The 68,374-nt window shown below is 42.4% G+C and overlaps 19 protein-coding genes and 1 non-coding gene across 20 annotated transcripts; 6 read left to right on the forward strand and 14 right to left on the reverse strand.

The window, feature by feature from the left end:
* Positions 1–15,056: 15,056 nt before the first annotated feature.
* On the forward strand, positions 15,057–16,440 carry QC763_705040 (uncharacterized protein; the record flags this gene model as incomplete). The annotated part of the gene is made up of 2 exons (XM_062915510.1): positions 15,057–15,276; positions 15,353–16,440. The coding sequence occupies exons 1-2, from the start codon at positions 15,264–15,266 to the stop codon at positions 16,438–16,440; spliced, it is 1,101 nt and encodes a 366-aa protein (XP_062761066.1). The 5' UTR covers positions 15,057–15,263.
* A 1,667-nt stretch (positions 16,441–18,107) lies between these two features.
* QC763_705050 (uncharacterized protein) lies at positions 18,108–18,593 on the forward strand (the record flags this gene model as incomplete). Its single annotated transcript, XM_062915511.1, has 1 exon — positions 18,108–18,593. The coding sequence occupies one exon, from the start codon at positions 18,108–18,110 to the stop codon at positions 18,591–18,593; it is 486 nt and encodes a 161-aa protein (XP_062761067.1).
* Positions 18,594–19,072: 479 nt separating this feature from the next.
* Positions 19,073–19,153, forward strand: QC763_0113020. Its single transcript has one exon. It is a non-coding gene; the product is annotated as a tRNA-Ser (tRNA).
* Positions 19,154–19,646: 493 nt separating this feature from the next.
* On the reverse strand, positions 19,647–20,763 carry QC763_001335 (uncharacterized protein; the record flags this gene model as incomplete). Its single annotated transcript, XM_062905256.1, has 2 exons — positions 19,647–19,985; positions 20,051–20,763. The coding sequence occupies 2 exons, from the start codon at positions 20,761–20,763 to the stop codon at positions 19,841–19,843; spliced, it is 858 nt and encodes a 285-aa protein (XP_062761068.1). The 3' UTR covers positions 19,647–19,840.
* A 275-nt stretch (positions 20,764–21,038) lies between these two features.
* Positions 21,039–22,582, reverse strand: QC763_001330 (uncharacterized protein; the record flags this gene model as incomplete). The annotated part of the gene is made up of 2 exons (XM_062905254.1): positions 21,039–21,138; positions 21,189–22,582. 2 exons carry the CDS (start codon positions 22,580–22,582, stop codon positions 21,039–21,041), a joined length of 1,494 nt encoding a protein of 497 aa, XP_062761069.1.
* Positions 22,583–23,662: 1,080 nt separating this feature from the next.
* QC763_001340 (uncharacterized protein) lies at positions 23,663–24,733 on the reverse strand (the record flags this gene model as incomplete). The annotated part of the gene is made up of 1 exon (XM_062905257.1): positions 23,663–24,733. One exon carries the CDS (start codon positions 24,731–24,733, stop codon positions 23,663–23,665), a length of 1,071 nt encoding a protein of 356 aa, XP_062761070.1.
* Positions 24,734–26,014: 1,281 nt separating this feature from the next.
* QC763_001350 (uncharacterized protein) lies at positions 26,015–28,545 on the reverse strand (the record flags this gene model as incomplete). Its single annotated transcript, XM_062905258.1, has 3 exons — positions 27,761–28,545; positions 26,352–27,696; positions 26,015–26,274 (listed from the first exon to the last, which is right to left on the reverse strand). Exons 1-3 carry the CDS (start codon positions 28,178–28,180, stop codon positions 26,015–26,017), a joined length of 2,025 nt encoding a protein of 674 aa, XP_062761071.1. The 5' UTR covers positions 28,181–28,545.
* A 93-nt stretch (positions 28,546–28,638) lies between these two features.
* On the reverse strand, positions 28,639–30,879 carry QC763_001360 (uncharacterized protein). The gene is made up of 3 exons (XM_062905259.1): positions 30,485–30,879; positions 30,285–30,426; positions 28,639–30,226 (listed from the first exon to the last, which is right to left on the reverse strand). Exons 1-3 carry the CDS (start codon positions 30,822–30,824, stop codon positions 29,236–29,238), a joined length of 1,473 nt encoding a protein of 490 aa, XP_062761072.1. The 5' UTR covers positions 30,825–30,879; the 3' UTR covers positions 28,639–29,235.
* Positions 30,880–31,699: 820 nt separating this feature from the next.
* QC763_001370 (uncharacterized protein) lies at positions 31,700–32,767 on the forward strand (the record flags this gene model as incomplete). The annotated part of the gene is made up of 1 exon (XM_062905260.1): positions 31,700–32,767. The coding sequence occupies one exon, from the start codon at positions 31,700–31,702 to the stop codon at positions 32,765–32,767; it is 1,068 nt and encodes a 355-aa protein (XP_062761073.1).
* Positions 32,768–32,872: 105 nt separating this feature from the next.
* On the reverse strand, positions 32,873–34,554 carry QC763_001380 (uncharacterized protein; the record flags this gene model as incomplete). The annotated part of the gene is made up of 4 exons (XM_062905261.1): positions 32,873–33,152; positions 33,217–33,505; positions 33,582–33,774; positions 33,831–34,554. 4 exons carry the CDS (start codon positions 34,552–34,554, stop codon positions 33,054–33,056), a joined length of 1,305 nt encoding a protein of 434 aa, XP_062761074.1. The 3' UTR covers positions 32,873–33,053.
* A 756-nt stretch (positions 34,555–35,310) lies between these two features.
* Positions 35,311–37,886, reverse strand: QC763_001390 (uncharacterized protein; the record flags this gene model as incomplete). Its single annotated transcript, XM_062905266.1, has 5 exons — positions 36,936–37,886; positions 36,529–36,871; positions 36,052–36,468; positions 35,553–35,971; positions 35,311–35,487 (listed from the first exon to the last, which is right to left on the reverse strand). Exons 3-5 carry the CDS (start codon positions 36,134–36,136, stop codon positions 35,311–35,313), a joined length of 681 nt encoding a protein of 226 aa, XP_062761075.1. The 5' UTR covers positions 36,137–36,468; positions 36,529–36,871; positions 36,936–37,886.
* A 343-nt stretch (positions 37,887–38,229) lies between these two features.
* On the reverse strand, positions 38,230–39,985 carry APE3 (Aminopeptidase Y; the record flags this gene model as incomplete). Its single annotated transcript, XM_062905267.1, has 2 exons — positions 38,230–38,518; positions 38,576–39,985. The coding sequence occupies 2 exons, from the start codon at positions 39,983–39,985 to the stop codon at positions 38,378–38,380; spliced, it is 1,551 nt and encodes a 516-aa protein (XP_062761076.1). The 3' UTR covers positions 38,230–38,377.
* A 532-nt stretch (positions 39,986–40,517) lies between these two features.
* Positions 40,518–41,627, reverse strand: QC763_001410 (uncharacterized protein; the record flags this gene model as incomplete). The annotated part of the gene is made up of 1 exon (XM_062905270.1): positions 40,518–41,627. The coding sequence occupies one exon, from the start codon at positions 41,625–41,627 to the stop codon at positions 40,518–40,520; it is 1,110 nt and encodes a 369-aa protein (XP_062761077.1).
* A 1,365-nt stretch (positions 41,628–42,992) lies between these two features.
* On the reverse strand, positions 42,993–44,273 carry SET5_1 (SET domain-containing protein 5; the record flags this gene model as incomplete). Its single annotated transcript, XM_062905271.1, has 1 exon — positions 42,993–44,273. One exon carries the CDS (start codon positions 44,271–44,273, stop codon positions 42,993–42,995), a length of 1,281 nt encoding a protein of 426 aa, XP_062761078.1.
* Positions 44,274–47,523: 3,250 nt separating this feature from the next.
* On the reverse strand, positions 47,524–48,318 carry QC763_001425 (uncharacterized protein; the record flags this gene model as incomplete). Its single annotated transcript, XM_062905272.1, has 1 exon — positions 47,524–48,318. One exon carries the CDS (start codon positions 48,316–48,318, stop codon positions 47,524–47,526), a length of 795 nt encoding a protein of 264 aa, XP_062761079.1.
* Positions 48,319–48,704: 386 nt separating this feature from the next.
* On the reverse strand, positions 48,705–50,118 carry QC763_001430 (uncharacterized protein; the record flags this gene model as incomplete). Its single annotated transcript, XM_062905275.1, has 3 exons — positions 48,705–48,724; positions 48,912–49,910; positions 49,971–50,118. 3 exons carry the CDS (start codon positions 50,116–50,118, stop codon positions 48,705–48,707), a joined length of 1,167 nt encoding a protein of 388 aa, XP_062761080.1.
* Positions 50,119–50,357: 239 nt separating this feature from the next.
* On the reverse strand, positions 50,358–52,967 carry QC763_001440 (uncharacterized protein; the record flags this gene model as incomplete). Its single annotated transcript, XM_062905279.1, has 2 exons — positions 52,063–52,967; positions 50,358–52,008 (listed from the first exon to the last, which is right to left on the reverse strand). Exons 1-2 carry the CDS (start codon positions 52,566–52,568, stop codon positions 50,358–50,360), a joined length of 2,157 nt encoding a protein of 718 aa, XP_062761081.1. The 5' UTR covers positions 52,569–52,967.
* A 181-nt stretch (positions 52,968–53,148) lies between these two features.
* QC763_001445 (uncharacterized protein) lies at positions 53,149–54,787 on the forward strand (the record flags this gene model as incomplete). Its single annotated transcript, XM_062905280.1, has 2 exons — positions 53,149–54,399; positions 54,459–54,787. The coding sequence occupies exons 1-2, from the start codon at positions 53,874–53,876 to the stop codon at positions 54,785–54,787; spliced, it is 855 nt and encodes a 284-aa protein (XP_062761082.1). The 5' UTR covers positions 53,149–53,873.
* Positions 54,788–55,218: 431 nt separating this feature from the next.
* QC763_001450 (uncharacterized protein) lies at positions 55,219–56,013 on the forward strand (the record flags this gene model as incomplete). Its single annotated transcript, XM_062905281.1, has 2 exons — positions 55,219–55,267; positions 55,326–56,013. The coding sequence occupies 2 exons, from the start codon at positions 55,219–55,221 to the stop codon at positions 55,877–55,879; spliced, it is 603 nt and encodes a 200-aa protein (XP_062761083.1). The 3' UTR covers positions 55,880–56,013.
* Positions 55,946–57,725, reverse strand: QC763_001460 (uncharacterized protein). The gene is made up of 2 exons (XM_062905282.1): positions 56,903–57,725; positions 55,946–56,849 (listed from the first exon to the last, which is right to left on the reverse strand). The coding sequence occupies exons 1-2, from the start codon at positions 57,416–57,418 to the stop codon at positions 56,007–56,009; spliced, it is 1,359 nt and encodes a 452-aa protein (XP_062761084.1). The 5' UTR covers positions 57,419–57,725; the 3' UTR covers positions 55,946–56,006.
* Between the last annotated feature and the right edge of the window lie 10,649 nt (positions 57,726–68,374).

Here is a 68,374-nt window from a genome sequence, read left to right on the forward strand (position 1 = left end):
TTCCTCATTTAAACTTTTAAGCCTATAGCCGTACCCCAAACTAATACCTAACTAATAAAAAAAAATATATTTACATTATTAACTTTAGATATTTCGTACGAATCTTTTTCTATACTCTAACCTAAACTAATACTATTATAAAACACTTAATATCCGATACTTTTACTTTTATAAATAACTAACGTATTATCGCTACCTTATTATCTAATATAACTTTATACTTTTAATAAAGTACTTCGATATCCTCCTTAAACTAATCTAACCTCCTTTTTTTAATTATAATTAACCTTAATAGTAATTTTATCCTATATAAATAATTCCTCCCTAACTTATAAAATAAATTTTTATTTTCCTTTAGCGGTTTTTACCGCTTATAAAACTTTCGAGGAACCCTATACTTATTATACCCCTAAAAACCTCTATTTAACTTTCGTACGATACTTAAACTTAAACCCCTAACCCTTAAAAACCAATCGCCTAACTCTATACTTTTCTTTTAAGCCCGTTTATCCTTAAGTAAACCCTTTAATATATATAGCTTTTCTAACTTATTAAGAAGTTTAGTTAGTTATAAAGTATTTCGTATAATACTATAAAATCTATAGGCCGGCGATTACTGGAATTCGTACCATACGTATTTCTTTCCGGACTCGGTATACTTTAAAAAGTAAATTATATAATATACTTATAATTATAAAAACGTTTTAGTTATAACCTCTATATTTCGTACGATATTCTTCCTCTTTTCCCGCTCCTTTATAATAACCTACCGTTACTCTTCTTTATTAATAGCTATATTAAAAGCTTTTTTATTTATAACCTTTAAGGTTACCGTATAATCTAACCTATTACCTTCCTCCTTTTCCCGTATACTCTTTATATAAGCTATATTAAAAAACCGCTTTTTATATAACCTATATAATTCCTTACCTTCCTTATATCCGGCCCTATCTATCCGCCCGTTTATTACTTAAAAAAAATAATTTTATAATATAAATTACTATTCTATACGAAATATTTTATTTTTAATAATATTAAATTTATAATTCCGGTAATTAACTTTCCGGCCGTATAATTCTTTATAAAAAAAATAATCGATTTAGCCTTTACTCCGTCTCTCCCGGCTTATCTGCTTTCCTAAATAAAATCCTTTAATATCCTTAAAAGCCCGGTATAAAAAATATATTATACGTTTAAAATATTAATATTAATATTTAAGGCGGACGTAGCTATAATAATATTACCGCTTTTAATTTACCCTCGTACAATTTTACTTTTTTAAATACTATCTTTTACACTATTATAATATACCGGATACTTAAATAAATACGAGAGAGCTTTAGTAAAATTAATCGAGGGAGAATAGATAATAACCCTCGTACGAGGATTACGTTTACCGATAAATTTAATTTACTAACCGAGGGCTTAAAAAATAACCTTTTGATCTCTATACTTAATTATAAAGTATTTAATATTCGACCGGGATATAATAAACCGTACGATAGCTACCTTTTACAAATTAAAATATAAACTTTTATAAAACCTTAATAAATCCCGAAGTAAGAGGGTAACTATTAGGAAGATTAATTACGTCCCGATTAAAGCTATATATTAACTAATTTACCGGAGAAATAATCGAAATTCGTACGACGAATCTAAAATAATATAATACTCGTTAAAAATAATCCGGTTAAGTTACTATCGTATATTAAGCTTATTAATAAAGGTTTTAAACGTTTTAATAATAAAGGCCTTTAAGGTTATAAAAATAATTTAATTAATCGAAACCTTTTTAAAGCTCTAAATTATATAACTAATCTTTATTTCCTTATAATACCGGGCTATATCCTTTTATAGTACTATAAAAAGAAAAATAATAATAGTAACCCCGTCCTTTATATAATAAGTTAAAAGTAGGAAAATAATATTTTTTCTATTTCCTATCCCGGTAATATAAAGGATTAGGCTAAACCCTTATATAATAAATATTAGTATTTTACATTAATTACCTTTAAAATTAATATTAAAGTTATTAAATATTTAACGGAAATAGCCTTTAATATTAAGGCTAACTAGGTACCGGAGTCGTTCTTATTATACGGTATAACGTTAATTCTAAAAAAAGTTAGTTTTAGTTTATTAAAGAGTTAAAGTATTATTTAAATTAAAAGTAAATAACTAATACTATAACTAATTAAGCTTTATAAACTACTATTATCATACGGTATACTTTAACTTTCTTTAATTAATATATTTAATATATACTATCCCGGTAATCCTTTTTAAATAACCGGTTTAGGCCGTAATAATAAAATTAAAGCCCTTATTTTCGTTATCCTTATCGTAACTAAAATTAGACCCGTTATAGTTATTAAACGATAATACTATTTTATTTTCTAATAAACTCTTTAGGATAAAATAAGTTAGAAATTAGCGGATAATACCTACGGTAATATAACGCTAAGGCCGAATACTAATTTTAGATCCGAGGTAGCGTTCTATATATAATAAGAGGGCCCGGTTAACTTTATTAAATAACTATTAATTTCTTAAATTACCGAAAAATATATTTAAGCTAGCTACCCTAGACTTAATATCCTTAAACGGTTATATAAATTTAGAATCTTAAAAGAATAGGGTAAAGGTAAAGGCTCCGTCGAGTTAATATTATAAACTAAGGTAAAAGGAGTAAATAAGTTAAAGGTATTATACGACGCTTATACCTAGCTCCCTTAAAAAATAACGATAAATAACTTTAAGCTATTCCGTATAGCTTAACCCTTTATAATACTATAGTACGATTACGATTATACTATATTAAATAAATATATTTTTAAGCCCTTTAACCGGTATATTATAGATTTTTATACTTAAAAGTTTTATCGTATAAGGCGATAACCTTAATAATAAATAGATAGCGATAAAAAAAAAGGATCGGAGCGTATTTACCCGGTCTAAATATAATTAAACTTCGGTCGTATAATAAATATAACTATCGCCCTTTTCTTTTAACTAAAGTTAAATAAGGAATAGATTTTCGGTAATTCGTTATACGATTTAATTTTAAGGCCGCCGGAAATATATATTATTAAAATCGAAAAAAAAGGAATACTTAATTTTATTTTAGTTTATATTATCCTTTAAATTATCTTAAGGAATCTCCGGAATAAAAACGTTTAATATTAATAAAAAGGTTAGGTCCTAAACCATACGATTAATTTTATTAACTAAAATATATATTATTTCGGCTAGGGCGTTAATAATAATAAAGATATTTTAATATATAATAGTAATACCGTTAAACGTAAGCCTACTTTCGAATACCGTAAAGCTATTAATAGTTATACTATACGTACGAGCTTTTAAAGCCTAGTTTATTAATATAAAGTAATTACTTTCATAAACTTTAATTATAAACTTCGAGACTTTAAAGCGAACGATATTAAAGAAACTTAGCTTTTTACCTACCTCTTTTAGCTAGGTAAATAAATAAAGTAAGTATCGTACGATAAAAGCTTTACCGAAGGTAACGATAGTAAAAAAGGGTAATATAAAATCGGACGGGGTATACTACCTTCTATTATCCTTTAAAGTTATAATAGCTAGGGTAAAGAGGAAAGTACTTTCGTATAACGACCGTAAAAAAAGATAATCTAAAAGTCTAATAAAAAAATTAATAAATACTTAATTTAATAACTTTTATCCAGCCTTATTACTACCGTAATAAAACTCTTATACTATTTATATAATAATCTTTAAACTTTTAATTTAATTAGCGTTTAAATCGTACGGTAGCCGATCCTATTAATCCCTACTTTATATACGGCAAATATACCTAAAAATTATTTTTTAAATAAAAAAATATTTTTATATCGTATAAAATGCTAGGCTACTACTATTAAAAGGCTTAAAAAGTTTTTAATCGATCGTCTTTTTATTAACTTCGAATAGAACCGGGTAATCGACTTTATCGGACGACGACTTTATTATTATATCGGTAATAATCTAATTAATTTTCTTTTAGATTTTTTAAAGTACCGTAAAAGTAATTAGGTTTTTACCGTCTAACTATCTTTCGTTTAAATTAAAAAAGGTCGTACGATATAAGGCCTACCGGTCTAAAGATCTAAAATAATATACCTAATCTATCTTATCTAACTAAGGATTTAAAGTTAATTATCCTTTATTTACGATAATAGTTATTAATATTTATTAAAGGGTTAAGCTAATTTTATAATAGGATATTATAAACTACTTTTTTCGTCTTTAAGTTTATTATACGAGGTCGGGACTTCTAGTTACCGGCTCTATTAATCGTACTTTAAAATATCCGGTAACTAACCGGCTTTTAAAAAAACGCTAATAATATATTTTAATTAATTAAAGTCGCTAATATTATTAAGTAACTTTAATATTTCTTTCTTTTATATTAGGGTTAACCTAATCGTATCTCGTACGGTAATACTCTTATATTACCTTTTTAGTCCGTATAATATAGGCGTAAATATCGTACTTTTATTTATTAAAAAACGGCTTTCCTAATTCTAAAATTAAATTAATTACCGTAAAAGGAAATATAAAGTTTATAAAGTTTTATTATTTTCGAAAAATAATTAATAAATTATTATACTCTCGTATAATACCTAGTCTATCTATAGCTATAATACTTTTATAAAACGTATAAAAATAAATAAATACTTTATTTATAAAAATAGTTACCTTATATTTTTTATAAATAAAAATTTAAAAGTAAGGAATATAAATAAAAAGTTTTATTCTAATATAATATTAATAATAATATAATAATTATATATAATATAAAATATTATTAAAATAAAGTTTATTATTAAATTTTTTTTCGTAAAAAATATTTTATTAAAAATAAAATAGGTTACGTATAAGTAAATAAAGGGAGTAACGTATAATTACTAAGGTTTAAATCTTTAACCTTTTCTTCTATATCCCTTGATAGGCTAGCTATATAATAGAGCCTTATTATTTCGATTTAGAAGTCTAGCTCCCATATAGTATCTAGGAACGCCTAGGTACGAAAGTAGTAGCGTACGGTTATGAGGGTCTAGCTCCCGTACGGTATTTAAAAACGCTTAAATATAAAGGTAATCGCGAGGGTCTAGGTATATAAAAGTAAACTTTTTCTTTTAACTTCCTCGACCGGCTAGCTATATAATAGAGCTTTATTATTCCGATCTAGAAGTCTAGCTCCCGTACGGTAGTCGGGGTACGCTTAAGTACAAAGGTAGTAGCGTACGATTGCGAGAGTTTAGCTCCCGTATAGTATTTAAGGACGCCTAGGTACGAAGGTAATAGCATGCGGTCGCGAAAGTCTAGCTTCTATACGGTATTTAGGGACGCCTGGGCACGAAGGTAATAATATACTATTACAAGGGTTTTATTCCTGTACGGTATTTATAAACGCCTAAGCACGAAGGTAATAGCGTGCGGTTAAAAGAGTTTAAATATTAAAAGCAAATTATTTCTTTTAACTTCCTCGACCGGCTAGCTATATAATAGAGCTTTATAATTTCGATTAAAGCGTTTAGGTTCCGTACGATAAAGTTTAATTAAAAGATATAGATATTTAATTTCCGGACGGTTTTATAATAGGCTTATCGTACGATAATATAATATAAATATTATATAATAGTATTAAAATATTATATAATAAATATCCGGGGTTTATAGAGCTATTAGTTATAGGCATTATCGCTTAAAAGGTAATAAAATCTTTAAATATAATAACTAAACGGTATATACTATTTTAAAGTTTTTAAAGGTATAGGTTTAATTTTTCTTAATATTTTATTTTAATAAACTTTTAATCGTATAAACTAATTAACTTTTAAAAAATATTTAAAATAATATTTATTTTTATTACCCGTAGCTCGTATAAGGTTATCGATATTAATTAATGTGACGGACCTCTATCTAGAACCTTTAAAAGGGATATCGGTTAAAGGCACTTCTAAATAATCCTGGTTCGGTGTAGCTAAATAGTGTATAATAAGATGTCTCGACGTAAATATTAAATGCCGTAAATATAATTTAAATTATATACTGCGGAACTATTTATTTACGTTAGCCAGTTCCTCTATATATATAGTCCTCGCGCTAAGCCTAGCACCGTTTTAGATCGATTAACTCGACCCTCGATCCTATCGATACTATTACCTTTAAAGTTAGCTCTTTTAAATCGATCCTCGATCTTATTAATCCTATTTTAATTAGTCTTTATTTATATATTAACGATTAGTCTATAGTGTGCCTTACGCCCTATTAGGTATTAAGCCGTAATACGACGCTCCCCCTCCTAAGCCGAAGTCCCGTCGGCTTAGCTTACTTTTTTACGTTTATTAATACTTATAAGTTCTTTCCTTTTTCGCTTATTTCCTTATACTTTATAATATTTAACCGTATAAGTAAGGCGTAACCCGGTACTAAACTTTTATACCCAAAAATAGCGGATCGTAACGAATTACTTACTTTAGTATTACGATTTATTACTATTATAAAGCATACCTATTCTTTTTATAAAAAATATAGTTTCTTTTATAAAATCTTTCCCTCCGTTTTTAAGCGTTACGCTACTTATATATAATATAACTAGTCCCTTTATAACGCTCGTGGGTTATCCGTTTAATAGCTCCGTAAAGTTATTATTTAATATAATTAAATAGAGACGGAGATAATAGAAGTTAAGTCCTAACGCGTTACTCTAAATTAAAAAATTAACCGTTTACATTTATAGAAACGAATATAGTTTAAGCGAATAGTTACGGCCGTCTCCCGTAGTTTTAATAATATAAAAAAGCTAAAGCGTATTAAGTAGGAGGAAGCCGCGTTAGCTGTACCGTCTGCTTTACCGCTTAGCGACGTTCCTTTATTTCCTCCGGCCTCTACCTCCCCGGATTCCCGGAGCCGTTTCCCGGCGGAGTTTTCCGCCTTTATTTCGCCTAACTTCTCTTTTTTAGATCCTACCTTAGGCTTCGACTAGCCGCCTAATTTTTTTTTAAATCCGGGCGTAGCCGGTCCTTCTTTTTTAGCCGCGTTAGATGCTATTAGTGATACGCCTTTTACTTTCCGAGGTACCTAAGGCGCGTAATATTACTTATATTTAATCCCCTTTATACCTTCTAACCTTGTAGTATAGTATATAGTACGTCGACTATTACGTCGAAGGCGTAGGTTCGATTTCTATCGAGGTTCTTTTAGCTCCGTCTTATAGTTATTTAGCTGTGGGTCGGGGCCGAGTTTTTTTTACTTATTTAGGTTTTAGTCGGTCCGGATATCGTTAATGGAATTCTTTTTATTTATTTAGGTAGTTAAAGTATATTTATAATTCCTATAAGTTATTTATAACCGGATATCCTAGTTAATTAATTAAATATTTTAATTAATTTTTATTAAACCATAAATTTAATATTTTTTTTATATTATATTTTTTTTCTTTATCCTCCGCTACTACTTATATATTAGCCTTTTTTATATATAGTACGGGTTTTAAAAGTAAGATATAAAAGGTATATAACTGTAAACGTATTGTATTAGGTAGCTTTAATTCGAATGCCGTTTTCGATATTTTTTTCTTAACTTTAAATAGTCTTACTCTCTTATAGTTTAGCTTTTTATTAGGTTTTTTAGTATATAAATTACGTATAGAAAGGAATATTATATTTCTCCTTTTAAGGCAAGGTCTCTCGAGCTTTTTAATATTATAGTATTTTTATATTTTTTCCTTTATAAACTTTAGTTTTTACTTAAGTTTACCGTAAAGTATATATATTTTATTTACTTTAACCTTAGCCCTAGGTACTTTAACCGTAAGTTTTTGCCGTAGGTCTGCTTTATAGCCGAAATTCGTAAAGAACGGTATAGCTTTAGTCGTTTCGGTTAACGATATATTATATATTAATTATACCGTAAGTAATAATTTAACTTAATCGTTTTACTCGAAATTAATATAATTCTATAAGTATTATTTTACGATTTAGTTAAGCCATTTTATTTAACCGTCCGTTTAAAGGTAGTAGGCCGAAAACGCTTTATTTATTACCTTTAGCTTCGTTATTAATACTTTTTAAAATTTCGATATAAATTTAATATCGTAGTCCGTAATAAATTTTTTTAATTATATATATATTATTATAATATACTATAATACTATATCCGCTAATTATTTTACCGACTAGGTCTCTTTATAAAGTAAAAAGTATATTTATTTAATAAGCCTATCGACTACCGTTAATATATTATTATACTTAACGCCGGTTACCATATCTTTAAACTTTAATAATTTAGTAATAAAGTTTATTATAACTAAACTCTATAGCCGTTTTATTATTAATAGTAGCTCTAGAAATTTATAAAGTTTATACCTCGTAACTTTCGTTCTTTCGTACGTATAGTATAATTAAATAGCTTCCTTAACGTCGTTTTTAATCTTTAGTTAGTTAAAGTGCTATTTAATTTTTTCTATAGTTTTAATAATACCTATATATTTTCCGAGCTTCGATATATAAATTTCTATTATTAATACTATTTTATTAGTTAGCCTTACGTACGTTTAATTCTTATACTATAGTTTTCCTTAATTATCTTTTTAGATACTCTATAGCTCTAGCTTTTCCTACTAATATTATTCTATAATATTATTACTTAACTTCCTTTAGTATTTACTAGAAATAGCTTTCTTACGATATATTATATAATACTTTATTTACGGCTATAGTAGATATTTAAAAGTATTATCCGGCGCTTCTTTAAGTAATAGTAGTAACTTCTTAAATATATTTTTATAGTAGTCGGTTCGCCGGCTAAGTACGTTTATTTTAACGTTCTTCGAGCCTTTTTTATAGTTAATTTAGAAATTAAATTCCGAAAGAAACTTTAATTATCGTATTTACCGTACGTTAAGGACCTTTATAGTAGTAAAGTACCGTAGGTTTTTATAATCCGTATAGACCTATACTTTATACTTAGTACCGCTAAAATATAGCCTCTATTCCTCGAACGCTTTAATAATAGCGAGTAGCTCCTTATCGTAGATTAGGTAGTTTTAACGTACTCCTTTAAGTTTCTTCGAAAAGAAAGCTACCGGATATAGCTTACCGTTATCGTTTCGCTGCCCTAGTTATTTATTAATCGTATAGTTTAATATATTCGCTTTAACCTTAAATAGTTAATTAGGATTTAGTAATTTAAATATTAAGTTCTTTAAAATAGTCTTTTTTAGCTTTTAAAAAGTTTACTCCTTTTCCTGCCTTTACCGGAATTCTACGTCCTTTTTAATTAAATAATTAAATAGCCTCGTAATACCTATATAGCTCCGGATAAATATCTGATAGAAATTTATAAACTTTAAAAATTCCTTAACGTATATCTATAATTACGGCGTAGGCTAGTCTTTAACTACTATAATTTTCCTCGGTTCTATACGTACTTTATTTAACGATATTAGATATCCTAGGTATACTATTTTTTATACGTAAAACTTACTCTTCTCTTTATTAATTAAAAGTCTAGCTCCGTATAGCGCGTCGAGTATCTCTTGTACGTACTACTTATACTCCTTTAGAGTATATAAATAAATAAAAATATCGTCGAGATAGTATATTACTATTTTATTAAGGTACTTCCGTATTATATAGTTAACGAGAAATTAGAATGTTATAGGCGTATTAATTAGCCTAAATAGTATTACGAGATACTCGAAATAACTATAGGATATACGAAATACTATTTTTTATTTATTTCTTTCTTTAATCCGTATATAGGCGTACCCGATAGGTATATTTAAACGTATAAAGTATCGCGCCCTTACTAATTAACTCCGTAATTTAGATATTAATAGTAGCGGATAATTATTTTTTACCGTTTCGTTATTTAGTTAGCGGTAATTTATATATAATCGTAAGTTACTATCCTTCTTCGGTATAAAAAATACGGGATATTCTATTAGTAATATAAACTTTTTAATATACCTTCTCTTTAGATTTTCGTTTAAATACTTCCGTAACTCCTTACTCTATTTATCGTTAATATAATAAACTTTAAATAACTGTAATTTAGTTTTTTCTTTTAACTTAATTTTATAGTTCTACGGTCCTTACTTTAGAAACTCCTTTAAGTATTTAGCTATAAAAGTTAAGTATCCTTAATATTCTATTAGTATTACTTTTTTCTTACCTTTTTTTACATTATTATAATAAATATATTTATTAACCTCCGATATTTTTATTAATATCGTTAACTTTATTTCTTCGATCTTACTACCTATATCGATAAAATATATTATTATTTCCTATATTCCTTATAGTAGTACCGTAGAGGGTACTTATCCTATACTTTACTCCGTACGTATTTCTAATTTTCTATTATTAATTAGATACTTTTAAAGCTTTCTTAGTCGTAAGTAACTACCGTCCCTCCAATCGATATTTAGGTTATAGTCTTTATACTATAGTTACTTTAGGATTATATCTTTCGAAGGTCCTATATTTATAATATCGAATATAATTAATATTATTTTTTTTTAACTATAATATTTAAGAGTAATATCTCTCTATAGACCTTTTACGTAGGAAATAATTTTTATATAACGATCTATTCCTTTTTTTTTTTTATAGTATACGGGCCTAGTATACGAACTATAGCGAAATTAAGTTTATCTTTATATTACTATCTATTAATATTATTACCTAAAAATCTTTTTAGTACGTAGTAACCTAAAGGTATTTATTTTTCTTACTTCCTTTTTATACGGTAGCGACCTTATTAATAAATGCCGGGTTATTATTTTATATCTTTACTTTACGCTAATACTTTTAAAAATACTATTTATAATCCGTTAAAGGTTAACGGCCTCCGCGAAGGGCCGCAAGTCGTTTTCTAAACGGTTATATCGTTTAAAAGCGTCCTTTTACTTTAAGTTAATTAATAATATAAAGTTTTTTAACTATACCCGCTTAACTTCTTTTTATTTTCCGTCTTTAGTATTTTCTTATATTTACGCCTAATAACGGTTTTTTTACTTAATTTTAAGCGTCTTAGTTTAATAATATTACTTAACCTTTTCCTATAAATATATAGTGTAATTTAGGCTTAAATACTATTTTAGTATTACTTCCTCCTACAAATATATATTATTATTTATATTCTAACCGTTTATATATTCGATATAGTACCTTATATATTTTAATACGATTTATATAATTTAAAGGTTACTCTTTAGTTTAACCGGATTTTAAACCTTTTATAAAATATAGTTATTTAGGTTCTTCTATTAGACTTTTTTTTACCGGGCTATAGTCCTTTTAACTAACTATAATTTACTTTCTTTACTTATTTTATATATTAACTAGTAGCCGTATAGCGATTTACTTTAATAGTACTTTATATATCTATATATAATATATTAAAACTAAAATACTTTTTAATATTTCGGATATTTAAAATAAAACTATATTATATTTCCTTTATAAAGTATATATTATATAAGTATTAGTATATCTTTTAATAACTTCGCGATCCTAATATTAATAACCTTTTTACTTTTTTAATATTTTTTTTAGCTTTTATATAAAAGCTTTATAGGCTATAATATATCTTATAAAATAGTAATTCTATATTTATTATATTACTTCTTTAATATCGTTTACCTAATAGGTTTTTACGTAAGACCCTTACCTTTAGCGACTTCCGTAATAACTTCTGTAATAATCTATATTATTTAATTCCGTAAGGCCTATATTTAAAAATCCTTTTCCTTATACTTCGCCTTTAGCTTTTTTAGTATTTCCTTTATTTCCTAAAACTTTATATTTTCTTATTTAATATATTAATTAAAATTTTTTTTAAAGCTTACCGCTCTACTTTATTAATACCCGATAGTTATTACTTTTATAACTTTTAATCTTTTTAATATAGTAATAAATATAATTTCTTTTTTTTATCCAAGCCGTTTAAATACCTTATAGTCTTTTTTAAAGTATCCTACCTTACCGTAATTAAAATACTTAAAGTTATTTTTACCTTAACTTCGGCTTTACGGCCTTTACTATTATATAGTATCGACGTTTATCGGTCCCGAGTATATAGTACTAAAGTAGTTAGTACTAAGGTATCTCCGCTTACGTTTATCGTTAAAGCGATTACCGTTAAAGTATTTTCTATAGTTATTACCGTAGTTACCCTTACCGTTACCTCCTTTCTTTTCTATATAATATTCGAATTACCGATTATCGATCTATATAACTATAATAATATACTTATTAATAGTATCGGGCCTTATTTCTTTATATAATTTATTTTTTACCTTATCCTTAAAGCTATAATAAAAAAGCTATATTAACTTTTTATCGTTAATAATATTACGTAGGTTATTAATTTTAAATTAAATTACGTAATTAGTTACCGAGCGCGTTTAATATAGACTTAAGAGTTTACTTTACGCGCGCTTTACTTTATCGTACTCCCTAAATACTTCTTTAAGCTTAGCTTTAAAAGTACGATAATTCTCGAAGTATTTTATAATAATTTTTTTCTAATTCTCCGGCTCTTACTTATAATAATCGTTAAGGATAAGCTCGAACTACGTAAAAGCCTTATCTTTAAGCCTAGTAACCGTAAAGATTACTTTCGATTCTTTATTAATAAACTAATTTAAATATTAATAAAAATAGATTTTAAATTAAATTAAAAACTTTTTAAGCTTTACTTTTTCTCCTTTATAGCGTTCCGGTACCGGAAGCTTGATAGTCGATTTAAACGTAACCGAGATAACGAAAATCTACTTCTAGGTCTATTAAACCTCGTCTTCGAGCTTTTTAAAACGCTTAATAACCTACTTTACAGTAAAAGGTATAGGTTTAGCGGAAGGTCCTTCGGCGCCTAGGCTAGGCGGGACGCTTCTTATTTAAACGTTTTTAGGTCCGGCTATAATAGTAAAAAAACGCTTTTAACTTATTTATAATAGAGTTAAAGTAAGTATATAACGTATAACGGACCCCTATTTAGAACCTCTAAAAGGGATATTAGTTAAAGGCACTTCTAAATAATTTTAGTTCGGTATAGCTAAATAGTATATAATAAGATATTTCGACGTAAATACTAAATACCGTAAATATAATTTAAATTATATATTACGGAACTATCTATTTACGCTAGCCAATTCTTCCGTATATATAGTCCTTACGCTAAGCCTAGCACTATTCTAGATCGATTAACTCGACCCTCGATCCTATCGATACTATTACCTTTAAAGTTAGCTCTTCTGGATCGATCCTCGATTCTACTAATCCTGTCCTAATTGGTCCTTACTTATGTACTAACGATTGGTCCGTAATGCGCTCTGCGCCCTACTAGGTATTAAGCCGTAATAACTAGCTTTATATTAAAAGGCTAATAAATAGCTTCTATATTAATATTAATATATATCTTTCCCGTATAATAATATTTAAACTAATAAATATATAGGAGATATAATAAGTAATTTCGGCTTTACTATTAGCCGATATTAAATATATTTCCGGTAAAGTAAAGGGGCTAAAGTACTAGTTTGTCCGAGCTATATAAATATAGTTTTAATTAAAAACCGTAGGTTAATAGCTACTTCTCCCTATATTATTTATACTAGTAAGCCTAATAGGGAGCCGTTTAAGGATTATCGTACGATAAATAAGTATTAAAGTAATACCTATAATAACTGTAAATAGAAATATTATAGGAATAAATATAGCTTCTATACCGCTAATTAAAGCGGTATTAGAACTATAAAGGAGAGTAAGGGAAGTAAGGGAGCTGCGGAGGGGAGCTAAAAGCTAGTAATTATTAATAACTCTAACGATTAAATAAATCGTATAATAATATATATATTTTTTTTATTAACCGTAAAAAATATATTTATTATCTATATAGTAATATACCCGATACTATTTAATATAGGTTATTTAAATAACTATAATAATACCTCCGTTATTTATTTTAATAAGAAAAATCTTATCGGATCGTATAATTTATTTTTATATTCCCTAACCTTACTTTACTATCTACGCGTATTAATAATATATTTATACCTAACTTTATATTTATTATACATAATTCTACATTACTTGTACAATAATATACTTAATACTATTTTATATAAGTCGTTTAGACTATTTTAATAATACCTCTTTCGTTTATTTTAATAAGAAAAATATTATCGGATCGTATAGCTTAGTATTATATTATTTAACTTTACTTTATAATATACGCGTATTACTAATACACTTATATTAATCTTTATATCTATTATATATAATTCTATATTATTTATATAATAATATACTCGATATTATTTTATATAGGTCGTTTAGAATATTATAATAATACCTTTCTCGTTTATTTCAATAAGAAAAATATTATCGGATTATATAACTTATTATTATATTATTTAACTTTACTTTATAATATACGCGCATTACTAATATACCTATACTAACCTTTACACCTAACTTAATATTATAATATACTATTCCACACCGTTCATACAACAATGGACTATATACCATTCTGTGCAGCTCATTCAGGCGATTCCAATAATAGTTTTATTTTCTATTTTAATAGGAAAAATCTCATCGGATTGTACAACTGAATTCTTTAACGGATCCTACCCCTATTTCTAAAGTAGGGTATTTTTTTTGGTGCCCTTTTCAACGGATTGTACTACAATCCATCGGAGAATAACTGATTGGGTGGGGCTGGAAGCGCAGGACCGTGATCACGAAGTTACGGTTGCCACAAACAGCCTTCCTATCATCCTCACCAATCAACATCATTTGAAAAACGCACAGTATTTTCCAGTCTGCACTAACTGGACTGGTAACAACTATATCATCGCTGCGTCCGCGGAAAACCCTAACCCGCAAGATCCACCGCGTGCGCTGATTCACCAATCACAGCTAAGCTAATTGTCAGCCTCTCTCTCTCAGCAACAACCTGCGTTGACAGGACAAAGAATTGGCTGGCTCCTGATTGGTTCATGGGCCATTATCCATGATTGCTCTCTATCTTGCAAAGATAATATATTGAACACATATTTGTCGTCACACCATTTCGAGGGTGGTGGCACTGTGGAGTGGAAAGACAACCTTCCGACTTTCTCGGGGAAAACGATCATTCCTTGGCACTGCGACTTATACACAGGACCCATCATCCCGGTCCAACGTCTCAACACGACTCGCCACTTGATCTGCTGCGATATCCTGATGTCTCAAATTGGTAAGATATGCATTTATTATTTTATCTTTCTCACACCAAACCGACCCATGAGCAGTGCTGACGACTTGCAGGCCAGTCAGATTGAACCTCTCACCAACCGCTGACAGTCGACCACAATTCACAACAATTGCAAAGATGTCGCACAGTTACTCGACATTCGATTGTAGCTCTCCTTCTCTGTCACAGCAAAACACAGCAACCATGCCGCATGACCTTGAGGCCGCGCCCCTCCTTCCTCCGCCAACAGCTCCCAAGCCGCCACCAAGCATGAAATCAGCCTTCGTTCTCCCTTCAGCAACACGTTTCTTAGCAGATTTCACCCTCGGGTTTGCGGATGGGCTCACCGTCCCTTTTGCTCTGACTGCTGGTCTTTCCAGTCTGGGAAGCTCTGATACTGTCATCTATGCTGGCGCCGCCGAGATTTGCGCCGGCAGTCTTAGCATGGGCATCGGTGGCTTCCTCGCAGCAAAGGGTGAATGGTCTCAATCACAAGTACAGATACCAGCCCAATCAGCCTTAGTAGATCAATTCGATGCCGACGTAGAGATCGACACCGAAACCGAAACCATCGTCTCAGGCTATCACGACACCGAGAACGATGATTTATTAGAGGGATACTTAGCGCCTCTGGAGCTCTCGCCGAAACTACAAGATGAGATCAGGTCGCATGTGGCCAAATGCCCCGGCATTTTGAGGGAGTTGGAACAGCAGCAAAGGCGATATCGGAGTCGCCATGGTTGCTTAGAAACAGGCAGCTTGAGTGAGAAGGAAGTCGAAGCAAAGAGAGCTGCACCATCGCCCATCCTCGTGGGACTTTCAGTGTCACTGGGGTATCTTTTAGGCGGGCTGCTACCATTGTTCCCCTATTTCTTTGTGGAACATGTGCAGGAGGGCCTCAGGTGGAGTTTTGCGGTTTGCCTGCTAGCGCTGTTCCTATTTGGCCTTTTGAAAGATTATTTCCTCAATAGTCAGCAATCAAAGGACCAGACTGGGGCCGGGTGGATCGGGACAAGCGGACAGAAAAAGCACAGGATAGTTTTGGGAATGAAGTGGTTGGATCTGAAAAGAAGCTTGTGGGAGGGAATCCAAATGGCCCTCATGGGTGGCATTGCCGCAATCGCGGCTGTGTTATGCGTCAAGTTTTTTGAAGGTATGGGCGTTTAGGAAAATTCGCATAGAAAGAAAAGGCATGGTAGTGGCGTTCGGGGGGAACAGGACGAACTTGTGATATTACTGCTTGGCCAATCTTAGATGTGATGAGATATGTACTTTTATGAGAAGACCCAAGAATAAGATGGCATGAGAATACACATTCCAGGGATGTCTACTTAAAAATTGTTTAGGAGCCTTTTACGGATACCCAAGGTCGACTTAGACTTGCTGGCAAACACCCAGGCCTACCTCTCCACTGCACGTCATCTACCTTGATCAAGAGACTCAAAATCGGACCAAAATTAGGCCGATGCTAAAACCAAGACACGCAACTGGCTGTAGTGGTGTAACTATGGTACAAGGCCAATAGCAATCCTTAGGATACCTGAACTAGCCAACGACCTGTCAAAGCTTTTCAGATAGTTGACCCGAAAATATAGCTTTGCCGATGCATGATGAGCTGGCCTTACGATGATTGGTGTTAAGGGTTTTGGATATATTTGTGGGCGAAGACAGAATTAACCACGATAACCCTCCCTCCCTCAGGTGAGTATCACCAGCTCTCACTCATCACCAGTTCTGTGTGCAAAGTGTGCTACTAGGACTACCAGGTGGAAGTTGTCGTTTTTAAATTCAGAGAACCGGTTCGAGGTATCGGTGTTTCCTTGAAAGCTCCCCTGAGTAAAGTATTCCCGCGCATTAAACTTAAGGAAATGATTTACTGCCGAGGCACCCATCCCTCATAGTTAGGTTGGTCACACAACTTCAAGCTTGGCGTGATGATGCAGGTAATTTGGCCACCTTCAGACCTTAGATGCAAGCCATTAAGCCCTGAGATTGGCTGATAACATTCTGCAGGCTTCTCAGGCAGGAAGTCTGCTGTTGCCCGAGAAAGGTTGGATAGCAAATAGAAAGCCAGCCCATTCAGTTCTTGTGTTCTTTCAGTTCCACTGAGACAGTTGTGTTACCCAAGCCACCTGCCTGGATGCCCGCAATCATCAGGAAAAGAACATGCGCGTAAATGTCCGCAACGCAACTGAGCGCCCTTTCCGTGTTTGACCGGCGGATACGATCGGATGGTGACAGATGGCGTCCAGATTGACTTGAATCCGCGCAGTTACATCTGCAGAAGGCGCACTTGGCGGAGAAAATAGAGCTGTCAAGAATGCCACTCCGAAGGGCAGCTGCAGCCTAATCCCGGGCTCGATGGGTAAGGTGTCCAGCAGTCAGCCCGCCAATGTCCCACCCCACCACGATACTCAATAAGTATGCGGTAAGATGGGTGGCCTAGATCTGGTGACCCTGCTCTGGGACACGGGTCAGTCCTTGGCACCTCTTGACTGAGTTCATGCCCCGCCCCCATCATCCCCACGTCCTCTCGATTTTCTCATGCTGCGCTACGTAACCGTAGTGTGAGCGAAGAGGGAGGCTCTGCAAGAGGGGAATGGCGCTTTACCTTAAATACCCAAGGTGCCCCCGGCTGGCCAGGTGTACTAAAGTGGAATCCTTTTGTGCTCCATTCTCGTGGCATACACCAACGTCCAATGGCTGACAAGTCTTCCTCCTTACCTCCCGCCCTTGAGCTTCGAGAGGCAAGAGTCATCACCCAAATAATTACACGTGCTTTTACAACAGTCACTACATTGGTCACCCTAGGAGACCCGACGGCTGTTGCTGATATGGTTCTGCCAACCGAGGAGCCCCTCCCACCCCCCGCTCCTGCTGCTGCCCCTGCTGCCACTCTCCCACCGGCGCCATCTTCGGGCACTCTTTCCCCTGGACAACTGGGCGCTTTGCTTGGGTCAGTCTTGGGTTTTGCTTTTCTGGTTCTGGGCCTATGCTGTTGTCTTTCCTGTCATCGTCGACGCCAACGGCAGGGGCGTGTCATTGTTTATGACAGAGGCAGCGACAACAGTGAGAGTGAACGCGAAGTCACAAGGGAATATTATACCTCGACACGGGACTGGAACCGACTGAGGGGCCCAGGAGGCCTCGGATTTGCGAACGCTGAAGGCATGATGGGCGATGCAGGAGGCATGGCAACCCGAACCAATGTTGGCTTTACCACGGTCCCACCGCCTGTCAGATTTCCGCCCACACCGAGGTATACTCCTTATCGGCAATCCAGATGGCCACAAATCAGCGGAGTGAGGAGGTTTCCATGATGGCTGGTAAATAATTCACTGAATGTTGCCATGAAGCAGGCAACCATGTAGCCTGAGTGAGAGGCGGACACTGGGTATTGGGGTTAATCTGGCAGGTATGCTTTCATAGTCAAATAGCTGGCCCTGGATTTTGCAGACGAGTAACACCGGAAAGGCATCCACACTCGTCTCAGGAGCATGGAATTCCAGTTTACCTTGGCTATATAGTGTTTGCATTCCTCCATAAAATACTCTAATACCAGATAAAGCACACCATACTATACCTGAACTTTCTGAATCATTACACAGAATTATAATGTTGGTCTAGACAGATGAATAAATGGTCGCTGAACTCTCTAGAACTAACTTTAAACAGTTCCATTTCCATGATGGTAGCTGGGAATCAAACAAATCCAATAAACAGAAGCAAAAAAAACAATGTAGTACCTGGCATATAGCTAGATGTAGATAGAAAAAGTGCATCTATCATCCAAAAAGAACGTCGCCTGCAGGATTCGAACCTACGCTTCCGAAGAAACGGCCTTAGCAGGGCCGCGCGTTAACCACTCCGCCAAAGCGACATTGCAAATGTTTGTTATTTACTAACTGAAAAAGTTCGCCTACTATTACCATATGATTCCAAGGTAGGAGGTAATCGCCTATAGAGGTACTTAGCACATGTCTAGGAGCACAGATGGAACCGATATTAGATTTGGAAGTTTAAGTGATAGAGTCCTGAAAGACAAAGAATTATCTACGAGAACCTAGAGCACTAGCAAACAAACCACTGCAGCTGAATCATCTGTGAGTATTGCCGTAAACCAGCCTCTGTACAAAGCATATACCTTAACTAAGACGAAAACGTAAGTCCAGCTCTTATATAATGACCCCGGTTAGAACAAAGCGAGCGGTTATCTTGGGTGTAAGCTGAGACCGAGAGATCTAGCCTCAAGTTCTCTGAAACGGGAAAGCGCTATAATCTTGCAAATGGCAAGGCCTCTTCACTGAGTTTCTTCTGTCTGATTTTGCACTGTTATACCTGCAAGGTTTAACTGCACGAGAACAACATAGGTTCTTCCATACATGATAAATTATATTCGTTAGGACCTTTCTATAAGGTACATCCGATCGTCACTACTCTTTTCTGGTTGCTTTCCCTCCCAATCATAGGCAGGGGTGACTCCTTGTGGTCACTCATTCCCTACCACCTATTCGACCTACCGGGCAGCTGACAGCAAAACTACTGTCATACTTGACTGCTGGATGATCTATTTGTGTTGACACCAGACATCAATCTGACCCCCACTAGCTTTCTTCATTGCTTGATGAATTCTCCGATCATCACACCCCCGCGGAGTATGAAACTCAACGGTCACACCGCCTAATCCCTGCTCTCCACTGCGCACGCATGTCCTGCATTTTCCCATTTTTGTTAGCTTTGTGTTTCTAAGTAAGGTAGGCATGGGGATATGCGATACCAATCTGTCGTGGGCCTGCACTTTTTGAAGGACTTGAGCGCTACATGGACCGATTGCCCACAATGCATCCCGTTGTATTTGTTGTCATGATCGTAGCCGATTGACCACTTTCGCTGTGTATGAAGCTTCCCAGCCTTTCGGGTACATGTTGCAACCCTGCCCCCGAGGCTGTTAGGTTCGGGCTCGAACACGGTACCACGGGCGCAAACCACGTTTCTCTCTACACCAAGGCTTGGATATGTCTCGGTGTACATGTGCACTTCGACAGGGTCGACGCGGATGGACGGGCTGTCGCGCTCCTTGGAAATGTCTTTGACATTGCTCTGGTGGAGGAGGAGTCGCTCAGAATCGAGATGTTCGTTCGGGCTGGGTGTCAGGTAGATGTCGTCTGCCCAGTCGGGAATCACCGTCTTGTGGAGTTGAATGTTGCCTGGTTCCGCACTCCGGCGCCTTTGGGAACCCGAAATGTGTTCACTGTCCTCGCGAAAATTAGGGACAGAGGTCGCCAGGGCCACTGTGGTAAGTGTGAGAAGGGAGAGAGCATGCATTGTTTCAGGTCGGTGGCCTGCGTGGGGAGGAATGTTTTTCAGGTATGTCGTGATGTAACGTGTTCTGCAAGATATCGAGGTGTGAGGCAACGCAAAAAGAAACGAAAGAAAATGGAAGAGCACAGGCGAAAAACCTGAGGCAAAATATTGTGCGCTGGGTGTCATCCACTGAACCCAAAGGCAAAACAAACTTCAATCAAAGGGCCCCGGGCGGAGATGGTGGCGTCTTGTAGCTTGCGAGGTTATTACGGTGCCACAACCGGCATCTCTGGGATGGGAACGAGATCAACCCGATAAGGTTGCTCGTCTCCTGAAGAAGAGTATCAGAAATCTACTGTTTCAAGTCAGGATTCCAGAAGTGTATCCCGAACTGAGTAGTGATGCGCTAGACTACATGTGAAAAGAATCATCGCCTTTATCTCAGTACTAGCTCATGCCATCTAACTGGACGCAATCAGTCTCTCCATTTCATCAGGATCCTTGATGGCTGTGGTAAGATTTTGTGTCCCCGTCTTGGTGATGACGATATTGTCCTCGATGCTGGCATAGGTTAGCAATGGCTGCGAAGGAGGAGCGTTGGGGTGACATACCGTACACCGCCCACATCCCAATACCTGTCCAGAACTGGACGGTTAATGTACTGAGAGTGCTTGGGGTCATTGAGGAAGGGTTCGATGATGAAGTTACAGAAGTAAAGACCCGGCTCAACCGTGATGACACTTCCGGCCGGTAGAGTCCCTCTCACCCTGAGGTAGCGGAACATGGTGTCCTTGTCGGCATAGTTGGCATTGCCGCCAGTATCGTGTGTGTCCATGCCGAGATAGTGTCCCAGCCCATGGGGGAAGAAGGCGACACTTGTACGGCTCTCCAGGATGGCCTCCTTGTCACCTTTCAAGATGCCAAGCTCCAACAGCCCATCAATGGCAATCTTGTGGGCCAAGGTGTGGACATCATCCCACACAACACCTTCCTTCAGTGCAGCAATGCATTCAAGCTGCATTTTGAGGACGATGTCGTAGATGGCCCTGCTCTCCGTGGTGAATTTGCCATTAATGGGAAATGTTCTCGTGATATCGGAAGCATAGCAGTTCCACTCGCCGCCGGCATCCAACAAGAGGTTCAGTTTGCCATCCAAAGGGGCATTGTTGGCAACGTAATGGAGCGTCGCAGCAGCCCGACCAGCGGCAACGATGCTGTGATATGCCTGATCACGGGCCCCATTGGAGATGCACTCTGCTAGGAACACGGCTTCGAGCTCGCGCTCATTCTTGACGTGCTTGACCTTCTTCATGACCGACTCATGGGCCCTGCTGCTTATCTGGTTGGCTTTGCCGATCATGGCAATCTCGTACTCGTCCTTGACCACACGGGTGACCTCAATGGCCTCCTTCAAAATGGAAAAGTTTTTGTGGTCAAACTCGAGAAAGGTGACCTTCTCGGAGACTTGGTTGGGGATGGCATAAAGCGTGGCGTTGTCTTTGGAGGCACCGACATGGGCAAGTGTTGCGTTGATTTCGTTTGTGTATTTGACTTCGTCCACGTCCCAGTGGCTGAGGGCCTCCTCGGCGGAGACAGGAAGACCAGACCAAATGACGCTTTCGGGATCAACGGGTGGGATGAATAGTGTTGTCTTGGACGAGTCCATGTCATGGATGACGTATGAATCGGCAAGGGGGCATCCGGTGAGGTAGTAGAAATAGCGACGCTGTCGGAAGTGCTCCTCGCTATCGTTGTCTTCAATCATCTTGGTGGCACGGCCCTCGAGGTACAATACACCTGTAGCGTTCGGAATTTTGTCGCGAATGTAGTCGCTCACGCGCTTCGCGTGCTGCTTCGCGGGGTATTTCCCCTGCAGGATCTTATTGTAGTCCATCGCGACGGCGATGTCACGGTTGTCGAAACGGCGTGTTGGAAACGTGAACGGGAGACGTGCTTTCGAACTTCTTATCGTCGAGGCCAGAACTCGGAGGCCTGACTGTAGCATGGAAGATGTGGATGCGGTAGAAGAGGGCGTGGACGGTTGCTTTGATCCCAACCTCTGTCTGTCTAGGACCTTGCGACTGGAGGCCAGAGCTCCAGTCCTGCCCCTCCATCAGTGCGGGGCAGGTGTCTATTGAATCAGTGGGGTGGCCGAGAGTATCCACGGCGCTAGAAGCCCAGCTACCACGCCAAAGAACAACAGGTACGGTTTGTTTCGGCAATTGCACAACGGTTACTTGGCAAAGAATGTCAACCTCGAATACCTTAAACCCTGGCACTCCTGGCCAGGGGTTTGGCTACGTCGGTAATGGATGCGGTTGCGTTGCCTCCTGATGACTTCCCAGCAATAGACACCATGTGTGAAGATCTCGGTATCGAAGCCCCTCGCGTCTTGGTGATTTCACAGGAAATAGTCAAGGTTTCAGTGCACTCGATATAGACATGCTTAGATTGGGCATACACACAGTGAAGTGAAGATGTACTGCATAGCGCCGAGACTTTTCTGTTAACCCTTCTTTTATTCGACACCCTTCCGATGATTGCGTTCATCGCGCCTCCAGCATGACCCTTTTCTGTCATTTCGCCTGTGCTCTGTCCTGTCGAGAACTTCGCATGGCTACAACAGCACCAGGTTTTCCTGACTGTGCCCCTGCCGTACAGGCCCACCCGCAGTTATGGTCGTCACAGAAAAGGCTTGATCGTACTTCGCAGGCCGCACTAATAGTCGGACTTGGGGTTATTCCTTGAAAGATACCGCAATTGTCCACATCCGCTATCGTCAACAGCAGCGAGGGTGGCCGTGGGGTTGCAAGAGGGAGAGCTCCAGAAAAGGATGCGCCACTCTACCGCTGGAGAGTTCACCTCATGGTGTCAAGGTGATATAGCCGTCCACCAGGCCTGGCTGGCTCTGTTGCACTGGACAAGCGACACCGTGATGTCTACCCACTCAAACAGGTGGATGATCTTTCACCGGTTAGGAAAAGCCTGACCGTGGGAAACAGGACTCTCCAGCCCAGTGTCGGAGCAGGTGGGTTAAAATTGATGCTGACAAACAATTCATCCGATTGATTACTTTTGTAGACGTTCAAGTTGACACAGCGTGCTCCCTCCTCGGCTTTGGCGGCTTTGCAAATTGCAAAACCGTCATGTCCTCCTCCATCAACTCATCATGCAGATTCCAGCAGTCGGTTCCTCTTCTGAGCATCTCCCAATGTTTGCTCAACGACTCATAGGTCACAACCAACTCGAACCCCGTAAGAAAGCAGAAGCTGATTTCCAGCCTCGCCAATTCTGCTTCACTGACACCACCGACCTTTGCCACTTTTCCGTGTGCGTAGCTCAAGTCCTCCAGGGCCTTCATGGCCACTCTCAATCCCGCTAGCAACAGACGATGAGCATTCCTCTTAGTTATGGCAATGGCTCGCTCCAGCACGGCCAAACGATGTATGTATAAGGATGTGGCTAGATAGACGGCGGTAGACATGGGGCAGAAACGGTGTATTCGGAGGAGATACTCGGTAATAGATATCGGTGGCGGGAGGCGAGAGTAAAATTTGCGAGTGATGGCGCTATGTTGGAGATTGAGCGGCTGCGAGTTCTCACCAACGACAATATATGGAGCAAGGGGCTGTTCTGCTCTTGACGCCTGTGTCGGGTAAGGCGCCCGCAGCTGGACGCCGTCGATGGATTGGGCACCGTCGGGTACGGGAACGGACGCGGCCTTCGCGTCCGAATGCAGCGGAGACCGACCGGGCCGGGGGGAGGGCCGTGGAGAGTTTGCTGCGCTTCGTTGCTGAGCAAGACGGGCCAAATTCTTGTCTGAATTGGACCGCACGATACTCTTCTTCTCTGCTTCCATACCTCGCATGTGCGGCATGGTGGGGCTTCTCGGTGGTGGCGTGGGCGGGATGTCTCCCGTCATATTCACGAGCGCCTCGATGCCCGCGCTGAGCATTCTGAGAGCAGCGACGGGCGCAATTTTGTAGATATCGTCGACCTGTGCGGCAAGAGTAGGCGAGGCATCGCTTTCTGGGCTCGGGATGAAGCGCAAGTTGGGGTCGGCTGAGGGAACAGGCGGTGGTGGCGGAGATGGGACGGCACTGGTGTCGCTGCCGGCTTCGTGAGAGGCATCGGCCGATTTGTCGCAGTCTGTCATTTCGAGGGGACCTGCGAGCCCTTCGTGGCTTTAGATGGAAGCCGAGAAACGGCAAAGAGTGCAAATTGGTTGGTGGTTGGATGGGCAAAGGCTACTTATGCCTTGGTACCCGATATCCTTGCGCCACAAGAAAGAGCACGTCGGAGTCTGTAGGCGCCGGCGTGGAATAAAAACAGTTCAAGGCCACCAAGGTGGCTTTCTGGTTTTGCGTACTTGAAAAGACAGCGCCGCAGCCAACCTCATGATCTCGCATTCAGGGTCCAGACAAGGTAGGTAAGTTGCTCAGGGTCTCGTGGTCTCGTGCATTCAAGAGATCTCGTTTGCCGCAGATAGTGGGTCAGTGCCCGGCGGAAGGGGCAAATCAGCGGATGGGTCTGAGAAACTGCCCCGGATGTGAAGAGAACGGTCGGCAGCGGGCGCACCTAGGAGAGGTATCTGGTGATAGCTAGGAGGGCGTAAATGGTATGTTACAGAAAGCTGATATATATGAAAAACTTCAACCTCCGTCTGATGAAGTGAAGAAGAGAACAAGACGTCTGCGACCGGGCCGTTGCCGTTGACGGGTACAATGGAATCAGGTTGCGGATTCGAGGTGCGGATTGTGGGGTGAAAGCCGTTGGCAATTTTCAGGGTCGCTGGTTGGTACAAAAGGACCCCTCCTGGTCTGTGCGCCATGCAATTCGCCTGATGACACGGAAACGCGATGGGAGCTTCACATATACAAACCACCATCTACCACCAACCGATCCAGCACACCTATGACATCCTGCCAGCAGATCTGCAACAAACGACATCACTCCTCTCAGCCCCCTCCAGGCAATTCGAGCTCGAATATCACACGATATGTAATATAACGCGGTGGCGACAGCCGCAAATTCCCATCATCGCCAGCCCCGCCGCCTATCGTGCTTCATTGTGGCACGTCACAGATGGATGCATCTTTGTCCAACGAAAGCCATGACCTGAGATTGAACAATACTGGGCCGACGACATGCAGCTTCAATGCAACCCTCCCACTGACACTCAGAGTACAGTCTTGGCATGGTGGCATGCCAAATCGTGGTACCTCTGGAATGGTTGTGGGATGCTGCCTCGGGCTCTCGAACTCTGCATCACCTGTACGTCAGAAACACAGCGAAGCAAAAGTCACGTCTGTCAACGAGAATTTTCCAGTAGCAACCTTCCTGAAATTTCCGACTGCCCGCTTCCTTCCACATATCGTGGTAGCCGACTCAATGGCCGCCTACACGCCTATACGCCTACATACGGCTAAAATCATTCTCAGCATCCAGAGGCAACTTTGCAGTCGACAACAGCTGTTTGCCCATTCTGCACTGCCTGGATAGCCCTCTTTAGAACATCCACCAAGTCGGCTGCTTGGTCAACCCTCTCAGCAAAAACGTCCCCTCCAGCTGCTGCTTTGGCAATGCCAGCATAGTCCGGAGAAGGGTTGAACGCTATGTGGATATCGTCATTGGTCGCACCAGCGCCCAGGCCGTCGGGATGGACCAACAATAACGACCTGCGTGGCGCGTTCCAGCCTAGATGTGTACGTTCACGTCAGTCAGAGCCCGAGGAGGGCTTGGCCTTCAAGCAGCCAGGAGTCCAGTCCACTTACCCTTGTTGTTCAACACAATGGTCAGAATGGGAATGTTGTAACGCTTTGCAATCCAATACACGCTGCCGGGAACCGAGAACAAAAACGACCCATCGCCGACAATCTGCACCACAAACTTGCCATGCTCGTGGCCCTGAAGTTTGGCCTCATGGTCCGACGCAAGCTTAACTCCAAGAGCACCACCACCAGACCACCCCAACCCCCCACCACCGCAGTTGATCCACTGTCCGGGTTTTGTTGGCTGAATGTTGTCGTGGACGAATAGGGTGTTGGTGACGGCCTCAACGGCCCAGATTGTGTCTTCTGGGCACAACTCTCGCAACTTGGAACACAGGTGACCGGTCCCAAACTCACCATTGTCAAGAGGTCTCGCTCGCGACGCAATACCGTCAATCCGCTCCCTGTACGACGTTTGCAATGCGGTCCACCTTTGCTCACTGGCCCCGCCTGCCAACTTGGCTCTTAGGCTTTCATCTGATTGCAGTGCCGCCAGGATCTGATCCACAGATGCCATGGCGTCGGCTCGATACCGTGCCTGCGCCTTGATGTAAAAGAGAGGCATCACTTGTTTGAGGGGGTCGACGTCGATATGGAAGATCTTGGCGTCCGATCGTGGTTTACACTGGGTGGGAATCCAGGGAACGTCGCAGTCCAGAACGATGATGGTGTCCGCGGTCTGGATTGCCTCCTCATTGCCGTACCGCAATCCCAGCCATGCCGGATGGTCTGCTGGGAAACACATGTCGCTGCCACCCGTGTCCAGCACTCGAAGGCCTTTGACAGTGTTTGCCAGCTCCACCAACTTTGCCGGCATATCTGGGTTTCTTCCGGCATATCCAGTAATCAATAGCGGCCTTTCTGCACTGGCCAAGGCTTCTGCGATCTTGCTCACGGCCGACCCAGGTAGCCCGCCTAGCTCAACTGGATCCCATTCGTCTTGCTGGATGCTGTACGGCTCAATCTCCTGTTCCATCACCTCTCTCGATCCACAAAGATACACGGGACCCTGCGGCGCCGATTTGGCAAACTGCAGCGCCCGGTTGACCATTTGCTTCACGTTTACTCCCGTCTTCAACTCAGCTGAATACCGACAATACTGAGCGACAATCTGCTTTTGGTCTGGCACATCTTGAATCCAATGGATGAACTCGGTCCGCGAACCGCGCAGCTCGCCTTCCTGCGTGATGGGCGAGATGCCAGCGAAAACGAGGATAGGAGCACGACCAGCGCTGGCATTGTGGACGGCTGCACCGAGACCCTGGGTGCCCACGTCGACGTGGACGATGACGGCCTGCGGCTTGTTGGTCAGGCGCGCATAACCATCAGCCATCGACATGGCCACCATCTGGTTATGGTGTCAGCGAAGGGTCACACATCACCCCCTAGTGCCACGATGTACGCAGACCTACCTCATTGGGACACGTGATAATCCGAGGAAACTGGCCCTTCTTCTCACAGGCACCCTTGACCATGGCCTCGATGATGCTCGGATGGTCGGAGCCCAGATTGACAAACACATGGGTGACTCCGGCATCCCATAGCGCCTCGAAGAACGCAAATGATGTCGTGTACATTTTGGGATCGATGGCTACAGTCGATGACCACTTCTGCTGTATGTTCCAACTTAGAGAGGATGAGATCAGTGCAGACCTTTGCCTGTTGACGGAAGCGGTACAAGTCCTCCTGGAAGTTGTTGTGCCATGGACTGATTTCTGCGAAGAGGAGGCGAACCTGCAATAACCCAAACGAGTAACGCTCACCCCAGACCTGGCTGCAGGAAAAGCCTGGAATGCCCTCTGGCGCGGGGTTGCACGGAGCAATGGCGGCATCGCGGCAGTTCGAGTGGATGGTGGGGTCACCCCGGAGGTGGGGAAGATCGTTGTCTGGGTTGTGGTAATGTTGATCCGCCTCCGCTATTCCCGCCTTTTGGTGTCGGCTGGGTTGGAAAACCGGTCCTTGATGTGTCGGGTCTCAGGGCGGAAGTTCGCGGTATCCAGATCTCGGGGGTCGTTTTCCAGGTGACTGTGGCTTCGAGAAGCTTTCTCGAAGACCTTTGTTTCCAAACCCCTGAACAAGGATCCGGTTTGATGTTCCAGTAGTCGGAGTCAAAAGACAAAGAAAGCGCACTCGCCGATGGGCTATTTATTGTCTCCATTCTGCCCGATACGCCCTTCTGTTGGCGCACTTGTGTTGCTCAGGGCGTGGCGCGGGTATGGGGTGTCTCGGCTTAAGCCCCGAGCTTCTTTGGCACCCACTTGCACCCATGACGTCCATCCGTCTTATCAAGTGACCAAACCATGAAGCCGCTCTTTCGGTTTTCTGTTTGCTCGAGGATCCTGTTACATAACATAGATCCCTCATACTGATGTCCATTTAATGTTCCTATCTTTGGTAGGCTACATGTTTACCCTTGATAATCCGTTGAGCTTTGGTACCGTCCCCGCTTTCCGAGGTCAAGCTGCACCGCTCGGTCGATCTAGCATGACTTAACCTCATCCTTTCTCCAACCCTCGAAACATCACACATTCATGATGGCCGGTCTTCAGAACAAACTTTTTTGACAAATAATCCCAACCATGAGTGAGCTTCATTCGTGGTTCATAGAATACCTAGATCTGGGGGTTTGACGAAACAATACATGAAGATGTGCCAAGGGCTATCAAAGCAGTGGTGTCGATCGCCGAAAGGCCCACTCTGAGCCGTTGCTTGCCGCTCCCTCTGTTCCGTCCCACCCAAGCCAGCCGCAACCGGCGGAGGCCGGTGCCGGAATGCGGGGAAGTGGGGCCGGCCGACTTGCATGATGGAGAAAGTTTTCCTGCTTGGGTTAACGTCTGATAACAGTCACGGTCCGATGGACCACAACTGGGATGCAGTTGGCGACGTTTTACTCGAGATAGAAGGTCGCTTGTTCTTGGTCTGTTGTGCTGCTCGCCGCCGAAACCACCAACGTTCCACCTGCTTGCAAGCGTAAATACTGGCCTCCTGCATCGGACGCCTCGAGAGAAATCCCGGATCCGTTGGCCAGTCCAGAGCGCCTGTTGAAGCTCGCTGATGCCTTGCTTGCTGCGGTGTTCAGATTCCGACCTGCTTCAAACTGAACCTGGCTTCCATTCAACCGGCGAAGGTAGACCCCTGGATTACTCGTGGACTCCAAGCTGATGGTGCCATTACCCGACAACCCGGGATTGACAATGCGGAACTGAGTATCTTCCAGGGCGACCGAGCCGCTCGGCACGCTGTTCCCAGTGTAAAATCTGAGGAACAGTCCAGATGGGACGGCCGACCTCAGTCTGACCGGCGTATTTCCATCCGGCACCGGGATGCCAAAGTCCGGTGTTCCGTCGGCCTTCCAATACACCTTTTGCACCCTCGTCCGCCGATTGGGGTCGTTGAGCGGGTCTCCGTTGATATCCTTGTAACCCCTGTCATGGTATACCATCAAGTCACTCTTTCCATCCTCTGATAGCGTGAAGCTGTTGTGTCCTGGACCCCATTGTTTCGTGTTGGCGTTGCTCACAAAGACGGGCGTCCTGCTCTTTGTCCACGATGCTGGGTTCATGAGATTGGCAGTTGCGGACGCGCTTAAAAGGCCCATGCAATAGTTGTGATCCGTGGCTGAGGCGGAGTAGGTCATGAAGATTCTGCCATTCCGTTGGATGACGGACGCTCCCTCATTGACTTTGTACCCTATCCGTTCCCAGGCGAGGTCGGGATGAGAGATGGCGACGGCGGTGCCCCGGATAGTCCATGGGTTCTGCAGAGGTGCGATGAAGAGAGATGAGTTCTCGCCGGACCGGGACGGGTCTTGCTGGGCCCAGACAAGATAACGCGTGGAGTTGACGGTGAAGGTTGTTGCGTCGAGCGAGAAGGTGTCCCTGCGATTCATCAATTCATCTGTTTCAAAGAGAAGCAACAAAGATCATCATGGCTCACCAGTTGGTCTTGATAATCCCCTTTTCGATCCATGTTGATGTCAGGGGGTTAGCACCAGACGCTTCAAGAACGTAAGCTCGAATGCGCCATTCATTTGCTACACCCAAAGCGACGTAGATATACCATTTTCCGTCGATGAAGTCTAGGGGGACCCTCACTGGTAAGTGTATATTCTGATCCTTGACTAGTGCGCGACATACGTATCTCGGGTGCCCAGACCTGACCACTTCCAACACCAGACGACTTCCTCCTCCAAACTGTAGTCTCCGCTGCATCACCCAGAGCCTGGATGGACTGAGCACGACGGAGGATGATCCTATCAAAGGCAGGAACTGTGGCGGTGAAGTAGTACCATCCATCCGTGTGTTTAAAAATGTGGGGGTCGGCTCGTTGGTTAGCCAGTGTGTTTACATAGCTGACTGCGGGCGACGAAGTGGTAGTCGATGAAGCCTGGGCTGTTACTGGGGCGGCTAGCAATAGAAAGGACGAAAAGGCGATCAACGACGCCACGATGCCGCTTCGCTTCCAAAAAAGCCTCATATCGTACTTCGTTTACTTGGAAGCGGTCGCAGTTTGAGACACATGATAGATAGCCATGGTCTGCAGGAGCAGATGGCTCTTTCAAATAGCCTTCAGTTGCACGACATGAAGAGATACCTTGACGGAAAGGCAATTCCCCGGTCTCTCCAATGATCATCCGCATTGTAACAGTTACACATACACTCTTCGCCGTCGGTTGAATGGGTAGAAGAAGGTATATTGGCAGTGATGCCGAGAATATAGTACCTACGAGCCCTGGCTTGAACATTGACGCGCACCAATGAACGATGGAGTGGGATCAGAGTTACATTGCTTTCAAGGTACCCCAGCCTTTTGGGCCATCAGGCAAGTAGATCCGTTGCACCATCAAATGACCGATTGGGGCGCCACTACCTTAACTATGATTTCTCATCAACTATAGGCGGAATTAATTTGTGTAGTTGTTCTCGGCTACTTCCCTTATTGACCAGATCGGTACCTTGCCTTTTGCCAGCACTGTTGAACCTGGCAAGGTTACATTCATGCCCGACTTTTGCGATCATGGTTGATATCAGGTAGGAAACCCGAACTTCGGAATCAGATGAGGAGGCTGCATAGCACTAGAGTGAGACTGGGTATATTATATTGCATGCTGATTCTCAAGGGCGGGATTGTATTTAATGTTCAGCCTTGGCGATCATAGCTCAAGTTGTATTGCTAGCGAACCAAGTATTTGCCACGAATGTTAAGCTTGACCCCGGTCTATATTTTGGCTTCCAAACATTCTTTCTTAAAAGACTGTCCGCTTTCGAAGTCGACGAAAGGCTCAGTTCGTCAGCTTCTTTCGCCGCCAGCCCCGTGTCTAGATAGGTACCTTTCTACAACAGCTAGGCAGCATGCGCCCTTCCGTTCTCTTCGCCTGTTTATGGGCCTCTGCTACTGCTCTTCCTTCTTCCCTGCCAGCTGGGCCAGATGTCTCCATTGTCCAGTTGTCAAACCAACCTCCCAGTGACCTGCCCACAACATGGCAGTGGACCTCCACTGGACCTCTTGTCGGCCCCAAGAACGACGGTCGCGGGATCGCCGGAATCAAAGACCCAACTATCATCCTGATCAACGGAACCCACCACGTATTTGCTTCTACCGCTCAGTCCGCTGGCTACAACCTGGTTTACTTTACCTTTGCCGGCTGGGCCGATGCGCCTAATGCCACTTTTTACTACCTGGATCAAGCCCCTCTTGGGACCGGTTATCGTGCAGCTCCTCAGGTCTTTTGGTTCGCGCCTCACAAACTCTGGTATCTCGTTTACCAGAACGGAAACGCTGCGTACTCCACAAACCCAGACATCAACAATCCCAAGGGCTGGACTGCTCCCAAGGTCTTCTATCCAGATGGGATGCCCAAGATTATCGAACAAAACATTGGGGACGGGTACTGGGTTGACATGTGGGTCATCTGTGATTCGGCAAGCTGTCATCTGTTTTCATCAGACGACAATGGGCAGCTCTACCGATCTGAAACCAGCCTTGAACAATTTCCCAACGGCATGAGCCAACCCGTAATTGCCATGCAGGACAATCGCAACGACCTTTTTGAGGCAGCGTGTGTGTATTCGCTTCCCAATGGCAAATATTTGCTGCTGGTCGAAGCCATTGGAACCGACGGTCACCGGTGGTTCAGGTCTTGGACGGCAGATTCCATCAGGGGGCCATGGCAGGGGCTGGCCAACACGGAGCAAAACCCATGGGCAAGAAGCAACAACGTTCAGTTCGATGGGGATGTCTGGACGAAAAGCATCAGTCACGGGGAGATCATCAGGGACGGGACGGTGGACGAGAAGTTGCTGATTGATCCATGTAATATCCGGTTCATGTACCAAGGGATGGATCCAAGTGCCGGTGGGGAGTACAATGCATTGCCATGGAGGTTGGGCTTTATCACACACAACAACCCTGCTTGTTAGGAGGGCATGGCAGGCCAAAGATAGATCTCGCCCTGTTGCATGATTAGATGGAAGAGCCATTTGTTCCATAGACACATATCCAACAAGTCAGAGCTCTGGGGATGAAGGCAAACCAACAGAACAACCCCCCGCAACATTTAACTCATCCACGCATGAGACTGTATGAAACTACATACGTGTATCTACAATTATTTTGTGAAGTAGGTAACTACCCACCATATGTCCAGTCCAAGTCCAATGGTCATCCACTATTTCCGAGCAATGTCATTGAAAGCTTATGTGCAGCTTAAGCTGATCCTAACACAGTGTCCTTCACAATCGCCAAAAACTGCTCAATATCACTCAAGAATGCCTCGGGGGCTTGCAGTGCCGCAAAGTGGCCGCCCTGTTTTGCATTTGTCGCAAGTCAGCACTCCTCACACCAACTGCGGCCTGTTGTTGCGACATACCTTTTCATGAACTCCATAGAATACCAAATTTGGGAACAGCTCTCTAGCCCAAGATTCAGGAAGCGTGGCAATCTCCACCGGGAAGCACGAGTAGCCCATGGGTTTTGTCAACGAAGGGTTGTATGGCGGAAGCTCACCGCCAACAACGCTAGTCAGTTCGGAATACGCCCACATTGACCGGGCATACGAGTTGGTCAACCAATAGTACGAGACAAACGAGAGAATGGTGTCGATAGATGGGAATGGGGAGTGTCTGTTGTCGGACCATTCAATCAACTTTTCACCCATCCTTGTGTGTCGAGATGTGTTAGCAAAAGCAAAGCAGGCCGATGAAGCAGCATATTTTTTGGGGGTCATGTTCGTACCAGGCTAGCATTGCAACTGGGTTGGTCTGAAGCACCAGGGAAATGGTCGAAGGGCGGGTTCCATGCTCGACAGCGTAGGCGTTACCGGTGGTGGCCCAAGCCGCAGCGTAGTCCACCTTTGCTTGTTCTTCGGCCGAGATATTCAGATGAGCGACGGAGGCTTGCTGTTGGGATGTCATGAAAAACATGTTTACTTTTTTTTGCTCATTAGTACGGTACGCCAGGGGAGGGCTCATAGGGGACACAAACAATGGTAAGCCTTGCACTCGTCATGATGACTCAGCACCTGTGACAGGAAGCTGCCAACATCTCCTCCCTGTGCCACGTATCCATTGAAGCCCAATTGAACCATGAGAGAGTTGATGGCCTCGCCCGCGGTTGCCATGGTCAACTCCTTGGTCTCCTCGGGGCGGAAACTGAGGCCGTAATCAGGGATGGACGGGACAACAACGTGGTAGGGGAGAGTGTCGGCGGTGTACTTCTCCACCAAAAGTTCCATGACTGGGAGAAACTCCATCCAGGACCCGGGCCAGCCATGGAGAAGAGTGATGGGGACGGCATCCTCACGCTTGGAGAACAAGGCGGCAAAGTGGAGGTCGAAAACCTGTCCGTCTGACGGGAGAGTGACGTTGATGCGGAAGTTGGGGAACTTGTTTTGTTGTTCCTCGTGCGCGCGCCAGTCAAATTCGGAGAGCCAGATTTGCTGGGCATCGAGAAGCCAGGAGCGGGAAACCCCGTACCTTCCATTGACAGGGTCCGCGTGGGTATTGTAATACTGAGGCACAGCGATGTTGGCCTGGTCGACTTGGGCCGAGAGGCGATGGATATCTCTCATAGAAACGTTGAGTGAGAAGGGTGTCGGCTGGGTCAGGATTCCCGGTGGGAGAATCCCAAACGAAGAGAGGTTGAGAGCCATTTTGTTGGTAGTGCCTGTTGGCTTGCTGGATGATTGTGGGTGATCAGTGAGGTCCATCCTGGATTTCGAGAGGGGATCGTGAGATTTATTTGAACTGGCGGGATAGGATATCCACAACGTCGATAGGTCGACAGCCTGACAAGTTGACAAGTTCAAGGACAGGTTGGACAGGGGCGGTGATGATTAATATACGTTGTGTTGTAAGAACTAAAGCGGACCGAGCCTAGTTTCTTGGGACCTAACGGTATTCAGGAAGAGAGGCGGGGTATTTACATCATCTGTTCGCTGGCAGCTGTAGTACCGACCGGAAGTGGAAAGACTCTGTGTAACTCCCAAATCCCGTGATAGGCCCCCATGCTGCTGGGACCTGGTCCGGTATCGATACCGATGGGGAGATGGTGTTCGTCGAGGTTAGCGTCGCAGCCTTCACTCAGAAACAGCACACGAATCAGCTTTTTATTTGTGATTAGGCGCCGGCTGCATGGCCGTGGCGCAACTATTGGTGGTCCTAGACGATTGCATGTTGACCCCACCTTCTTTTCACAAACCGCATGCATCGAACAGCCAGTGTGATTGTGACGAGAACATGTATAAAGTCTGAATTAGCACGCCATAGGTCTTGATGCTAAGAGGGCGGTGGCTGGTTGTATGGGGACAGCTAGGTACAAAGATATCAAAGTCATGCGATTTGACTGTACTCGACCGAAATCCGCCTAGTTGAAGCTGATGTGAACGTGGTCCCTGTATCCTGTATTAGATCCTCGTCCTCGCTTGCCATTGATACTTGGCTCCCGGGCTAGTGAACTTTAATGCTTACCAGTGGTTTTGGGTGACATCTCCACGATCCTCCATGGCGCGCCAGCTGGTCCAGGCCTTGACACCATCACTAGGACTCCAGATGCGCTGGCCCCAGATGATATACTTGAGGTTCAAGCTGGCACGGTTGTTCATGGCCCACTCAGCGAGCTGGCGGCCGGACATGGTGGGAACCTACCGGGGAGTCTCAGGTCAGTGCAAGCTCAACATCGAAGCCAAAGTCTCAGAGGGGCACTTACACCACCAGCATCAGAGCACATGTAATCGATCGCCTTGCCGCAGCAGTGATCCGAAGTACCGGGACAGGCGCAAGCCCGGGTGCAGTAAATCTGTCTGACTCTGCCGGGGAAGGCGGCGACAACCTTCTTGGCACCCTCAACAGCCACGGCCTTGCAGGCCCCGACGGCGGGGATAGCTGGGGCAGAATACCCTCCGAAGCCGGTGGCAGAAGAAGAGCAGCATCTCATCTGCGCAGGTCCCGGGCAAAGACCAGTCAGTGTGCTCCCTGCGCAGTCCGATGCCCAACGACAGTTGCCAGCGGAACCGTTGGGGCACGAAGCCTTGGTGCAGCACTTGACATTGGAAGCATCGGACGGGCACGCTCCATCAATTGTAATGCCGCCAGACGATGAGCAAGTCGACGTGGTGACGCAGACGCCTTCGTGATGTCAGCATTTAGGGGTATGGGGGCTGGGTTACACTCCTTCGCAGTGTGGCAACTGAGGACTCGGAACCTACCAGCTCTTCCGCCAGAACCAACACAGGGCTCATTGACAGCGGCCAAGGCGGCGGTGGCAAAGAGGGCGAGCGACTTGATCTGCATGTTGGGTGGTGGGATTAGGACAAATACTGGAGGATGGGGTTGTGGAGCAAGTTTGATGGGTGGGGAGAGGGAGAAAGGGTTGTTCTTATATACCCTTAATCACCAGCCTGCCAGGACAAAGCGAGGAGGGCCATCATCCACACAGGGGCAAGTTGCATGGTCTGCTGAAGAGCTCCTCCTGTATCTGACGATTCACCCCGTCAGGCACACCGAGGCTTATCCGTCCACTCACGCAGAGAGGGTTGAGGGTGTGGCCTTTGGTGTGGAGATGTTTTCCTTCCCACATCCCACCATCCTACCTGCAAGTATCCTTGGCTGCAGTGGTAGCTTGTCTGAGATGGGGGGTTGTCAACCCTAGATACATCTGCAAGGGGCAGGTACAAAGAGTTCACTCGGATCATCCTGACATTGACATGTAGATCTCTGGTCAATCTAAAAGTCGCCAAACATCTCTTGGCAGGACACGGCGGCCCAAAAGGTTCACCACAGGCGCGGGGTGTACTTGGACCTTATCAATGAGACCAGTTTGGAGGCCGACTTGACATGCATAGAATATCTCTTGCGGCTTGTTACAGTGGGTTGTCATTGTTATTTGCTGCTTGCCAAGTGGTTTGAGTGTGGCATGTAGGCGCAACCTGATATCTTTGAGCGTCGGACACAACAATGCCCGTCTGACGGAACTGGGGAGGTGTTTGTCCCCTGGGCGGTAGGCACCGTTTGGTACTTAGTTTGGCCCTTGTGTTATATGTAAACATGTGGTAAGTGTAATATGATTTTGGCAATGCTGAGAGTTACACACCTATTGCTTTACCGGCAATTGAGAGGTGGAATGTGGGGTTCCAGGAAGTGCACAGGAATCACCTGGAGAGCTAAACATGGGATTCTGGGGGATTCAGGATGAATGGACTGGATTTCGAATCCAAGAGGAATGTTCTACTCGGCTACTCCCTTGAAGCTCCCGCAGCTGATGCGGGAGGATGTTGACTCTGCTGTAGCAGTCCGACCAATGCGAGGTTGGCAATTCCCATGCACCGATAGGGATGAGATGCAACCCCAAGTGCCCTGCAGATATTGGACTGGTATGCAGCTGGGGGCATAAACCTGACCAAAAGGTAAAACCGGGGAATCATACGGCGGGGAAAGATGGAATAGAAGCAAGGCCTACAAAAACTCCTAGCAGGTCTAGCTAGTATCTTGAACTGGCTGACTGAGAGGGTTCTGATGCCTTGACCGTCTTGTGGTATCGATTTCAGCCCAGAGTGTGCCACGAGTCGACAGTGTCTTGAAGCTTGGGGACGGGAGCGTGGGGGGTTAAAGGGTTGTGGCGTATCGATTGGGCAACAGCTGTCCTCCATTGGTCTTAATGCCGGTGAAAGGTTCGGCATGTGTTGATATCTCATGCAGGGCGCAGGGACCATCACCAGGTGCTGCATGGCCCCAATCTTAAGTCCCCTACCCTCCCCGCATTCTCTTATCCTATCTCTCTGCTGAACGGGAGCACCTGGCGAGATAACCCATCGCCATTGATCGTGATGACTAGCTCCAGTGACCAACCTGCTTAGCACCTGTTCAACATCGATTGATTCTAGCTACGCCTCTTGTGGCATGGCTTCAGCGCGCTTAAGTTGACTTGCATGGTGAATATTGTGCCTTGGCCTTGGCGACAGTCTGCAAAACCCTCCTTCGAGACCGTACCCTGTTACCGTTACCGAAGGGAGGGTGGGAGTGAGGGGGAGCCTCGGGTGGAACCGTCCGATATCGATGTCTTGCGCTAAGATTCGCGTCGTTTCCTGTTATTTGACAGCTTTTTGGGTTGGTGACACTTGCCGAACCACCGGGCCAACGCTTCGGTGCTGAGACCCTGTTTTGGGAGGTCCAGTTGACTGGCGCGCTGGTACTGTTTCACCACAGAACACCCATCTGTGTTGTCTACCGGTTTCATCCATGATCTGCAGTACTCGTCTACATACCTTCTCATTTAGGCTCAGGAGTGTATGTCCAAGTCCCAACTATCGGCCTAACTTTGTCTCCATCTGACCATCCAGGTTCTGAATCGCATAGCTGTTAGCACAAAGCAGCCGGATCAAAAACAGGCGGTGAATATGACAAGTAATGCAGTCTCACTCTATTAAATTTAATGTTATTTACTAACATTATGCCATTGTAATGTATGCCTTCTCCTGTAGAAACTCCTCTTATGCATCAATTACCTACCCAGGAAAGGGTGCGAAAGAAATGAGCTCAGACAAAAAGCTTGTCACCATGATACTTCGTCTGCTCGCGATACATGTTTGTGGCAGCGAACAACTGCTCCTCGTCAAGCGTTCTCTTGGGGAAGCCATCAAAAGAAGTAGCAAATGTAGCAACCGAGTGGGCAACCAACTAAAGCCGAGCATTAATACGTGTGTCATCTTTTCGTTGTTGTGGGTCAATACATACCTTGGTGTTGATCTCCCAAGCTGTGAGGTTCAGATTCCGGATATCATCACAGAGCTCATGATAGCAGACATCGTATGGAACACCATACTCGCCGCCAAACATCCGGGCCTCGGCCCTGGATTTGATGCCCTCGGCGCCGGTAGCAATACCACCCGCGGGGATACCGTGCCGGATGAAACCATCATAATCACTGCGTCCATCGAAGGGGATAAAGGTGTAGTTGAGTCCGTGCTTGGTGTACCAGTCGACGTACAGGTCGCGAAGCGCTTGCGAGCCAACTGGATTGACCGCGTCTCGAGCATCGTAGACTTGGTATGCAAAGTTGGGGCTGGCCAGCATGTCATAGTCCATGAACAGACGGATCTTCTTGTTCTCCTCGGGAGCCAAGACACTAACGTAGTGATCAGAGCCCAGCAAGCCTTCCTCTTCGGCAGACCACCATGCAAAACGCACGCAGTTGTTGACAGAGAAGTTGGCCAGGTTCAAAGCAACCTCCAACAGAGCCAGGCTTCCTGATCCGTCATCATTGATGCCGGGGCCCTCCCCAACAGAGTCACTGTGGCCTCCAAGCATGACGCAGTTTTCTTGATCTCCTCCTTTTGTTTGGGCAATGATGTTGTTGGTCACGATCTGGTTCACGACAGCGTCAATGTAAGCGGTGGCGGCGATCGTCTTACCCGTCTCGAGTCTCTCGACGTAGGGACGGGCCTCCCTGCCAGACAAGCCAAAGGTAGCAACGTGGTTTTTGGACGGGGTGCCGAGGGTGCCTCCCACAGGCGCGTCTTCGTAGTTGTAGACCACAGCAGCGATGGCGCCTGCCTTGCCAGCAAGCTCTGACTTTGTGCCAAAGGGGCAAACACCGCGCTTGATGAAAGCGATGTGGCCTGAGACAGCCTCGGGGTAGTCCTCTTCGTTGCAGCCTTCGTTCGAGACGAGCACCAGGTTGCCGTCCGCCGGTTCCTTATTCTTAGTCGGGGGCGTCAGGCTCATAGGATAGGCGGTGAAAGGCAGCTTGTCGTCGATGGTCAGACGGCTCTCGAAGACGGTTCCCGACACGGCGGAGAAAGGTTGCAGACCAAATGTGTAGTAGTCGCTGACGGCATTGAGGGCTTTCTGTATGTACTTGATGGTGCCTTCGTGGCCCGGACTTCCGATAACACGCGTGGGACGGCCGAACTTGTCCTCGGACAGCTTGGCGATCTTGTAGAGGTGTTTGGCGCGGGCGAGAAGGTTGTCGGCTTTGATGGTGTCTTGAAGAGCTTCCGAATCGACGAGTGGCTTGTCGCCGTGGGTGCCAGTAGGCGCCTGGGCCTGCTGGTCATGAAGGATTGGTTTTTGCTGCACAGCAAAGGCGGACACGCCTACGGCGGCCGCCAGTCCGTGGAGGGCAATTGCCTTTAGTCTAGGCATTGCTGCAGTATTCGAGTCGGAATGATGTATATGGCGGGCCTGGGAAGGAAACGTGCCGGTTTGAGGAGAATAAAGCGGTGCGAGAAGCTGCAGGAGCTTCGCGCAGAGAAACTGACGTTGAGGTCGGTGTTGTGGTGTTGTGGTGTTGTGGGTGTGTCACTGATAATGCATGTTGCTGCGCCGACAACGCAAGCAGGGACCTGGACCCTTCCGAAGCGCAGCTGACACCCGTGGACACAAAGGGCGCCCAACCCGAAAGGAAACCCTTGTCTCCCTTATCGATTAGGTGGTTTGTGGGGGAGATGACGTCGGACGAGTAAAAAGGGCGGGATCGATACCCGACAACCTGGAAGCTGCAGCATCACAGACCAAAAAGCAAAGGCATCAACAGTTACAAAGCAACAAGACTGTATATTCAGATCCCCACTCCCAAGGTATCAACTATTTCCGGGTATCATCCTTTCATGCCCCATTCTAATGCATTCAGACACTAAAACTATAACCATTCGTTGCCGATTCCCCTCCAAGTTATTCATCGCCGATCCCAGCCCGAGTATGCATATGGTCCATGGGCCTCTCTCTCCTCGCGCTCTCTCTGCTCTTTCTGTAACCTTTCCAATTCCCTCCGTCTCATCGACTCGATGTCGTCAGAATACCGATGTCTGCGCCCCTCCCACCGCTCTCTCTCGGGCATGTCATTTGTCGACAGCCTCCTCCCCACCCGGTTCAGCCGATCATGCTCTGCACAGCGGTCTGTGAAGATGCCCAGCGTCGAGCTCATGACGGTTGACCTGGGGTTTGAGCACATGCCCACGATGCAAGCATGCCTCTCCTCGCAATAGCCTCCCGGAAACCGCGCTTCAAAGCGGCAGTTCTTCCCCTTGCATCCATGATCGGTGCAAAAGTCAGCCCAGGTCATCCTTGGGAGTCTGCATCGGGAGCTGTTGCACTCGTGATCCTTGCACATGACCCCCCCGTTCTCCCTGACCCCTCGATCACAGGACGAGATGGCACATTTGTGCTCCTTGCACCACTTTGCGTCTCTTTCCCTGCCGCGCGAGCATTCCCCGAACGCGCACTTGTGTTCTAGACAGTACTTGGTGTCGTAGCCAGGTTTCCTCCGCGCGCACCCGGCCCAGGCGCAGTTGAAGCTGCCGTAGTGGGCTGCGCACACAATGTCGAGGGTCCCGTCTCGGTTCTCATAGCATGGTCTCTCGCACCGCGGCACGTTGCAGGTCAAGATATGAAGGTCGCATCTCTGCTGTTGCTTCTTGTTGGTCGATCCAGCAAGACACCCCCGCATGGTGCAGCGGTGACGGGGGCAAAAGTACTGCGTCCATTCTGCTGACGATGAATAGGAGCCCGTCTGCGAACAGTCAGGGTGGCCGCAGCTCAAATCAACAGAGCAGAAACGCTCATGCTCCCTTTTGGGGTTAGGGCAGTGGAGACCCTTGGAAAGGGGAAAGGTTCGCTCGCAGGTGTGGACGTTGCAAAACTCGGAGTAGATCTTGCGTCCATCCACACGGGCAAAGGCATGCTTGCGACGGCAGCCAGAGATGAGGCAGTTGCGAGGATCAGATTCGGAATAGGCCCCAGTGCTGGCGTCGGAGTAGTAGTTGTAGGAAGTGTCGGAAGGGCTCATGAGAGGCGATTCGGGCTTCGATTCTGGGAGTGACTGTTGACAAGCCGTCTGAGTTGCGAAAGCCTGGTCGAAACACAAATGTTAAACTAGATTGGTCCTTAAGCGTGATAGATGTTGTGATGTATTGTGAGAGCCTGTTTAAGTTTGGCTTGTAGCCGCATCTTATAACCAGCGGCGGCACAGAGGCAGCCCTGCGTGTGTCCCCGGGGTACACATGCACGATGGCGGTTGAGTGTTGTGCATTTGACGGGTGCCTTGCAGGGGGTTGCTGCTGCGGACAGCCACAAATGCAGCGGCATTTCCTCTATAAGGCTCGGTGGGTGCTTCGCCTCGCACCCACCATAAGCGCTACGACACACCAAGCACTCTCTTTTGAGACGCGAGAGCCGCCCATTCAGACACCAAACCCCACAACTCTGGACTGCAAGCCACTGCGGCAAGCTCTCGGGTCATTGTTCGGGAACCGGGATGTAAAGATAACGTGCAGCCGAATGAAAACTATGCTCGTCTCCGTAGAGTCGGGTGCCAAAGTGCGTGTCCCAGGCTCAATCGAGAACCTGGCCTGGAGAATGAGCACTGAACAGTTGGCTGTTCCTTACACGCCATACACGACCATCCGGTGTCCTGTGTGCAACCAGCATGACGCGGCGTCTCGACTTTGAGGAGGGCGAAGGCGGTGCGGGCTTCCAGAGGAGGTCTCTGAGCTTCAGCATTCTTAACTTGATAGGGCAAGACTCCCTCATCGGCCGCAAGAGGTGGCCAGCTTTGGGTTGCCTCGCACAGTCGACGCGACCAAGCGGCACAGCAACCCAACAGTCATCACTAATTCCGTCCTCCTTTACGATGTAACGGCAAGGCCCACTGTTAGTGAAAAGAGCAAGGGCAATCGCAAGTGCTATCCTGCCAAGCCTCTCACCAAGAGGACTCCTGTGTATGTCATCATTGACTGGCGCAGCAGAAACCGCCTCAGGCTGTGGCACTTTCTATTCCCCCTAGAAATATCCATGTCGAACATAGCAAACGAATTGTTTGTCACAGACCACAGGGTAAACCCGCTGCGTATGACGGCCTCGACCCTGCCTTTCAGGAGGACGTCCCTGCGAGAGTGGTGTGCTTGACTGTGTCATGAGAACAGGTAGTTACCCCGTTGTGCCAGCTAGATCACAAGGTCCAGCCTTGTCTCACAAACTTGGTCATGTCACTGCAGTATTGCCTTCATTACTACAGTCGACCTTCAGCTTCGGAAAAGGGTGTGCAGATATGAACGGTTCAATGTCTTGTAAGAGATAAACAACATTTTACCATGTATTTCCAAATCAAACTCACTTTCCACATTGATGAAGAAATAATATTAGATCTCCAACATTAATTCCCAGGCTCCTTGATTCCTCTCCTCTTCAGTGTGTATCGGTAACTGTAATGGCCCTTCACGTCGCTTGCAAACACCCTCATGGCCACCACATCATTGCTATCTTTTCCTCCTTCGACAATCCCGGCCTGCACTGCCAGGTCGGCGTACTTCTTTGCCTTCTTGTCTTCCCCCAAATAATTGTAATTCAAAGCCGCCAGTTCCCAGGCCTCGGCGTACTTGGCGTGCAGCTTCTCCTCATGCATCAGCTTCACGTAGCGATCAATCAGAGAAACCGTCACCTTTTTGCTGTCGTGGTTCTTGAGTTCTGCCTTTATCGAGTTGATCTCGGCAAGGTTCTTATCCGACTTTTTGAGCTGCGAAGGCTTGTTGTTGCCGGTGCAGGCGGCGCAAGGGCACGGCTTGCTGCTGCCCCGAAACCGCTTGACCCAGTCTGATCTCTCCTTGCGAGGCAAGAAGGGGTCAATGTAAGAAATCGAGAGCTCCTCCCCCTCCGCCACCTTGCGGGCCACAGTCGTGCGGTGTTGCAGGTGCTGATCAATGTAGAAAGCGACATTTGGTCGGCAATCGTGTTGGAAAAGGGCGATCTCGGGATAGTTGATGTAGTGCTTGGAGCTATGCTCTTGACGGTAGCCAGCTCCGAGGTCCACTTCGAAGGGGTGAGCGTACAAGATCTCCTCGATCGAACGAGGACTCTCGCCGGAGTTGTGCCCAGGGCGGTTGCGTTGCCTGTTGAAGGCGGCTCGGGTGTCATCGGGCAGGTAGTTGATCGCTGCTTCCAGCAAGCGCGTTCGTTCCTTTTTCTTGACAACATCTTCAAAAAGATCTTTGTGCACAAGGAGCACGGGAGACCAGGAGCTGAGTGGCTTTCCACGCCTGATGGACTGCTTTGCCGTCAAGCCCAGGCCTTTTTCCAGAATCTCTGTCTCGGCAAGAAGAGAGCCGTCTTCCCACTTGTTGTCCGCCCTTTCGAGATACGCTTCAATTCGTTCGACCTTGTTGTATTCATCTGGCTTTGTTACTAGGACAATTCCGCGCCGGTTCGCAATTCGCAGGTTCGTATAGACGCAGTAAGACCCTTGGCAGATGTTGGACTTCCACCATTTGTCAGTTGGTGGCGAAGACAGAACCGGTTCGGTTGCGTTGCCGGTGTACACAGTCTTGTGCTGAATCTCTTCGGATGCAAGGCCGTCTTTCTTGGAGTCTGCCGCGCTGGCAAAGGGGGTTGCTAGACCGAGGAGCAACACCCTCGCAAGAGTGACATGACCCCACGCCATGTTGTGAAAGACAACAGAACAGCGTGTTGAGGAAGACGCAGGCGAGCTCAGAGTGAGGTTCTAGAAACGTAGCAAACTGGTTGTCGTCAATGATTGTTTTCTGCTACAAAGAGTCGCGACGTGACCGAGACGATGAGAATCTCGCGACTGGAGGTACTTGTCAGAATATGGAAAGGTCTATCGACGCATTATGTTCGACTTGGTATTGATTCTGGCAACGTGGCCTAGACAACGATAAGCTGGATGGACAATTAACCGCCTATAATCAAGTAGAGGAGATTGGCAACAAGACAGGCAAGAAAGGCCATCAATTGCTGCCATGCCATGGTAGACTGACATTACCGGCAACTGCCTAAATGTCGGCTTGTAACGGTAGCATTTTACCCGGGGGACAACGTGGAAATGGCATTGAGGCCATGTGGCATGTGTGCCGAGGCGGATGGGCTATCTTGGCGTCAACTCTTCATGTGTAGGTGGCTTCGAGTGTTCGTCGGTGGGTGGCAAGGCGACGTTTCAGTAGCTGTCACGGGGACATCGCATTTGGCATTTGCTAGGTGAACTGAGGATATCCGATGTTCAACATACCGGTCTTCCTAATTTTCGGGTTAAAACTGTAAGTCATGAGCACCGTTTGCCTTCCTGGCCATCATGGTGCGACGATAATGGACCCAGCTGTGCCCAGGCTCACGGGTACTTGAAGTAAATTTCTCCGATCCCAAATTAACACATAGATAGATATCCTTCGTATCAAAAAGTTGGTAATCTCACATAAAAAAATGTCTATCTATTTCTGGAATTTTGTTGTCACGGATGGTGGTATGTTTGAAGGACAGGTTGCAAGACATCATCGAGACGGAGGCCAAAGTGAATATTCCCACTGCTGATGGGAGACGGTAAGGTAACAAGCGTGGAAACGGACCTGATATTTGAAACAAGGCTTGTCTCTGCCCAAATGGAAAGAAACGACACAACGGGGCGAAAGTTGTCTTCACATGTTGCCGGGAACAACGAATGGTAGCTTCCACTAGCACTTACCTTTATTTTTCCGAACGGGAGCGGATGCCTTGTGCCTTAGCCGTGAAAAATTACCGCACGTTATAGCAGATATTATGCTCAGGAACGGTGGCTCTGGGCCTTACAGGTATGCTTTGAGTTTACTTAGGTAGTTTGATAAGACGGCCAGAAGATAAAATGTTCAAACAAGCTACCTAGGTAGGTTTACGAAAGCTACGTACCTGATCGGGGACACATTTCATCAATAGAGGGAGAGGCATCAATCTGAGTAAAATAAGATGTGCATAAACATGGTTTCTAGTCTGTTTGTTTATGCAAAATTGCTACAACCTTGTTATTACTAGCAACGGTCAGGGCATCCCACGAGGTTAGTCCGTCTTTGCATAAAATCGACTAATGTCATAGAAAAGATCTGCTCGCACAATCCTGGCCGTTTCGTCCCACCATTCAGCTGGGAGATCCCATTGACACCTGGCCTACTCCCAAGACGACAGACATGTGGTCAAGGACACAGGCGGGACCAATAAAGCGACATATACCGGCAGGCTCTATGACCACGGCATCCCAATTGATCACCGCAGCAATCTTTTCACCGTCAGATTTAATCAGGACATTACGCTCATGCATATCTCAATGAATCATTCTTGACTTGAAGATCAGAGCAGATACAGAACCAGCCATGGCCTCGATCTCAGAAAACCTCACTAGATATCTGTTGGCATCAACTGGGCAACCTGGAAGTGAAGACATGACCTGAGAGCCTTGGTGACATTTAGTCCAATCCCTCTGCCTTCTAATATTGAAGAGAACCTCAACGTAGCTTGGCCAGTCCGAGGAAGGGCCGAACTGTGGAAGTTCGTGGCTCACCTTCTCCACACGGGGAGCAAAGAACTCTTGGTCTACCATAGGGCCAACGAAGAATGACTGGCTATTTCAATGCCAGTAAAAGCTTCCGGATTGAGTGAAGTTACTACTGCTCCACAGTCGATGCCAATACTCTACGGCTTCTGGGATAAGGGCTTGGTTAGTGTCAAGCCTCTCACCCTGGACAAACTCCTAAATTGTGAATTCAATGCCATAACCGTTCTTCGGAGACGAGTCAAAGAAGTAAACCTGTGGTACTGGAATGCCTTGGCGGCTTGCAAAGAGCATGGCTGCTACTTCAATTTCAGTGCCATGGTACGGAAGCCCATGGCAAACTTGCACGCATAATAACAGTGGCGGGAATGGTAACACCAGGCAAGTGACTGTCTGTCCAACATTTGTCAGGGCGAATTTTGCAGTTGAAGGAAAACTGACCTCTTGCAATCAGTGTCACTCTGAAATCCTCGCGAAGATCAATAAGATTGTCAGTGCGGTAGCGCTCGAGCAGTGTGTTGATTTGCTGTGCGCTGACTGCCGTCTTCCTAGTTGGTTGGGCTGTAAGAGCCTTCCCTTCACGCCGGATGATCCACAAAGCGTGTTGGTTCTGACGAACTGTCAGCTTTTCCGGATTAGGCGGTTGGGTACCCTGAAGTCTCTCAGGGAAGAAAGTAGAAGCCATTCTCAAAATTGTGTTTGGAGAATAAATGCGTAATCTGGCAGAAATTGTCCGTGAAACGTGGGCAGAGGTAATTGTGGAAGATGTGCAGTGCTGAGAGATTGAGAAGCTCTATTTATCTACTTATATACGCATTGGAGATTGGTAGGTATCCTTTGGCAAGCCATAAAAAAGGGATTGACAACATCAGAAGGCACAACCAACTACAAGAAAAACAAGGCCTTGTTCAGACTGAACAATAAGAACGAGACAGCAACAGCGCTTTGCGGCTAAAAGAAGACAATAGCTCTTTGTGCACAGTTGATGACGATCATGAACTCTCTTTTGTGGTGACATCACTATGCTCTCACTGCAAAGTACCTCGGTGAGGTATAAGAAGGTACTGTAGTGTAGTGATACCTATACTAATATTCTCAATATGTGCTAAAAGTATGGAGCACAATGCAACGTTATAGTAGCTCATTTCATATTCTCTTTACCAGATCAAGTGCTACCCAGTATCTAGGCATCTTACTATAGTCCCGACTAGTAAATACTTGTAACCTAAGCCCCTTAAGCCCGCCAACGTGATGTTTGCAAGTTTTTCCGAGCTGCAACAGCCACTATTCTTTTGTTGATATTTCCCGTTGCACTTGAGCATCATGATACACTCTTTAACCCAAAAGAAAAGCGACAATGACATAATATCTAGCATCACTAAAGGTCATCCACAGGCGTCTGCAGATATAGCCAATTCAGCTCACTGTCAACCATGTAAAGCGCTCCTGGCCTGTTAGGGCTAGTAGCCCATTCCTTCCAATTCGCAACCACCTCAAAGAAATGCTCAGTGTTTGCTTCTGTGGGGTCCCTGATCACCCTATCCACCAGATCCATAAAGCCCTCGGGTTTCTCTGGCGCATCTCCCAACAACCTGAGAAACCACTTGTGAAACGGGTAAAGCATCTCATTGTGTGCTAAGATGAGCCGACCACCAAACAACACTAGCTTCGAGGCGGCTAGGTTCAACAAGTACGGGTTGTTCTTCTTCCTGCCTTCAGAACAGTACCATCTCCAAATCTGCAGCTGGACCCTGAATCTCATCATGCGATTCTCTTTCCCCTCTGTCTGGTACGATGCAATGTTCTTGATAGCGTTCTGTAGAATATTGGGAGGATCGAAGCGACTGAAGAGGACCTGGGCGCCGTCATATGCCCATCGCGCAGGCTCGCTTCCTTTTTCGGCGGTTTGGTTGATTAGGGACAAGCATGTGTATTTGGCGTCCACGAAGCCGCCCTCGTATGTACACAAATCGGGACTGACCATGGTGAGGTTCCCTGTCTCCAGACGCCGGGCAAAATCATCATCTGAAACGACAATTAAGACGTCGACGTCAGAGTCAGCACGGTCGAAACCGTGGGCTATTGAACCCGTGAGGATCAACCCCATCACTGTAGGGTCCGCCTCGAAGTAGGCGGTTATCTTGGCGATGGATGCTTTGTGATGGTCGCGCATGGTTGGCCTTGTCTGCACGGGCAGGTGTTGATGTGTTGAGAGGTGAAGGCGATGCGATGACCAGGCAGCTAAGGGATCGAGGAATTCCAACATCAACACCTGCGGTTTGTCGTCACAGCCATGTCAAATGATACTTTTAGTGGTCTCTTGTTGCATTTAAAGCCCCTAGTCATCGATATTCTCTCCGTGACTGAGGCCGGCATCGGAGAGAGCCCCGCCTGGGGTGAGCAGCTGACGCCTGTTTCGGGTTGCTTGACATGATAGCAGCCATAGCTCCCAAAAGACCGATCCGGAAGCGACCCAATTAAAAACCCAACTGAGTATCCCAGTCAACTGCCGAGAAACTAACAAACCGAGTGCTTTCCTGAATGTGATATAGCCAAGTATCACTGAGCGGATGGTCGGGCTGCTAGCCCGATGAAATGTACAATGCCAACTCCTGATGTTGTGAACATGGCAAAGGTCTTGATTTCGAAGATAAAACGTCAGCCATGGAACTCAGATTCAGATGTTTGTATTCTGTCGTGAGAATCAAGGCCCGTTAGCGCCAATCTCCGTGAAGTCAAGGAAGGTAGGGACTTCAGACAACTCACAGTAATCTTTTGCCACAACCTGCCACTCCCTTGTATACGGACTGTACTCTAGCAAGTAAAGACGCTCAGAGCATTGGGTTGAGTGCACAATCTCAACGTTAGGCTCCAGGTAATTTCCCATGAATTCCAGCTCGAGTTTCAGTCGAAGCTCTTCCTGTCCATCCATGCGCAAACTCAGCGTAAAGGGCTCTGTCACTGCGGGTCGTCTGCAGCCCTCCAACCTGACGCTTTTGAGAAAAGTGCTTGGGGTTCCGTCCACGTCAACTCCTTGCAGGATGACTTGGTTTCTATCCCTCTCCCCCATTACCAACTTCACTGTCAGTTGCCTCCTTAGCACGAACTGGGGGATTTCTAGACCTAGGTGACCCATTACAGCAATCATGAGATCATCGGTCCTCGCAAAAACCCTCATGCTTTCCCCGTCCACAAGATGATCCAGCGGTGTGCTTTGCAGGTTGCAAATTCCCAGCTTCCCCCTTTTGCTTTTGCCTGCGATCTCAGGGATGGTGCAAGCGGGAGGCACCGTCAAGCTTGATCCGAGGACTAGACAGAAATCGGCCTTCTTGCCATGTTCTCTCGCCAGCTTCAAAGGTTGCTCAAATAAACACTCGCCAAAGTTGATGATGGTGTCAAGAAGAACACCATTGCAGCCCGGCATGCTGCACTTGCGGCCAGTGCGGTGGTCTGTGACTGTCTTGGTGTAAGGTGCAACAGCCCGAAAGTCTCGAATGTATTCCTTTCCACAGTCACGACAGTACTCCCTATTACTGTTCCCATGCAGCTCTGAGATCATCTCAGGCGCGATACCACTTTTACGATGCAGCCCATCACAGTTCTGGCTCACAAGGTACTTGAGAAGTCCCCTGTTTTGAAGCTTGACAAGTGCCATGTGTGTCGGAGTGGGGATGGCTTGCAGCGTGCTAGTGGCCTTGGACGGCGCGTCGCGTTTCTGCTTTCGCAAAGTCCACACGCCATCTGGACCACGAAAGTCGGGAATCCCTGGGATTTGATCATGTCAGAATGTGTCTCGAAACACGAAATAAAAGGGGCGACAATTACCTGCAGAAGTCGAGATGCCCGCACCGGTGAAGACAATAAAATGCTTGCTGTGCTTGATCAGGTTTGCAATGTCTTTGGCCTTAAGCGAAATCGCCTGGTCCGTTTCGAATCGTTCGGCTTCGGCCACTGTGGGAGCTGAATTGGCCATGATGGATGTGCAAGACTGTCAAGAGTCAGAAACCAGAGTTTGGTGTTCTGGACGTGTCAGAAAAAACTGAACGCGAGATGGTGTTGCCTGGAGGGGTTGTTTTCTCAAGACTGCCAAGGAAGTCTTGGAATCACCAAGCAACCAACGCCAGTGTCTCATTGGACAGGCAGAGAGCACAAGCCAAACAGTGTCAGATTTATTCACATCCTACATATTATGGCACAGCTACATGTATGGTTTCAAGTCTTGAGAATGGCGGCAGCCCGCAGAATGCCTTGGGCAGTTTTGGACACCCACTCAGCGGCGACGGTTAGATTCCCGTACTGCACTCCCTCGGACACGCCAGGGAAGGTAATGGCGGCATACCCTGTGTCGAGCCCAGGGGCTGTCACCACATGACGGTAAAACTCGCGATTGGGCAATCCTCCCTGCGATACAAATCCGCGCTGGAAGTCTCGATACTTCTTATTGACCACCTTGATCAAGTTTTCATCCTTCCATGTCTTGGCCAAAGCCTCCAGCTCCTTAACCTGCTTGGCACTCTTCTCAAAAACGTCAATCGCGGCGGCCAGTTCGGAAGTGTCGAGGGTCTCATCCCCGATCAAGTCTCTCAAATCCTCATAATACCCTCTTAGCTCTTCGGTATAGTTGGGGAGATCAAAGGGCAAGATTTCATCATCCGCAATGTGCAGCGCGAGCAAGCTCAGATACTGACCCATGGCAGCATGCACCTTGAATCCCGGGTCTCCAAACTTGGACATCCAGTTGTAAGAGTCGTAGTTGCTGTGGTAATGCCAGATGGGATCTCCAGCACCGCCACTTGAGCCAACATCCAATGCGCTTACACCTCTATGCAGAAAGGTAGTGTAGTCGCTGCCGCTTCCCAGGACGCCAACGTGACGGCCGGATCCCGTGCTCGATTCTCTCTGCCAGGCGTCATAGAGGGAAATGTCGAAGCCACCCGCATTGGGGTGAACGACCTTCTTCATGATTTCTGTTCCAATAGTGTGAAGTTCTGGCGTCGCATCCAGACTGGGCCTCGGCCCGCTCACGGCAACATCGATGTTGAGGTATGCCACCGCAGTTTCCGTGAGCCAGTTGACGTGCTCCTCCACCCACTCTGTCGACCCAACAAGACCGTACTCTTCCGCATCCCACGACGCCAGAACAATATTTCGGCGCGGCTTCCACCCCGTGGCAGTAAGCTTGGCAAATGCTCTGGCCAACTCTGCGAGTATGGCGGAACCCGAGTTAGGGTCTCCCGTACCACCAATCATCCAGGTATCCCGGTGGTTGCCAATTACCAGAGTCTCATCTGGATTCGTCCCATTGATATAGCCAATCACATTCCAGATTGGCGTAATTTTGCCCTCCATGAGATTCTCAAGGGACAGCGTCACACCAGGTGCAGGTCCAGTGCGGTATTCGGCGTCCAGTGCACCCTTCCAAGCGGTGCGGTTGACTTGGCTTGCCTCCAAACCATGGCTGTCGAGAGCTTGCAACAGTGGGAGGACAGCAGCATAGGATATGGGCAGAGAGGGAATCTGGGGAGTGACGGAGGATGTGTCTGCACGTGGTGCTCCCTCAACAGAGGGATAGCCCGGAGTGGTTGGGTCGCCAGGATAGGTGGAGAGAAAGAGAACTGACCCTTTCTGTACAGCGTCAGGGTGTCTGGCGGGTCCATGGGGGTACGCTTCATAGCCGTTGGCAACGGTGACGTTTCCGTCATCACCAGGATCGGTGAAAATGATGGCACCGATCATGCCGTGGTCCTGCGCATTCTTGACCTTCAAACCCCGAAAGATGGAGCCGTATCTGATTAATGCGATCTTGCCCTCCAGCTCAACCCCCAGTTCCACGAGGCGAGTAAAGTCGGCGTGCGTTCCCCGTCTGCCACAGCTTTTAGCACACCTGAGAAAACAGAAGTGGAGATGTCAGACTTACCCAACATAAACATATTCGCCAGTGGCGTTACCGGAGGCTGAGTATCCATGGAAGTTCGAGATCGCATCCTCCCGTCCCGTCACTGGGTCCTCTGCCAGGGCGGGCTCTTGGACGTGGACTTCCGCTCTTGTCCCATTGCTGTAAGCGATGGCCAGAGACTGGCGTACTGGATAGCTGAGATACACATGATACTCTTTCAACGCAGACGTGAAGCCGTTCTCTGCCCAACGGTCTCTGGTCCACTCGGCGGCCTCACGCCCCAAACCAGCCAACTTGACTTGATTGCCGTAATATTTCGCCCAGTCATCGATGCTGTTGGCATCAAAAGAGTTGGACAAGATCGTCTCTTGCTCAGTCAAGACAGGTGGCCACACCGCTTGTCTTCGCAGTATGGGTTTGCGATGGGTGTGGACATGCTCCGAGTTGAACTCGCGAAGGCAGGCGGATGCCAACGACGAGAACGAGAGAGCGAACCCGACCGTGAAGTGATATTTGACCAGCATCATGACAGAGCGAGTGCGGAACAAGACCCAAGTCCAGGGCGGTGGGAGAGGCCAGTCATGATATATCGCCCGGAAGCCTCCCAACAGAGCTGCAGCATTGCATGCCAGTTGCCGCGAGAGGTGATGTTGTCGAAATCAACCATCCCAGACTTGGTCCTTGTCACCGTTGGTGAGTTAATCTGAGTGGACGGACCGGACTCTTGTGATGCTGCAAGACGCAGCTACAAGCCAGCTTCCAGTCTGGGGCAAGATGACGAATGATGCCATGGCGTGGGCTGCCATGATCAAGATGAAATATTCCTTGGACCTTCCTATTGCGGCGTTCCAGCCAACCGGATCAGAGGGAAAGTAGAGGAGAACAGTCCAACCAACAGCTTCTGTGGTCGCGGGTTGATAAACAATCGACGTAGCATTCTTACCCCGCTGCGATCTTGGGTTGCGCGGAATGCGTCATCCATGTTGAGAGGCACGGCACGTGCTTGTGCACGCACATTTGTCATTCACGTCATCCATCGTTTTTGGAGGTAGCAAATAGGAAGCCAAGTCTCAATTTTATTGTTAAGCTACTTTTGGAGTTGTAGTCGTTGCACAGTTCCGCACACGAGAAATCACTTGATGACAAGGGGGTATACTTGATTCCACCAACGTCCTCGGTAGCTGAAGTTTAAAGGTAGGATTCATCGCGACTTCGGCATGCTTTTGTGGTCCGTTGGCAAAGAGAATGCTGGTTAAGATCTGGTTATCCAGCAAGGCTCTGGAACAAGGATGGCAGTACCTGATTCTCAGACAATTCATAATAACAAGACATGATGCACTCGGAGATATTTCAATGCTTCAAATTGATATATAAAATGGCCAAACAAGAAGAAGGCTCACATCCTTCTACGTACTGGAAATACATTACCGATAGGGGATACATCTGGACAATTGTGGCATTGGGCTTCATAACTCAATGTCTGCCACCACATAATGCACAAAAGAAGCCGGAATACCAGCTTTGAATCAATGTAAACGTAACTCTAACAATAGTGTGGTCGAATTGTGGTTGGCTCAGGTAGCGCATAGGACGCCAAGCTCAATAAATGCAAGCCACAACTCAACGCGCAAATGGAAAAGGGAAAAATAAGCGCGCTGAGCTCAAGTGAAACCGAACTCAAATTTGGAAAGGCACTTTCCAATGAAGATTCAGGGGAGACAAATGTTCAATAAATGTCTGATTGTCGACAAATTCAGATACCAAAGGTATGTGAGGACAGACAGTTCCAGTCCGCCTCCTGATGCCACCCCGAATATCAGCGACCCGTCATCATGTTTTTGTTTACTTGGAAGGCTATCCTCGCAAAGATTCTGGTGTTTGGATCGTTTCTTTCAATCGCCTCGGCATTCCCTCTCGACATTCGAAACGATGGACCTCGGGGAGACTTTGATCCCGAAATTGAGCAGCTCTTTGACCAGTACAACGTCCCGTATGGCGTTCTCGGTGCCATTTCCCACATCATCATGGTGTACACTCTAGTCTGTCATCTTTTTGGCCGCATACCCTTGATGCCGTGGAAGTACCTCAGTCAACACCTCATCGATGTCATCGTCACCAGCTGCATGGCAATCGTGACTGTCACTCTCGCCGCTCTCAACGCGTCCGAAGTTCGAGAATCGCGTGCGTTGGTGATGCTCTTAGCCATGCACATAATATTTGGCTTGGTCATGGACGCAGTTATAATTCAGCGATATTTTAATAGAGAAAGGAGGGGTCTGATGGTTCAATTGGCTGGCTGGGTTTGCGTTCTGTGCGTTGCTGGCTTGTTGTCGAGTCAAATGCTTGCCCATATGACGGGTAGGCTTCCCTTTCCTTGTTGCCTTTTTGATGGTTCATTCGCTAATGAATAATATCAGGTAGCAAGCGTATTGATGATTCCGAGTGGCAGTGGTCTGATCCTGGCATCATCATTATCGCCGTGATGGGAATCGGAGGAGGTGTGATTGCTGTCGTCTCGTTCTTTTTAATGTGTCGCAGCAGCACACCTAAGACGGGAGGGATAAAACCATTCAGCGTCTACGTCTTTTTCTTCGCCGGTCTGGTGTGCGCGTTGGGGTGGTTTTGGCTTGCTGACTATGGGCCCGTGATCGTCACTGGCAACACACTGGGCCAACCTCGCCAAGGCAAAAACGCGCTGTTTTGGGTCTACTTTGTGTTTCAGTGGGTTCCCCTTTTCACCATCTGAACTTCTTGCAGGAATCGTTTACGAAGTTGTTATGGTGGTATTTCTGGAAGCAAAAGGGGAAGAAGGGATGAAACGGCCCCGCAAAAGTTTGAGGTCATCGCCAAAACCCTGAACCGACCCCTGTCTGGGGCTCAGAGTACAGCGCTAGACTTGTTGGAGACTGCTCCGGTGGCATTGGCGCGTGAGCCAGAGTTTGGGTTCTCGTCGTCGGGTTGAATGGCTCCACCGAGACACAGGGTTCAGATTGTATTTAGGATGCTTGATCTGCCCCGATTGTAGATCTGATCCTCACTGTGGCTGGCTGCATCGTTCTTTTTGACTCGTTCTTTTGTTTGTTTCTTCAAAATCCCGGCGCTTGCGTCCTATTCAATTTGTTTGTTGTATTTGTTTACTTTGCAACTTCTCACATTCATCAACACCGAATCGCAACAATGAGATTCTTCGGTCTTCTTGCTATTGGAGCTGGGCTCGTCTCTGCCGGTACGTTGAAGATGGATTGCATCTGAAAAAGCCCCTTAGCTAACACAGTAACAAACAGCTCCCATCATCTCCGATCTTGCCATTCCAGCGGCTTCCGAGCTCAGCTCTAGACAAGCTGGCAGTGCTTGTTTTATAATCGGCAACACCGTTCTCCCCAAGGAAACATCAGACTTTGTCAACCAGCTCCGTCCACGCATCACTTGCAACAATAGCCGCCGAACATTATCCAACGTTCCTGATGTAACCGCTGATGGGGTCTCCTTCTCTTCCATCAACTTTGCCACCTCTTCCCAAGCCCCATTGCAGTTTGCCCTGAGCAGATTCGCGACTCCGACACCACTTCGTTCCGCCAACCTCGCACAATTCCAGCGACAGTTGGACGTCTACATCGCCACCGAAGCTGGCATTAGAAGCGTCAACGGGAATTTGGCGATCAAAGTCCCCAAGTTCTTTCTTCAATTCCAAATCTCGAGAATCCAGACTGCCCAGGGCAATCCTCCGAGGGCTGCAGGCCTGCAGGTCAACCATTTGTTGGAGAAGGTTTTGAAGAACTCGCCTAGGGAGTCTCAACTGCACGAACAGGTCCGCGCTTTGGCCAGAAGCTTGGCCTAGGCCAGCCACCACGGAGATGGAAGGCCGATGGTATGATCAGACAAATTTAGTGAGGTACAAGATGTCGTATGTGTTTGGGGATAGGTAATCTACATAAGCATCCGTAGAACAAAGGAGGACTGATAATCTACTGCACTGGAACCATCAACCGATCCACATCTGGTCCCCAGCCATTCCCAAATCCCTCAATGACAATTGTGTTACTCGAACCGCGTCTCAAGTTGGCGTGAAGGGTACTAGAAGCCGGGTCTCCCTTTGCTGGTAGGAAGGCAATCTTTCTCCCCCCGTCGCCATTAACCCGAACGTTGGCATACCGCGGGCTGCTGTCTCCGTTGAGGAACTTGATCCGAATTGTAGTCAAGCCGTCGATGTCGCTGCGAATGTTGTTGAATGTGACGCTACCCCGGTCTGGGCCGCCAATGTATCCAGCCGTCACTTTGCCGGAACAGGTCGAGCAATCTACATTCCTTGCTTTTCCGCCATACACTGCCTTTTCTCCTTCGTATGATGTTTCTGCAGGAGGATTTTGCCATGCGGAGAATCCAGGTGAGCCGGGGACCCAGCTAACAAAGTTCTTCATGGTAACGGCAGTTCCGCTGATACTCAGTGGGAGCCAGATATACGTGCTCGCCATCAAGTTGTCTTTCATCCACCGATCGCCGAGGTAGATGGCACTAGACTCGCTTGTCTTGAGAATGTATGTCGTCTGGGAATTGTAGGTCTTGGATCCGCTATCGGCAAACTTTCTCCACGCAGACCAGCCGCCAGACAGAGAGGTGGAGGTGGAGTACTGGTTCTCGTTGGCGTCCCATCCCGTCATCATTGAAGCAAACATGAAGTAGGTTCGTCCAAGTTTGATCATCGCAGGAGCTTCCACTCGATTTCCACCCTCCAGGCGCCAGGAAAATACGTCCGTCGTGGGAGTAAGATAGTCATCGGAAAGTGCGACGATTCGAAGTCCATGTTTCCTCTGTGTTGGTCTGAGTAAGCTGCTGCATGAGAGGCCTGGGAGGACGAACTCACATCTTCGGTTAACAGGTACCCTTTGCCATCGTCATCCTTGAAAAGACCCATGTCTCTGCTTTCTCGTCCAAGTGGTTGGAAACTCCTGATATATTGGTACCTCCCACAGACCGAGTCTCCAGTGGCAACGGCGACTCTGGCTTCACCGTAATTGCTGCTGTCCATGTGCATCCAGAGCACATACTTTCGAGTGCGGTCATTGTAGATTACCTTTGGTCTTTCAACAACACGATTTGGACCGAGGTCACCGGATGCTTGCCGTGTCAGAAGAGCACCGACGAGCGTCCATTGCACCAGGTCAGTGGAGGAGTAGCAGTTGACGTTGGAGAATGAGTGTCCCCCGCTCTTGTCCTCTCCAATCATGTAGTATGTGCCATTGTCAACAATGAGACCAGCCCCGTGAGCTTGAAGATGCTCGCCATTTGGTGTAGTCCATGTGCCACCCGGAACAATCTGCAATGAGGCCGAGGCGAGAGACGCAATCGTCGCGCCCAAAGAAAGAAGCAGGAGACGCATGACGGACTAGCATGAATGAATGGATAAGCAACAGAAGACTTGGACGTACAAGCGCTTATGTGCAAACTGCCGGCAGTCAAGCAAGGTCGCAATGGGGTCAATTATGATCGACGGAGCATGGTAGCACTATGCCAGGAAGAGATGCGGTGTTGGTATTGGTGGGAAAAATATGTTATATTTCGGCATGATGAAGATGAACATATCCGGGACAATAGGTCTGCTTGTAGGATTAATGGATGGACGATCTGGGATGTCTGAGTTGGGTTGATTAGCCGGTGCAATATAAATGAAAGGAAGATTGAAGAGGAGTAACGTACTTTATAAGCGAGTCGGTCATATAAGTGGGCCGGTCACTTTTGACCACCCTTCGAATACCATCCTCCATTATAATACAACGAAACTATCAACTAACTATAATAACATCAGAAACAGCTGAGTCTGAGGCATCTGCAGCCTCCTGGCAAGTGCGCGCTTTATAGCCAGGCTTGCCGCATACACCACAGCACTGAGTCTTCGTACGAACCCCCCCTGTACCACCACCACTTTATCGATTTTCCTGGATTACCTGCTCACCCACGGCCTTCTGATCCAGTAGATCCTGTGACTCTTATACAGTAAGTGACCCTCCAAGCCTCACACGTGTTCTTTTGGCTCTCCGGCGCTTGCTTAGTGCCTCATTGGCTTTACGGAGCGAAGAGACCTCTGCACGAAGAAGAGCCACCTAGTGCATTATAGCCGTTATACCCTTAGCAAGCTGGTCCACTATAGCTAATATCGAAGTCGGGGAGCTATTTTAATAGTTAGTAATGCGAGCCTTAATAAGCGTTAACTATAAATTAGCTTCTCGAGGGTTATATAGTATCTAGGAGACCTAAGGTTATGTAGTACCAGGCTATAAGTTTAGAGGTATTAGCGTATAAAGCTTTATATCTAGCTTAGAAAGTACCCTCTCTAAATCGTACGGTATAAAGCTAATACCTGCAAAGCTACCCTATATATTCTTCTTTAATGTAAAGGTAAAGAAGGCCTTATAGAAAGTATAGAGAAACTCGATGTCACGGTTCTGTAAGAGAGTAGGGCCACGAGGGACCAATTAAGACTGGACCGCGCGATAGAGCGGGGCTTATAGTCTAAATAAGCAACGGACTAATAAGGTAGGGACTGGGGACCGCGGTGGGGCTTACGGTCCACGGTCCGGCACCGGCCAATTAGGAGCGGACCGAGGACTATTTATAAGTCAACGGTCTACGGTCCACTAGCCTATATATATAAAGGAATTAGCTAGTATAGATAAATAGTTTCGCAGTATATAATATAAGTTATAATCGTTAGTATTTAGACTATTATAATTAAAATAAGCTATTATTATATATTATTTAGCTATATTAAATTAGGATTATTTAGAAATACCTTTAACTAATATTCCTTTTAAAGGTTCTAAATAAAAGTTCGTTCTACGTTATATATTTACTTTAACTTTATTATTAGTTTAGGGTACGGCTATAGGCCTAAAGGTTTAAGTAAGGAAGTAAGGCTCTCGGAGGATTCGGGGGTTCAGGGGTTATATATATAAGCAGTCTGCTTCGGATATTTTATTTTAGATAGATCATCGACTTTTATTTCTTTATATTTTTATGCTTTGTACGCGCGTAGGTAATTCTAGCTCCCTAATCAGGCCGACCAGGTGCTTATTATATAGTCTGTAAGCCCATAGAGTTTTTTCTTTGTCCTACGTAGAGTGCGGCCTGCGAGCGAGCTACTATTACGTAGTTACGTTTATTTATATATTTTATTAAAGGTATATTTATAATATTATAATTAGTTTATATATTTTTTTATTATTTTAAATAGAGGTTATACTTAAGTTAAATAAAGCTTAAGGTCTATACTAGACTTAAAAGTCCTAGATACTAAAGGAAGTACGAAGCTACAAATGAGAATAAATACCGATAACTTTATTAAAGCCTATAAAGTTCGATAAAAATAATTTTTATTTATTTAATTAAACGTATATTTTCTATTATAAGTTAAATATTAAGCTTTCTATTTACGTATAGAAAATTAAGTATATAATCCGGGTAAGACCTAATAGTAAATTAAAAGTCTTAATCGAGATTAGTTCGTTAGCGGATTTTATTTCGGCGGTAATTATTAAAATCTTTTTTAAATTTTTAATTAAGAGGAATCCTTTTAATATATTATTTAAAAATAATAAATAATCGAAGGGATTTCCAGATTAACCTAACTTAAGATAATAGAGATTTAAAAGTAAAGAAAAAAAATACTTTTCTTTTAATTTAAATAAAAGTAATTTATTTTTATTTATTAAAATTATAAAAGATAACTGTTTTCTTATTTTTAATAATATATATAAGGAAAAAGCTATACTATTAACCTAAATATAATAATAATTATTAATTATTAATATATTTAATAATATCCCGCTTATTATTTTAGTTAGCTTTTTTAGTAATAATTAAATATATTAAATTCCTACGGCTCGTTCCGTAATAAAAATGGGTAATTTAATAATTAAATTTCCTAAATTATCGTTATTTATTTTTTCCTTAATTATAAACTATATTTACTATAAAGATATTAAAATCCCTCGCTTTTTTTTAAAATTAAAATAATTTAATTATAAATTTTAACGCTTTTAATATACTAAATAAACCTCGTATTAACGTAAATCCTATTATTAAAAACTATATAGCGGTTCTTACTTAATAGACTAAATATCTTACTTTTTTTTTAATTTATATATTAATTTTAATAACCTAAATACCTTTATTCTATAGAAGCTTACTTCGATTACTATTACTTTTAAGGATCCCTTACGTTTAATTGGCTAACCCCCTATCCTATAATATTTATATACTTTCTTTAATATAAATTCCTTAATTCGAAGAAAATCGGTTTTAAAAATAACTTAAAAAGTAAATATTTCATAAAATATTTAAAACGTTTTAAAAATACCTATAAAAAGTATTAGGTCGTAGAATTTACTTTTTAGGTTTATAAATTTAAATTTTAATATAATTTCGACGTAATAAAATAAATTAATAAATTTATAGACTTATCTATATTTATTAATATTTAATTTATTTTAATTACTTACTTTAAACGCTTTATTAAAATATATAACTTTTAATAAAATAAAGATATTTATAGAAATCTAAATAACTTTTATATTAAAGTAATACTTAAAAAAATAAGCGAGTAAAGAAAGTTATTTTTAATTATTTTAAATTATTCTTTTAAATACCGATTAGGGAAAAAAAGTAGTAAAAGCTAAGGTTATTAACCGCTTTTAAATAAAATTCTTTAAAGTTTTAAAAATAACCTTTATTAATTAAAGAAAATTTAAACGTTATTTAAAATCTATAAGTTATATTATTTATAATAATTAAATTAATTATATAATCGAAAATAAATATAATATAAAAGGAAAAATTTATAAGAAAAATAAATTAATTATTATTCCTTTCTTTATTATCTTTAATTAAATAGTAAAAGTATTTAATTAATATATAGCGATTAACGCTATAATAAATAGAAATATAGTATTATAGTATTTAAAGGTAAATATCTATAACGGCTTTTTTATATTAGGAAATAGTAAATCTGGAGTAATAAAGACCCGTATTAAATATCTAAAAGACTAGGTACCTTACTCTTTAAATTTCGGTATTAGCTTTAATAGGAAATTAGATTTATTTTTTAATACTTTCCTTATAATTAATATTACAATTTAGTTCGGAAAATTAAAAAAGTAATATTATAATAGTCCTCCGCTATTAAAAAAATATTTTTAATATAGTAAATTTAATTACTATATTAAATCGATAAAGTATTTAAAAAAAAATATAATAAGGCGTAAGGACTATATTATATTAAAGGAGCAAAAATATATATCGATAAAAAAAAGTAACCGAATAGTAAAAAAGTATAGTTTAATTAAAAGGATATAAAGAATGTGTAGTATAAAGGAAATGTTAGCGATTTAATTTACGTTATAACTTTATTAAAATTAGAATTAAATAGAGCCTATAAAGCTTATATAAAATAGGCTAAGTACTAGGAAGCTCGTAAAGGTAAAGGATATAGGTTTAAGGTTTTTTTAATTAAAAAAAAATAAATTATTATTTAAATAATTAAGATTATAGATATTAAGTTAAATAGAATTTATAAGTATTGTAAATTCTATAAATTATTTAATAAAAACTTAATTAATAATTATATTATTAAGAATATTTTATAATGTTATTTAAAAAAAAATTAATTATTTAAAAGTATTTTAAAGTATTTCGATAAAGTCCTAATAGTCGTTTATAATTAAAAAGTAAAAGTAAAAGTAAGCGCGTAGAAAATAAAAAGAATAAGGGTTAAAGATATATTAAAAAAAAATATAAATAATTTAGGTTTTAATTAAAAATCCGAAAATAGTATTTACTTTCGCGTAGGAAAAGCCGAAGGTAATTAAAGAAAGAGTTTCGTTTAATTAGGAAAATAAAGTCCGGAATATCTTAAAGTTATTTAATAATAAAGTAAAGGACTTTAGAAATTATATTACCGAGAAAGCTTAAAAGTATATTTATAATTAAACTAAATTTATATTAAAAAAGTATTATAAAGTTTTATTTATATTTATTTACCGGTTAATAAACTATATAAAAAGTATAGCCGAGGATATTAGAGTAATTAAGTAATATAGATCCCGGATAAAAAGAAAAAAGTTTCATAGAAAGAAAAGGCTTTATTATTAACAGTCTAAACGAATTTTTAAATAATTAAATATAGCGAAACTCCTTTATTTAATTAAAGGAAAATAATTTCCTTTTTATATAATATTATAATAAATAATAAGTATAATATAGTTAAAGAAAGTATCTAAAAGAGAATTATCGAGAGTAAGGTTTAACCGGGTAATAGCCTAAAAAAGCGATTATAGACTTTACTATTTATATTTATTAACCGGCTTTTTAATAATAAATAAATTCTTTTAAAAGCTATTACTTATTTATATAATATTTTATTATTATACTATAACTTCGTTTTATTAACTTTAAAAAAAGTATTACTAATATTAAATATAGGTTTTAAATATAATTTAATTAATAAAATTATAATTAAAAGGTTTTATTTACCGATAATATTAATTAATTTATAGTTTAAAAGCTTTTATAGAGATCCGGTTACGTTTATAAATAAGATTTAAACTTTAATAGTATTAGCTAAAGTTTTAATTTTATATTAATTTTTTATTATTAATAATATTAAAATTTTAAATTTCTATAATTTATTATTAGGGATCCCGTTCTTTATAAATATAAGATTTATTTTTAATTTTATAAAAGGCTATATAATTAATATAAATATATTATATAGGGAAAAGCTAATTAAAGTCTTTATAATAAAGAAAAAAATAATTAATAAAATAAAGGTAAAATATAATAGTAAGGATTAAAATAATACCTTTTACGCTAATTAACCTTTATAAATATTTAAAAAACTAATTAATAATAAAGTACTTATCCCTAAATAAATAACGGAGGAATTAAAAAAAATTTAAAAAACTAAATAAAAAAGTTAAATATTTTTTATTTAATTTTATTTTAAAAAAATTAAATTCATTATTATTAAATTATTATTTAGCGTTTAATATTGTTTTCTATAAAAATAAAGAAAAGGGAAATATTAAAAGTAAAGGAGGAAAGAATATTAGTAATTAAAGGGAAAAAAGAAAAAACATTAAAAAAAAATCTTTATTTTAACTTAGAAAAATAAAAATAATAATAAAAACTTTAATTTTAAATAAAATCTTTAAAAAAGAACGATTATTATCCCCGACTTTTGTAATAGGTCTATATTTAATATTATTAATACTACCGTCGTTACTGCTATTAAAAATATTATTATTATTTAATTAAATAACTAATACAATAACCCTATTTAAGCTCGATATCATATCTCTATATTTAAAAATATTTAACTAATCCCTTATTTAATTAAATTAATATAACCTCTTTACTATATAGCTATATAAACGTCGCTTACCCTTACCTCCGCCCCCTTTTAAAAAATAATAATATTAAAACTAGCTTAATTACTACTTTTAAATAAACTTAATTAACGCTTATAAAGCTTATTATTACTATAATAATATATAAGAAGGTAAATAAGAAGGTAAAGTTAATTAATAACGCTAAATTAAATAGTAATACTTTTAAAGGAAATCCAAACTAAAAAGTAAAAGGATAGGCGGTAATTAAAAAATCTTTATAATACGGTTAAAAATTTAATAATATTATAATTTTTAAATTTTTAAAAGTAATTAAAAAATTACGCTTTACTTTAAAACGGTTAATTAATTTAATTAAGTAAATTACTAATATTTTAATAGACTAAGAAATTAAGGTATTTATAGTAATTTTATTTATAAAAAAGGCTACTTTAATTTAGGATTTTATTAAATATTGTTAGCTGCAAAGTCCTGATAGGCCTATAATATAGAGCCTATACAGGGTTGCTGTAAAAAATACACTAGTGCGTAAACGGAAGCGGGAGGATATAACGGCAGTGCCGAAGGAAGGTAAAGCACTGTAATATAGTAAGGTATAAGGAATAAAATAGCCTTTATTGCCTTTGGCTTTGGCCTATTAGCCTTAGGCCGTAACCTTAAACTTTTTCCCTTAAGGAGAAAAAGAAGAGAACTATTTTATAGGAAAGAGGAGAGGTCTATATATAGGCTTTCGTAGGCCTACTGTGGGTCCTGTAAGCCCCGGAAGCCCCTATACTACTTAAGGTATTTAGTGGGCTTAGGTAGGTTTAGTATAGACCTACGGAAATTCATAGAACCTTCGGTAGCAAAGGTGCCCTGTAAATCACACTATTGTAGCAACTTACTACGTAAGCTTGTAGCCACTTTAGAAGGTTCTGGCATCTATTAACTGGGCCTTGGGCCACAGTGGCCAAGAGGTTCCCTTACTGCTTATAGCAGTACTGCCCACTGTAATATTAATCTGTAGGGCAGTAAGTAGGGCACTTAGTAGTACCCACACGTTAACAAATATATTAACGGTAATCGATAGGCTTACTAAATAAGTATATTTCTTACCTTATAAGAAGACTTAATCGGTAAAATAATTAACGGATATAGTACTACGGTATATTATATTAATATATATATAATTAAAGGAATTTATTATAGACCGCGATACTAAATTCGTATCGAAGTTTTAGAGAGCGTTAATAATAAGGTTAGAGGTAATAAATAAAGTATTTTCGGCTTATTACCTTTAGACGGACGGTTAAACGGAATAACTTAATTAAATTATAAAATAATACTTATAAAATTATAATAATTTTAAATAGGACGATTAGGTTAAACAATTACTTATAGTATAACTAATATATAATATATCGTTAATTAAAATAATTAAAGCTATACCGTTTTTCGCGAATTTCGGCTACGAGGAAAACCTACGGTAAGGACCTACGGTTAAGGTACTTAGGGCTAAGGTTAAAGTAAATAAAATATATATATTTTATAATAAGCTTAAGTAAAAACTAAAGTTTATAAAGGAAAGGATACGGAAATACTATAATACTAAAAATCTCGAGGGACCTCGCCTTAAGGGGAAAAATATAGTATTCTTTTCTATACGTAATTTACGTACTAAAAAACCTAATAAAAAGCTAGACTATAGGAGAATAAGACTATGTAAAGTTAAGAAAAAGATATTGGAAACGGTATTCGAATTAGGATTACTTAATACGATACGCCTATAATTATATACTTTTTATATTTTACTTCTGAAACCTATACTATATATAAGTAAGGTTAATATATAGGTAATAGCGGAGGACGAAGAAAAGAAATGTAATATAAAAAAAATATTAGATTTACGGTTTAATAAAGGATAATTAAAATATTTAATTAATTAATTAGGATATCCGGCTATAAATAATTTGTAGGAACTATAGGTATATCTTAATTACTTAAATAAATAAAAAGAATTTTACTAATAATATCTGGACCGATTAAAACCTAAGTAAGTAAAAAGATTCGGCCTCGGCTTATAACTAAATAACTATAAAATAAAGCTAAAAGAACTTCGATAGGAATGGAACTTATACCTTCGATATAATAATTAATATACTATATACTATACTACGAAATTAAAAAGTATAAAGGAGACTAAATATAAATAATACTACGCGCTTTAGGTACCTTAGAAAGGGGAAGGCGTACCGCGGGCGGCATTATATATAATAAAGAAGGAAGGACCGGCCACGCTAGGGGCAAAAAATAGGTCGTCCGGTAAGGACTAATTAAACTAATTTAGTATATTAAAGGCCTAATTAAAAAACAAGGTTAAGGAAAGATTAGCGATAAAGGAAGCTTACGTTTCTTCCCGCTCTAAATCCTTATTTACCCGCTCCTTACGAGTAGCTAAATAACGGAATTTAATAACTAAAGTATAACGTTAAATATTTACCTGTAAAAGTTTCGAAGTAGCTTAAAGTATAACCGTATAAACCTTTCGCTCGTTAGTATTTAATTTTTTTTTCTAACGACGTAAAGAGGCTATTATCGCGGGAGTAAAACCTAAAATATTATAATCGGAGCGACCTAAATATATATAGTAGTTATATTTAAAGGAGCGTTCGGAAGCGCAGTAATCGAGGATATCGAGGGCTTCGTAGGAGGAATAAAGAAATATCTTATTACTAAAAATAGAAAGAGCGTCTATAAAATTCTAATAGCGAAGGGTACTCGAGGGACCTTTCGGCGTAAACTTCTTAATACGGTTAAATATTACGGAAAGATAATAATAAAGGAAGAAAACTTACTTAAGGTTATTAATAGAAAGAATAAGCAAGTTAAGCTATCGGGGCATTAGCTTAAGAGAGGGAATATTATATTATAACTTTAATATAGAACGGTTATAAGGCTACGGAAATAGAAGCTAATTAGGAGAACGTATAGGAGAGCTAATTATAATAAAGAAAAAAAGTAATTAATATAATTAAGGTATTAAATAGACTAAATAAGGTAATTAATATAATTAGGGTATTAAGCAGGCTAAATAGAAGTAATTAGTATAATTAAGGTACTAAATAGACTAAATAAAAGTAATTTATATAATTAAAGTATTAAGTAAACTAAATAAACTAAATAAAGGAAATTAATAACCTTAAAAGACTAATTACGGCTTAGCACGAGGATGTTATAGTTAAACTAATAGCGGGCTACGCCACATGTGGGACGCGGGGCGCCCAGCTAATCATTAAGGAAGTTAGAGGATAGCTAATTAGGTATGGATAAAAGTGCTATAGTGCTAAGGCCCACGAGTAGTTTGCAGGATATAAAGTGCTAGGGGTAATTAGAGGTATAGCACGACGAGTATATTGCAGGATATAATGTACTAGGAGTAATCGAGGCCGTAGTAGGGCAAGTACCTTAGGGTCCTAAGGTTTATATATACGGAGGAATTAGCTAGTATAGATAGATAGTTCCGTAGTATATAATTTAAATTACATTTACGGTATTTAGTATTTATATTAAAATATTTTATTATATACTATTTAACTATACCGAACTAAAATTATTTAAAAGTACCTTTAACCGATATCCCTTTTAGAGGTTTTATATAGAGGTTCGTTATACGTTATATACTTACTTTAATTCTATTATAAATAAGTTAAAGGTATCTTTTTATTACTATAGCCGGACCTAAAAACGTTTAAATAAAAAGCGTCCCGCCTAGCCTAAGCGCCGAAGGACTTTCCGCTAAACCTATACCCTTTACCGTAAAGTAGGTTATTAAGCGTTTTAAGGAATTTAAGGATAAAACTTAATAAACCCGGAAGTAGATTTTCGTTATCTCGATTATATTTAAGTCGACTATTAAGTTTCCGGTACTAAAGCGTTATAGAGGAGAAAAGGCAGAACTTAAAAGGTTTTTAATTTAGTTTAAAACCTTTTTTCGTTAATATTTAAATTAGTTTATTAACGAAAAATCGAAAGTAATTTTTACGGCTATTAGGCTTAAGGATAGGGTTTTTATATAGTTCGAGCTTATCCTCGACGACTATTATAAATAAAAGCTAAAGGATTAAGAAAAGATTATTATAAAGTACTTTAAAAGCTATTATACCTTTAAGGCTAAACTTAAAAAGGTATTTAGGGAGTACGATAAAGTAAGGCGCGCGTAAGGTAAACTCTTAAGTTTACGCTAAACGCGTTTAATAGCCGACTACGCGGTTTAGTTTAAAATTAATAATCTATATAACGTTATTAACGATAAAAGGTTAATATAGCTCCTTTATTATAACTTTAAGGATAAAGTAAAAGATATATTATATAAAAAATCGAGGCCCGATATTATTAATAAATATATCGCTATAGCTATATAGATCGACGATCGGTAATTCGAATATCGTATAAAGAAAAAAGGAAGTAACTGTAAAGATAACTACGGTAATAATTATAAAAAATACTTTAATAGTAACTATTTTAACGATAGGTATAAGCGGAAATACTTTAGCACTAACTACTCCGGTACTATATACTTAAGACTAATAGACGTCGATACTATATAGTAATAAAGGCCGTAAAGCTAAAGCTAAAGTAGAAATAATTTTAAATATTTTAATTACGGTAAAGTAAAATACTTTAAAAAGGACTATAGGGCACCTAAATATTTTAAATAGAAAAAAAAAATCGCGTTAATTACTATATTAAAGAGACCGAGGGTTATAGAGATAGTAGTTATTGGGTATTAATAAGGCGAAGCGGTAAACTCCGAAAAAGACTTTAATTAATACGCTGGATAGGAAAATATAGAGTTTTAGAAAGTAAAGGAAATACTAAAAAAATTAAAAGCGAAGTACGAAAAAAAAGATTTATAAATATAAGCTTTATAAAATTAAATAGTATAGATTATTATA

The sequence above is a fragment of the Podospora pseudopauciseta genome (genome assembly GCF_035222475.1).
Source record: "Podospora pseudopauciseta strain CBS 411.78 chromosome 7 map unlocalized CBS411.78m_7.2, whole genome shotgun sequence".
NCBI classification, from domain to species: Eukaryota; Fungi; Ascomycota; class Sordariomycetes; order Sordariales; family Podosporaceae; genus Podospora; species Podospora pseudopauciseta.

Coding starts and splice junctions, on each gene's coding strand:
- QC763_001360 (XM_062905259.1), bottom strand. CDS start 30,824: ATGAGGCTTTTTTGGAAGCGAAGCGGCATCGTGGCGTCGTTGATCGCC. Junction 30,427..30,484: donor GGTCTGGGCACCCGAGATAC/GTATGTCGCGCA, acceptor GGGTCCCCCTAG/ACTTCATCGACGGAAAATGG. Junction 30,227..30,284: donor GGGATTATCAAGACCAACTG/GTGAGCCATGAT, acceptor GATGAATCGCAG/GGACACCTTCTCGCTCGACG.
- QC763_001460 (XM_062905282.1), bottom strand. CDS start 57,418: ATGCGTCTCCTGCTTCTTTCTTTGGGCGCGACGATTGCGTCTCTCGCC. Junction 56,850..56,902: donor GGTACCTGTTAACCGAAGAT/GTGAGTTCGTCC, acceptor AGACCAACACAG/AGGAAACATGGACTTCGAAT.